This window comes from Momordica charantia (assembly GCF_013281855.1).
Source record: "Momordica charantia cultivar OHB3-1 chromosome 8 unlocalized genomic scaffold, Mcharantia_2.0 BLBB01000008.1, whole genome shotgun sequence".
Taxonomy (NCBI): Eukaryota; Viridiplantae; Streptophyta; class Magnoliopsida; order Cucurbitales; family Cucurbitaceae; genus Momordica; species Momordica charantia.
In genome coordinates this window covers 19873219-19945307 of record NW_028275166.1, presented here as the reverse complement: position 1 = coordinate 19945307, position 72089 = coordinate 19873219, and the positions used below count along the sequence as shown (strand labels likewise).

The 72089-nt window shown below is 40.6% G+C and overlaps 4 protein-coding genes and 1 non-coding gene across 9 annotated transcripts; 3 read left to right on the top strand and 2 right to left on the bottom strand.

The window, feature by feature from the left end:
- Positions 1–23535: 23535 nt before the first annotated feature.
- Positions 23536–24132, bottom strand: LOC148209733 (uncharacterized). Its single transcript, XM_088126970.1, has one exon. It carries the CDS (start codon positions 24130–24132, stop codon positions 23536–23538), a length of 597 nt encoding a protein of 198 aa, XP_087983096.1.
- Positions 24133–30387: 6255 nt separating this feature from the next.
- LOC111025428 (mitotic checkpoint protein BUB3.3) lies at positions 30388–42082 on the bottom strand. Of its 5 annotated transcripts, none has more exons than XR_002603536.2 (11): positions 41837–42082; positions 41615–41745; positions 40887–40969; positions 37360–37611; positions 36991–37063; positions 34670–34750; positions 34510–34591; positions 31999–32099; positions 31220–31379; positions 31073–31135; positions 30388–30755 (listed from the first exon to the last, which is right to left on the bottom strand). XR_002603536.2 is itself a non-coding variant. In XM_022303292.2 (10 exons), the coding sequence occupies exons 1-9, from the start codon at positions 41933–41935 to the stop codon at positions 31075–31077; spliced, it is 963 nt and encodes a 320-aa protein (XP_022158984.1). In that variant the 5' UTR covers positions 41936–41964; the 3' UTR covers positions 30388–30755; positions 31073–31074. The 5 variants fall into 5 exon arrangements, 1 of the variants encoding a protein (XP_022158984.1); XR_015792621.1 differs by having other exon boundaries at positions 31220–31367; positions 41837–41967; XR_015792622.1 differs by lacking the exon at positions 31220–31379 and adding an exon at positions 33766–33942 and having other exon boundaries at positions 41837–41966.
- A 62-nt stretch (positions 42083–42144) lies between these two features.
- Positions 42145–42216, top strand: TRNAW-CCA (transfer RNA tryptophan (anticodon CCA)). The gene has a single exon. It is a non-coding gene; the product is annotated as a tRNA-Trp (tRNA).
- Positions 42217–59941: 17725 nt separating this feature from the next.
- On the top strand, positions 59942–60793 carry LOC148209732 (uncharacterized). The gene has a single exon (XM_088126969.1). The coding sequence runs from the start codon at positions 59942–59944 to the stop codon at positions 60791–60793; it is 852 nt and encodes a 283-aa protein (XP_087983095.1).
- A 1671-nt stretch (positions 60794–62464) lies between these two features.
- On the top strand, positions 62465–69361 carry LOC111025431 (uncharacterized). The gene is given in 3 exon segments (XM_088126968.1): positions 62465–64755; positions 64757–65671; positions 65926–69361. Coding segments are annotated over 3 exon segments (6642 nt in total).
- Positions 69362–72089: the final 2728 nt, after the last annotated feature.

The window sequence follows — 72089 nt, the reverse complement described above, 5'->3', positions numbered from 1 at the left end:
GCTTGGTTCCTATGCTTACCTGCTTCTCAGGACTAAACAGAGGAACAAGCTCGAGCTCCTCAGTGGGTGCGGCAAACTCCTTCCTCGGCAGGTCGGCCTCGAACTCGAGCGTCTCATCCCTACCGGCGAGAGTTTCGAGGACGCAGACCGATGAGCCTTTGAGTGCGGAGGCATAACACTCCCTCGAAGCGGTCTGTTCTCCTCGGACCGTGCCCACGCCATTGGGGGTGGGATACTTCAAAGCTTGATGAAGCGTTGAGGGAATGGCCCGAAATGAGTGGATGATGGGTCTCCCAAAGATGGCGTTATAGGCCGATCTACCGTCAATTACCACGAACTCGGCCATTTGAGTGACCCGAGTTTGGTCCTGCCCCAGCGTGACCGGCAAGTCGATGCAACCCTCTGGGATGACCGATTCTCCAGAGAACCCAACCAGCGGTGTCGGGCTTTTCTTCAATTGCGACCTCGTCCATCCCAGGGCGAGGTAGGTCGGTAAGGACAGGATGTTAGCGGAGGCGCCCCCGTCTACCAGCACTCTCCTGACCACCACATGATCAATCGAGGGAGCGATCACAAGTGCATCATTGTGGGGCAGGTGGACCTCCTCCAAGTCTGCACCGTCGAAGGTGATTGGGCAGGTCGGCCCCTGCTCCCTGATGATGCACACCTCGCGCCTGGCTACACGAGCTAACTCCTTTCTTTTATGTCCGGACTGACCCCCGCTTGGCCCTCCAAAAATGGTATTGATGACCGCAGGTCGGTCAGTGCGTCGGGGCAGCGTCCTTGAGCGCTTTCGCTCTTCCTTTTTCTCTGCTGAGCTGGTCCTGGGCTTTCCCACAAATTTCTTGAAGTAGCCATCTTGAATTAGATCCTCAATTTGGCGCTTCAACTCCCAGCAGTTCGACGTGTTGTGGCCGTGCTCCCGATGGAAGCGGTAATACTTGTCCTTGCTGCGCCTCTCCGGGGCTCCCCGAAGCTTCTCAGGACGCTTGAGTAGTTTTTCCATTCCAGACTCCTCGATGTTCGTTAGAATCTCCGGGGCTCCCCGATGGTCGGGGTGAAGCGCTCGTAAGGTCGGCTCCTGGTAGGGCCGCTCTCCGTCCTTCGATACTCAGCTCGGCCGCTGGAAAAGGATCCCTTGTCCTTGGACTTGGGATCTGCCCTTTCTACATCTTTTCCACTTCTGCCCCGGCCGATCTTTCGTTCCGGTTGGCCGGTTTTGGTTCGGAGGAGCTCCTGTCCATCGATGACTTTCTTTGCCTTCTGAAGCACCTCGACGAAGGTGGCCGGGGCCTCCTCTCCAAGTTTCACCGTGAGGGCTTCGTCGGCTAGACCGGTGAGGAAATAACACATGGCCGAGTCATCGGAACAGTGCGCGACCTTCAACTGCTCCTCTTGGAATCTGGTGACATATTCCCGCAGCATCTCACCCTCCTTCTGCCTGATGGTGGCGAGATGGGTCGCTGTCTTTTTGTCATAGTGCCGAGAAGATAACTGGGCGAGGAACTCCTTTCTCAGCTGAGAGTAGGTCGAGATCGACCTGGCTGGCAGTCTCCGATACCACAATCGCGCGCTGCCAGTAAGCGCGATCTGAAAGGCGCGACATTTGATTGCGTCTGATGCCGCTTGGAAGTCCATGAGGCCTTCAAAGACCTCAACATAGTCCTTGGGGTCCTTCGTCCCATCATAAGGCTTCACGGTAGGAGCTTTGAACTTCGGGGGGATCGGTGCTTCCAAAACGTCCGAGGTAAAGGGCGATTCTCCCAAGTCGCCATCGTTCAGTGAATCTTTTTTCTGCTCACATTTGGCCTTTAAGGCCTCCACCTGAGCATCGAGCTTGCCCCTCAACTGGTCGAACTCCTCCCTTGTGATCACCCCTGCGGGATTGTGAGAGGATTCAGCCTGCTGGTTGGAGCTCCTATGTGAGCGGGATGGTGACTGCCCTTTTCGGAGAGACGAGCCTCTCTTTCTGTTGAGATGCTCACGGAGGTCTCCCCTCTGGCGAGTGTACCCCTCGCTCTCGTTGTCTTCGGGACGTTCCTTCTCGGCTGGGCCGAGGTGGGAACCCCTTTGCTCGCGTACGTCCACGCGCGTCACTCGATTTTCAGATCGGGACCCTGCGCCTGCAGCTAGTATCATTTCATTATACATTTCCTCCATGGACCGCATTTGTGTGCGCATTGCCTCCATCTCTCTCTGGAGTGCATCAAAGTTCTCACTTGTTGGAGCCGGGGCTGGACCCCGGGCGCCCTTCTTAGAGGTCCCACCTCGGCCACGGGTGGCTTTGGATGTCCTCGGGTGCGCAGGCGGTAGGACAGGCGCGGTGATCCGTGCCGACTTGCGGAGGGGTTCTGTTGCGAGGCCGTCGTGACCTTGCCCCTCTACCGCTGCTGCTCTGACCTCCCTCTGGTGGGCATCGCTGGCAGCTAGGGTCCTCCGATCCGCCCTATTGGTCGAGTTTGCGGGTTGAACCATTTTCGCTCGCGTAATGGTTTAAAAAGATTGGAATGACTTAGATTGTCAGTTCCCCACAGACAGCGCCAAATGTTTATGCAAGGATATGCACAACAGTGTGTTCCAGATTGCAGCTCGAACTCGGCCTCCGGACCGATCTGAATCCTTGGGCGGACCTGCACAAAAAGGTCAGCACTCCGACGATCAAGTTAGTATAGGTCGGATTCCCAGTTTAGTTCGAGGCCAGAAATCATCGTACCTGATCGTGGAGTGAAGTCCTCTACTTATGGGTGGTAGTCTCGCTAATCTCGCAACGGTTACACCCGGTAATCTCGGGATCGTCGATTACACCCGGTAATCTCGGGACCGACGATTATGCCCGATAATCACGCCGCTGACAGTAGTTCGCATCGGCCCCCACCGAGCTTCCCGGTAGGTCGAACCTCGGCCAGGTTCACCTCGGCCCTCATACTTAGCATCTGTCAACGCTAGTAGTGGTGATCTCGGTCGTCCGAGCTGGGCATGACTCATGAGTCATCTTGGAGCACCAATAGGGGTCCTCGACGTGTCTAGGGTATTCTCTTCCCCAAACAAGTGCCTAGGTGTGAGATCGACGCAAAACTTAGGGGCGCGGTTGTGAGTAAGTAGACAAGGGGCGTGTGCGTGGGTAAATCTTAAATTCATGGTTTTTTTTGGGACTCTTAATTTCTACTTTTCTTTGAATTATTATTCTTGGGTTTTAGAGTTTAAGTTAACTATTTTATTTCGGGTTGTTGTGGGGTTTATTTTATTTCTAAAGCATAATTATTGGGCTTTTGTTTTGGGTCATTGTGTTATTTAGTTGGGCCACCTTCAAAAATAAGATTTGGGCTTTTAGGTTTTTGAAACAAGTTAAGGAAAAGGGTTTTAAAACAAACTAACCGTAGCCCATTTTGTTTTTCTTCCTCTTCTTCTTCCCCCTTCCCTTTCTTGTTGCAACCGCCAGCCCCTCCCCCCACCCCCTTCGAACTTCTTCTCCGACGAATCAGCACCGGCACGGCTCCCTCCGGCGACCCAGCTCTCCTCCGACGGCGATGAAGAAGAGCCCTAGTAGCGGCGAAGTATGCATCTGGTGTACCGGCTTTAGCGACGCTCGGGTTTTTCGGCGACCACCACGGGAGTCTGCTCCAGCTTCACGGCAACCCGATTCGCGGCAACTTCGGCGTCCTGCACTAGTTCCACGGCAACGCATCCTCACGAATCAGCCCGTTCCACCATCGAAGCAGCAGCGACTCGATTTCTGGCGTCCATCGTGGCCGTCCGCGGCGACCACCACGAACAACGACAATACCCAGCGGCCGGATAATGGCGGGACGACTAGAACCACGACCTCCTCCGGCGACATCCAAGGTTCAGCCCGAACAGCCCAGTTCCGTGACGTTTTCTTCGTTCCGACGAGTTTCTGTGTTGACCCACCCTTGTTAGGAGCTAGATTATCGTTACCCACCCCTCCCGAGGTTGGACCAGCAAGATCGAAGCCACACGACGTCAGTTCCGGGATACCCACTCTTTTCGACATTGGTTCGGCGTTGACCCACCGCTAATCGGACCCAAATCAGCGTTACCCATTCCTTTTTGGTATCGGAACAGCAAGCATAAGGTCGTTCGAGCTCGGATTTGGGAGCCCGAACCTCCTCGACATCTACCTACTCCTAACCCAAGAGTTTTTAATGTGAGTTAGTAGGTAACGGATCACCTCATGGTTTCAATTAATTTAAGTGTCTCCAATGGATTTCTAATGCAAATGTAATCTCGTTTGTTTTAGGAAATACTTTGGCGAGCTTAGTAGTGTTATGACCATTGTGTAAGTAGGAGAGATTGGTTGTTGTGTGCTGATATGATATGGTTGTTTGCTCGTGTGCCCATGTGTGATACTTGCATGTCGCTTGTCGTTGTTATCATTTAGTAAACGTCATTGTTGATAAAACTGTTGATATATCTTGGGAAAAGTATGTGGTTGTGTGAATAAATTGTAGCCAGGTAATCCTGGATGACTATGATTGAATTGCTATTATATTCTAATTGGTTTTCATGATGAAATTTGTATACCGGTACTATAATCTGTTGTTTCGAAAGCGTATTGAATATTTATGAGAAATCGGTTGTGTTTGATGTATGCTGGGTATTTATCAATTATATTTTGGGTTAAGTGGTTGTTTGTGTTTTTTCTGTGAACGATGCCTGCTGGAGCTGTTCGATCATGTTGGACTATTTTAGATTGATTGGCTTTTACATATGATCATTTTGGTGTATCGCATATTGGACTGTTATGAGATTGTTGATGCATGAGGCATGGCGTAGTAGCAAGTAGGACTCTTATGAGAATTTTGGGACATAACAAAGTAAGTAGCACGGGGGCGGGTGTGTGCATTAATGTGTGTTAATAGAAATTGTTCTTGCTGATTTTACATTATAAACATGTTTCTCTTATTATTTTAATTGTTGGACAGGTTTGTGAGGTCGATGCTGTTATTGTAACTTGCGGTTATTTTATATATTGGATATGTATATGACTGGTATTCATGTTTGTTGTCTGCAACTTTAGGAACTTACTGATATTGTATGGTTGGTTGGAAGTGATTAGGATTTGTTATGTTGTGAAAAGCATGTTATGTGAAGAATGTCATAGGGTTGTTTGTTGAAGCTTTGTGTGCGCTATGCTGTGAGCAGGTTGGTTGTTGTCAAACTTTGTGTTATTGAGACCCGTGATGCATTGAAATCTTACTAGTGGTTGTGTTGTTGTTGGGCTTTGTGGTGGTTGGTGTTATTAGGGAAGTAGTACTGAAATCCTGGTTGGAGGCTAGAAATGATATGTGGAGTTATGAAAGTTAAGAAGTGAATGGGTGAGTGTCAGGGCCTCGGGTATAAATGGTCGAGGGCTGATACGTCACTAATTGGGTATCGAGACCTCGGGTATAAATGGTCGGGGGTCGATACGCCAATATTGGATAAAGATGAGCGTCGAGGCCTCGGGTATAAATGGTCAGGGGTCGATGCGAGGAGTCTTTCGAAAGGAGAACTATTGGGGCCTTGGGTACAAATGGCCAAGGGCCAATAGACGGTGAAGTCATCGGGGCCTCGGGTATAAATGGTCGAGGGCCGATGCTGCAGGGTCGGGGCTCTGGGTATAAATGGTCAGGGGCCGACTCTGCTCGAAGGAGTTAACTGTGGAAGGCTAGAGTAGCTGTGATAAGCGTAGAGGTACTTGAGATGTTAGGGAGACTAGAGGTTGGTAGTTAATGTGTTCCTGGTTGTGGTTGTCACCGAATTTTATAGAATGTGTCTATGTTTGAATGCATAATGTGATGAAAAGCATGACAATGAATGTTTCATGATTTGGTTGAGCATGATGTGTGTGTGTTGATTCTTTAATTAGCATGACACGTTGTTCATTGATAAGTATGCTGCTTGTGCGTGACCCTTCAGATAAAGGCTGCTTACTGAGTACTGTGGTTGTACTCATCCCTCTTTTTCCCCTCCAGTTTGCAGGTATCGAGCTAGCTCTTGGGATGGTGATGGCGAGGAGGAGGCTTGATCAGAAAGACCATTAGCTATGCTGTGTGCAATTAATTTCTTTTAGTTAGGATAGTTGTGGCCATTTAATGTTGTAGTTGAGTTGGTACTGGTTGGTTTTGTTTAGTTTTATTGTCTAAAGGATGTCGTAAGGTTGCCGATTCATTGTTCTTTTAGAGCATTAATTTTGTTAGCCTCTTGAACTACGAGATTGTAATCCACTTAGGATATTTATGAATACATTTGTTTAAGTTGATCGTACTTGAATTAGCTTTTGCTTCATTGCCATTCGAGATGTTAATATTCATTTAGTGGATGGTTTATAGTTAGTAAGGTTTCCTTGAAGGGTTTGGTTAATGTGAAGTCGGTATTAAATGGTTTATTTGTATAGGATGTGAGTTTCTCTTAAAACATTAGTGTTGTTGTTCTAATTGTTCAAGCTCTCGTGAGTGTTGGAAATCAGAGTAGCGCAGCAAAAGCGTGGTAGTTTTATTGCTTAGTGTTGTTGTGATGAAAATTCTCTTGTTTATGTGAAAATTTTAGGTAGGCTTAGTAACGGTCCCTGTTTGGAAATGGTGAAATTCCTGGGGCGTTACAGTTGGTATCAGAGCGGAGTTGTTCCTGTAGACTAGCCTAGATCCTAGGTCATTTAGTGTCATGGTCTTTCTTGGTCTCCTCTCCATCACCAGGTACGTGAGCTTGTTATCTTACGATTGGTTATTTACTTATAGACTTGTGATACTCTCAAAATTTACCGAAGTTGCTTATGCTTGATTGGCTTGTCTTATGTATTGTTATTATTGATGCTTTACTAGGCATAGGGTGCTCCCTTAGATGTCTAGATAGTTTTGTGCTTAAGTTCGTGTATGCTTTTGCAGAGTTTTTTTGGTTGTTACCTTTGATTAAAGACCTTGTGTTAGTCTTTTGGACGTATCAACCTAGCTAGTCACCTTAGTATTCTTTTCTCAAGATTTAAGGTTTACCAAATGACTAACTTCAGCAAGTTCGTCACTCTTAAGGAACCTACTACCTATGTTGCAGAGAATAGGGTGCCTTAGTTATGGATAAGAATATTCCCATGGGAGCAATACCTCACTCTTAAGGAACCTACTACCTATGTTGCAGAGAATAGGGTGCCTTAATTATGGATAAGAATATTCCCATGGGAGCAATACTTCAATAGAGTGTTGATTCATCCTCTTGAGCTAAGAGGGAGTTTTTTTGTGGTTCTCTGATCAAATTTCTTCGGCTCCTTCGCAACATGCACAAGGGCAAGGTAGTCGCTCATTGTGCTCCTTCTGTTAGAAACGCTATACTGGGCTGGCTGTGTTGGAAGAAAAGAGGATATGCTTTAAGTGCAAGAAGGTTGGCCATTACGTTAGAGAATGTTCGATGAATAGTTCGAACACCCGGACCACAATACGAAAGACGCTTCCAGTGGCACTAGTGCAAAGTAATGGACAAAAGGAAGACGTCCTTGCACTCACTCCGGAAGAAGTAAAAGATGTGGATGTTATGGTAGTAGGTACTCTTTCATTAAGTTTAAACTCTTTTAAGCGTTTGTTGGGACTCTACCAGTTTCCTTGGATTTGTCGTTGTATGAGGTATTTTAGTCTGCTGAGTTTTGCTTGTGTATTTTGGTGGCTAAAGGTGAGTCATTTCCTTGTTCCCTACTTGTTGTTGGCGAGTGAACATAGAGTTTGAAGATGTTGGTTTAGTTGTTGTTTCTAACTCAAGTAGTGGAAGTGGAAAAAGTTCTCCAATGTTATTTGAACCTAGAAGAGCTTAAGATTTCGTCTAAGGTCTAAGGAAGACTTGATGACCCACGAAATGAGCTAGATGTTGAGTCATCCTTTCCTCCCATGCCTGTGTTGGTAATCTAGTTAAGGTTGGAAGCATTAGGTTATTTGCTGTAGGTCCTCACATCGTTCGGCTCGATGTTGGTTATCCTATCATTGTGATGGTAGGAAAAACCCTTTAGATGAGTCCAAAAAAAAAAATCACTTGACTGGACCGCAAGTTAGCTTAGGTAAGTGAAGACGCTTCTGCTTTGAGTGAGACTTATTAAGATCTCGGGTAGAGAAACCAAAACCTTAGGCAGCAAGAGGTTGTCTTAGTAAAGTTGTTCCAAGGAAGCAACTAAGGAGTATGAGAAGATATTGGTCAAGGGACAAGGATCGCTTGACCAGTCAACCATCAAGGACGAAAGTTCTTAAGGTGGGTAGTCTGTAATGCCCTAGAGTTTAGAGTTGTGCTACCCGTCAACTTTCGAGGACGAAAGTTTCTTAAGGTGTGTAGTCTGTAACGCCCCGCGTTCTCTGACTCGTTTATTTTAAGAGATAAATAGTGTCTTTGGATTTTTCCATAAGTTGATAACGTTAATTCTTGGATTTTCTAACTTTGAAATTCTAATTTTCGGCTAAATTAGAATTAAGTTTATTTTCATTGGATTAAGATAATTTAAGTTCTCGACCTGTGTAGGAGATTTTTAGTTAAATCTTAAATTCATGGTCTTTTTTGGGACTCTTAATTTCTACTTTTCTTTGAATTATTATTCTTGGGTTTTAGAGTTTAAGTTAACTATTTTATTTCGGGTTGTTGTGGAGTTTATTTTATTTCTAAAGCATAATTATTGGGCTTTTGTTTTGGGTCATTGTGTTATTTAGTTGGGCCACCTTCAAGAATGAGATTTGGGCTTTTAGGTTTTTGAAACAAGTTAAAGAAAAGGGTTTTAAAACAAACTAACCCTAGCCCATTTTGTTTTTCTTCCTCTTCTTCTTCCCCCTTCCCTTTCTTGTTGCAGCCGCCAGCCCCCCCCCCCCCCTTCGAACTTCTTCTCCGACGAATCAGCACCGGCACGGCTCTCTCCGGCGACCCAGCTCTCCTCCGACGGCGACGAAGAAGAGCCCTAGCAGCGGCGAAGTATGCGTCTGGTGTACCGGCTTTAGCGACGCTCGGGTTTTTCGGCGACCACCTCGGGAGTCTGCTTCAGCTTCGCGGCAACCCGATTCGCGGCAACTCCGGCGTCCTGCACCAGTTCCACGGCAACGCATCCTCACGAATCAGCCCGTTCCACCATCGAAGCAGCAGCGACTCGATTTCTGACGTCCATCGTGGCCGTCCGCGGCGACCACCACGAACAACGACGATACCCAGCGACCGGATAATGGTTAATGTTAGCCTCTTGAACTACGGGATTGTAATCCACTTAGGATATTTATGAATACATTTGTTTAAGTTGATCGTACTTGAATTAGCTTTTGCTTCATTGCCATTTGAGATGTTAATATTCATTTAGTGGATGATTTATAGTTAGTAAGGTTTCCTTGAAGGGTTTGGTTAATGTGAAGTCGGTATTAAATGGTTTATCTGTATAGGATGTGAGTTCCTCTTAAAACATTAGTGTTATTATTCTAATTGTTCAAGCTCTCGTGAGTGTTGGAAATCAGAGTAGCGCAGCAAAAGCGTGGTAGTTTTATTGCTTAGTGTTGTTGTGAAGAAAATTCTCTTGTTTATGTGAAAATTTTAGGTAGGCTTAGTAACGGTCCCTGTTTGGAAATGGTGAAATTCCTGGGGCGTTACATACTCTCCATAATAATTAATTCTCAATTAAATTATATATTATATCTCATATAAAATACAATATTCCCTTAAAAATCGAATTTGAACACTTCAAATTCTTGCTTCACCTAGTTCATCAATTTTATCCTTTATGAGCTAGCATGGAGACCCGTTGGACCTACAGATCATGGGCTCCAACGATTCGAGACTAACCGGTCAAACTCTTTAACTTAGTTAATCAACATTCGTTAAATAACAGGACTGTCCACTATAGCCTGTAAATGCACTCCCCTCACTGTAGATATATTTGTATCCATTCGATATAACCGTCATCGGTAAGTTCTTCACAGGTCGTTCGTAACCTCAGCTAGGTCAAAAAAACCGTTTTACCCCTGAGTTACATCTTTTCTCCTTAAGTACCACTATCCTTCTAATGAACAATTGATTTAGGATCAAATCACTAAATCCAATTCCTCTCGGGCCAGTGAGAGGATGGGCCCCTTGTTCAAGACCCGGGATCAGCCCTTAAGGGAACAACCTTTCTACTATCCCTAAATCGGGTAGGAGTGAATTCTGTCTTGCTAATTCTATGTCCCCAGCTATCTACCCAGTCTTATCTCTGAAATGGGAGGCATATTGAGCAGCGCTGATGAGCTTACTCTCACCTATGCAGATCAAGGGAGAATCCTGAATAAATAGGAGTTCATAGATGCCTCAGGATTTAGATCAAGTTATCTAGGTCATCGATAAACGAAATTAATCAGTGTTATCCGTAAACGGTGTTAATACGTAACAGTGATTATTTCAGGGCCAGTCTTACACAATCTCATTGTGTAGAACACCCCCGCTCACATGTTTCTACATGAACGAATCAGGATCACTTGTTTATGACACCTTACAACATTTGTAACAATCATAAAGCGGGTCGTATTTAATAGTGTCTCCAGGAAAAAGTACCCAACTTGATCCATGTACTATAGACTGTTTAGGCTATTTACTTAAACTTGATCCAGTTTATGTCTCCACATAAAGTCCAAGTACTCATTATAATAGCCAAGGGTTCGTAGTTTATTGGATTTATTAAAAGAAACAAATTCACTTTCATTTAACAACACTTGTCTGAATAACCATTAATGTTCACTGTTTACAAACTACGAGTTTTAAGACAAAATACCCAACAAGATATTTAATAAAATTAAGAAAAATAACATTTATTGTACAATATTATATACATTTGGCAAATATCATACATGTAATCAAAATAAACATGTTAAAAAGATAATCAATAAAATCACATATTACAAATAGTTCAAGCAATCATGATATGAAATTAGCAATAGAGATAAAAGAAGAACAAGGCGAAATAAAATAAGGGAAGAAACATATCCCGAAAATAATATCAAAAGAATTAAACTTGCGCTTGGAACATAGGTAGGCAAAACATTATATGAGGAAGTATATCAATTTACTTTATCTGATAACAACATGGAAAACTTATCGTCTTACAAAACTACGGTTTTTACATTCTTATTCAAATGTGTCGCGAGTCAAATGATGAAGAAGAAAGTTGTGGTGAAAATAGTTTATAGAGCAAACTTTTTGAGAAAATGAATAAGGAGACAAAAAATAAAGAAAATAAAACAAAAGTAATCAAAGGGAATGGAAGAAGATAAAAGAAATTAGGTGAGTAGAAGAGAAAAAGAAAAAAAATAGAGAGCGAGTGACATACCGTGTGATAGATTGTGAGAAATGAGTAGGAAGTGGTGAGAGAGAATTTGTGGGATAACGAATAAAGTAATGAATCAAGAGAAAAAAAAAAGAAAAGAAGCAAACCTTGAGAGAGAGCAAAAAATTAGAGTAGTAGACCTCCCTTTGTGATATGTTTCTCCCTCCTCCTTTGACCTGAACCACTACCATCTATTTATAGTTTTTCAAAATCCTAATTTACAAATGGATCAAACATTTTTATTCATTACACGATCAATCAAATCATATGATTTTATTACAAATTTTGATTTTTACCCAAATTATGTTAAATCAAATTTAAAAGTTTTCCATATGAGTAAGATTTTGTTTTATTTTTATTGAAAATATTTTATTTTGAGAAAATATGGAAATTCACATTTAATAAAAAATCTTTATGATTTTGTTACTTTTTTTAATTTTATTAAAAATAATTTGATTTTGAAAAAAAAAAGATAATAAGGAAATCGATATTTAAACCAAAAACTTTTACTTTATTTCCCACAAAATATAAACAAAAATTCTATTGGAAAATTACTATAAATTAAGTAAAAAAAGAATGATGAAATGGAATGGCAGACAAATTTAAGGGTCTACACTATCAACCAGCCAATTTGGGTCAGCAACAATCTCTGGGGTAGTAACATAGGCAGCACTCCTGTTACCGCTGTCTTGGGTTGAAGAAGAGGAACTACCATCATGATATCCTGCAAACACACGGTTAAATCTCTTAAAACAAACAGTAGTTGTATGGCCATATTTCCCACACATTTGACAAGACGGTTTAGACAATCCTCCTCTGAAATTTCCACTTCTTCCTCTGCCTCTTCCTCTCTCATTTCCTCTAAACTGTCCTGAGTAAGACTTTCCTAGGTTGGTTCAGGTTTTTGTTTCCAGATGGCTCGTCTGTTATAAACATAGTTGGCACTAGGATTTTCCACATTATCATTTGGACTAACAACATTTAGTCTGATAAGTGTATTCTCAAATGTAAATAAAGTAGCATACAATTCTTGCCAAGTAGTAGAGTCTTTCTTTTCAATTTGACATACTATCGATAAATATTCAGTCTCTAACCCTGACAGAACACATGACATCAGATAATTAAGTGTGACTGGCTCACCTGCAAGTTTTAAATCTTCTGATGTTTGTTCATGAAGGTCAAGTATTCTGCCATCTTCTTAGTGTCTTTCTTTGTTGTTTGCAAGACTTTCCTTAGTTGAATCATCCTAGCCTTACTTGCTGCTCCATATAAATTTTCAAGGGCTTGCCAAACTTCTCTTGAAGTTTTGAGTTCAATAACGTCACATGCTACGGAAGGCGTCATGGACCCAAATAACCAACCAAGTAAAGCTTGGTCAGTAGCACTTCATTGTTTATAATATGGATTGACAATAGGGTTTGATGTTCCTTCTTCATCAACAGGAGTAATAAACACATTTGGTGGTTGTTTTGTTCCCAGCACAAATCCATCCACTTTATGCCCACGAAATACTGCAAGAACCATGCATTTCCACAGTGAATAATTTATGTGATCTAATTTATTGGTTGGAAGAGGGAGAGAACTTGAGGATCGTAGTGAAGAGAGTTCTCTTGTCTCTTTTTTCTTCTTAATAAAAATGTTTACTCAAATATTGAAGGATTGTTAGGTAGAAAAATTTAAGAAGAATTGAGATTTTAAAAAGCAAATATTTTCGAATCCAACAAAAATATTATTGTTATTTTATTTTCATAGTTACAAGTACACTACCAAACACAGTTTCAACCGATCTTTAAATTCAGATGTAGTATCTGAAATTTCTACCAAACATATACTTGAAAACAATAAATACACAGAATACAATTCTAGGTCTTATTAAATCCATTGTTTTCAAATTCGTGTTTTCAGATCGCCAACTAAACGCACCCTTAGTTTCTTGATTTAGCAAAAACCAAAAATCAATTACCCTTATCCACTACCCAAGCATAATATATTGCGGTTGCTAGTTGTTATGCTCAAGTTCTTTGTGATTTTGGATTACAGTTTGAAAATGTGCCAATATTTTGTGATAATACAAGTGTTATAAATTTGACCAAAAATCATATACATCATTATAGGACTAAGCACATTGATATTAGGCATCACTTTTTTTTTAGTACGACATATGAGGTGGGAGTTCGAACTCACAACCGCTTGGTTGGAGATATGTGTCATTATTGCTGAGTTATGCTCACTTTGACATATTAAGCACCATTTTACAAGAGAGAATGTGCAAAATGGTCATATTACTCTTGAATTTTTTAGCTTTATTAATCAATTAACATATATTTTTACCAAGCTTTTAAATAAAGATTATTATTATTATTATTTTTGTAAAAATAGACTTGAGCTTGGTATTATTCGTTGTGATGCATTTTCATTTTATAATTGTTGTCGATAAATACTTTTTGATAGGAAGAGATATGAAAAGTATGTATTCATGTTTCTAAGGGGAGCTTTTATGTTATTAATTATTTTTCTTACTTGTTCTTTTTTATGATTCCAAAAGGGGAGAAGGTTTAAGAAAAATATGCTCTAAAATTATTTCATGATTTATTGATAGTTCTTAATTTATTGATGTATTAATTTACGAGGAGAAATTAATTTTTTATTAATTTTCAAATATTATATTTATGGTGATTTGTTGTATTTGATGTCATGATTACATAATATCTATGTATTTTTCTTTGTGGTTTGTCATCATAAAAAAAAAGGAGGAGATTGTTAGTTTTTTGGTCATTGATTGCAAATTAATTAATTAATTAATGTTTTGATGATGATAAATCTACTTTTGCTTATTGACATTTTTAGTGTTTTAAAGTGTCTAGAGCTTGTTACAACAATTCCAACAACTCTTGAATCACTCAAATTGGAACTCAAATGGAGAAGTTACGATTGAAACAAGTTGAAAGGAAAATTACCGAGAGAATGACATGGATGAATTATATGCTGACATGTGGCAAGCTAAATTGATAAAAAAAAAAAGAAAGAAAAGAAAAAGGATGAAGGGGGAATTTATAAGTTATCGTTGAGGTAATTAAAAAAAAAAGTCAATGGTCAAATCAACCATTAATGCACTACCACTTTTACTCATTAAAAAAAATCAAAATTTAGTATTCTAGCCCTCAGAGTTGTTTTTCATATTATTATTATTATTAATATTATTTATATATTCCTTAAATTCTTTTTCAAACAAATCTCCACCTTCAATCTTATTTCTTAAGATCAAATGGGTCAAATTAAACTTCAATATTTCAACAAATTTCCCTGATACGCGACAACCCAAGCGTATTAGACTACTCGAGCCACAAGCCACTTGAACCCAATCGTATAGATGGTTTCAACCCAAAATGCTACGAGTTAGAGGGATTACCTTTGCAGTCGTTACCTTGAGCAGACAGAATACTCACTATGCTCAAAGTCGGAAACACTCCACGAGTTTGGTGACCAATCAAACAAGCATGCTCCGAAAAAATATGGATTCCTAAGTTCAACCACACAAAGGAAAACTTTTTGCATACGACAAGGGTGAGAGTAAACACTAAATAATCTAATTGATTCAAATTCAAGGTTCCAAAGGTGTCGATTACAAGGGGGAGCACCCATGGGGGTGGTAGTAGCGCGCGCGTAGGGGCTGGCGCTGGGGTGGGCGTGCGCATGGGCGGCAGAGGGTGTGGCACGCAGGTGTGGGCGCTGGCGGGTGAGGGGCGCTGGGCGCTGGCAGGTGAGGGGCACGCTACAAGGCTGTGGCGCGCGTCATGGCGACAAGTGGTGTGCGGTTTAGGGGGCATGCAGCGTGGGCGGCAGGGCGCGCTTGCGAGGTTATCAAGGCGTATGTGTGGGTGCGCACGGGGGTGCTGGCGGCGTAGGCGTGCAGGCATGGGCGGCTGGCAGTGCGCGCATAGGCATGCGGGGAGACATGGGCGCAGGCCGAGGCGTTTACGAGGTTAGCATGGCGTATGTGTAGGTGCGCGCGAGGCGTTTGACAAGACGAAGGCATGCACTCAGAGGGCGCTGTGTGCGTGCAAGGGTTGCCAAAGGCGCTGGCGGATGTGCGTGGGGTGACGCCTTACGAGGTTAGCCGGCTGTTGATGGCGTAGACGTGCGCGTTGTGGGCATTTTGCATACGATCGAGCTCTCCTCTTGGCTTGACTTGGTTCCAAGGACTTGAGGCCTGTTGTACGGTTTAGAATCCTTTGTGCAAGTGTACACAACCGTTGTAGCAAGTGTCCACAGAGATTGATAACTAAACACTTCAATGTTTACTTAAGAAAACAAATAAACTTAACAAAAATATGTTTAATAAGGTAGCCTGTGAAACTAAAACGAAATAATGGAAAAAACATTCACTAAGTAAGAAAACAATTAAAATCAGTCTAATTGTAAAGCAAAATGAGCTTTAATGGTGGTCATCTACTGATGTAACAAGGGTAAGGGGGAAGAGTTTATGTGACTTCTTCTGGGTTCACGTAAACAATACTACAGCATTAACGATGTAATATACTGGCCAAACAGACATGAAATCTTCCCAGATTTTTCAGATTTTCTGCTATTGCGTTTTAAGACAAACATGACATCATATCAGCACAGTTTATAGCCTTACTAGGTGAGCCTTATTCCTAAGTACCCACGCTCTAAACTCAAGTAGATCTAGCATGAGTTGAAACCAAACACTCCTTATTACAATTTTCCAAGAGCTAATAAAGAGGTATTCTGATATGTTGGCCAAGCACATTGAAAATCAAACGTTAAAAACAACTTCAACTCAGTATATATATCATTATTAAAAATTGAAGCAAGGTTTACAGCCAAGAACAAGTTGACAACATCTTCCCCCTTACAATAAACTTAGCTACGCAATGTCATACAAGAAAAGGGAAGAAGAAAATACAAAACTTGTGCACTTAAGAGTACAAAAGAAGAAGAAAAGGAAGAAAAACAGCAGCCCTTCACTCCCTTTGTTGTCTTCTTTGGGTTCCTCTCCAAGTGTCTTCCCTCTTCTCTTGTCTTGTTCTCTCTAGGGTTTGATGAAGAATGAATGAAGGAAACCTTGAAATGTTGCTTTTATACCCATCCTTGATTTTATGGCAACACAAGGGATAAAGTGGGCCCCAGCTTAGAATATAAGGTATTTCTCCGTTTTACTGCAATAATTTCTCGGGTAAAAATCTGTCACTGTAAGCTCTATCTTTTCTGCATTTTTGATTCTGATGCTGCAGTATCAACAATGCTGCATCAAAACATTCAAAATTAGGAAATTCTTCATAACTCTCAGCATTGTCTACTAAGGTAAAGATGTTAATGAATGTAAAACATTATTTGCACAAAATCAGTGTAGAATGGGTGTTAGTATGGCTATCCTTAGCTAATTTATATGAAATTCTTGCACAAATAACTCTCTTTTGAAGAGTTATCAAGGCCAATTATGATCATATCATTCCCTCTTCTTTTTAAACTCATCTCCTCCTCCAAAATTTTACAACACTCTACTTTCAATCCTCCATAACTTCAAAAGTTTTAATTGTTATTCTCTCCAAGTTCTCAATCTTTCTTTTCATTTTATTTTTGTGAGAGATTCTATTGTTATTAGGATTGAGTTTTTTATAAGCTCGAATTTGTAAATCTACTCTATTTGAGAGTTTGTAAGAGTGAGTATCAATTCCTAAACTTTGTAACGATGTGACCATCACCGTGGAGAGGATCAATTTTACTCTAGAGAAGGGCAGTGTACCATTTAACTCCTACCATGGAAAGAATCATAATTTCAATTTTAATACCCGAGAGGTGCTGGGGGAGTGGAGTAGTACAGTTGTGTCGAACCACTATAAAAATTGTCAGTGTCAATTTCTCTAACTCTCTATCTTATTTGTTTTTTGCAATTAATTTTAGAATTTTATTGCATGCTTTAAATTTATCCCATTTGTCTAAGAATTTAATTTATCATACCTTGTCAAAATTGCATGCCCCAAATAGTGTATTAAATTTTGTCTAAATTTCACCTATTTGTTAAAAAGTTTATAATTTGTAATTAAACCATATTCGTCATCCTCTAGGGTTGTCATATTGATCCAACACATAGAACCATCTCAAAGGGTTTTATGGAGACACGGCAGGGATGAGGGTGGATTCTCTATCCCTGTCCCCACCCTCGTTTCATTCCCCATCCCTACGGAATCCTTAAAAAACTTTTGTGGAGATCAGGATAGGGATTCCCACAAGGGAATTATTACCCTTTTTTATATGAAAAATTTGTAATTAAATGTTAATTCTCTTTGGATAATCTTCGTTTAAATGGTTAAATTCCCATGGGGAATCTTCATTTATAAAAAATCTTAAATTTTCAAAGAATGTTTAATAATTCATGTTATGACAGGACACGCGTCCGCCCCTCCTCTAGCGTGGGCCCACTGAGAACTACCTTCTAAGAAAAGACGTCGCCGAGCAGTAGACGCATTCGCGCGGGAGGGGACGAAGGACTAAAAATGGTTAGGCCGCGTACATGGCCGCAGCTGGCAACGCATGCTGTCGGTACGACAGGCGTATTCCGCGGCCCTGGGCGACAGACCCAGAAAGGCACAGGTGGCGGAGCCACCCTTCTACTGTCGGAACTGCGTTCCCTTCTGTCCGGTCGTACAATGCGCGACGTCTCTATCACCTCCAACCGTCGTCCTTCCTAGTTAGCCCACCGAGCCTATAAAAGGAAGGACGATCATCCTCACCAAGTAAGTGAAAAACCTGTCACTAACACTTAAGTTGTCTTTTTCCTACTTGTTTATGCAAGGGTCTGCACAACGATACTTCACGAACCAAGCTCGAACCCAGTCTCCGGCTCGATCTGAATACGAGAGTGGACCTGCACAAGAGGGTAAACACTCCGACGCTCAAGTCAGTATAGGTCGGACTCTGTATTTAGTTCGAGGTGAGATTCGATACCTGAGCGTGAAATGAGGCCCTCTATTTATAGGTGGGAGATCCGACAGCACTCACAACCGGCGGTTACATGTTCTTTCCCATATCGGACCTGTCGGGTTCCGAGTAGGTCGGTCCTCCCTCAGATCGGACTACGGCATGTACACAACCTTTTCCCCATGGGCGAACCTGACCTCTTCGGCAGGTTCGAGGTGGAGCTGGGACATTTTTAATTCTTAAACACCAATAAGCGTCCTCCACGTGTCTTAGGTAGTTTTGTCCCCAAACATTGGCCCCCTCTCTGTTAGGTTCGATCTCGACCTGACAGAGAAGTTCATCCGACTTAATTTTGGACATGTGGCGACTTCCAATTCGTAGAGAGAATATGACCGTTGCGGAAGACGTTTCGATCTGCCAGGCTGTCGGAGTACTCAAGTATTCCGTCGTTATGGATCTCGAGATGATCCTAGCCGCTCGTTCATTACACGTGTACGGTGCAGAGGTTTTTCCGATTAGCTATAAATAGTTCCGAGACTTCAGGTCAAACCTTACGTTCCTTGAATTTCTGGAGTTTGACCTGAAACCAGCTCGAACCCTTTCGTAGGTCAGTCACTTTTCCTTGTTTTTACTCTTGCTTTCAAATATGGTGGTTTTCTTATCTTCCCCTTCCAGTAGCGATAGCCTAGGTACAGGTCGGACTATAAGTAGTTCGCCCCCCAAACCAAGTGATTCTGGGGAGGACTTAGCTCTTAGGTTAGAGTCCGAGCTGGAGGAGATAGAGAACTTTAGGTTTTCAGACGATGGAGAGAACAACGATACTTCCACCTCGGGCCAGGGTTTGGAATATCCTTCAAAAATGCTTGAGCACTATCTCGGACCCCTCCGTAGGGGGTTTAAAATCCCAAATGACATACTCCTTAGGATTCCGGAGGAAGGGGAAAGAGCTGACAATCCTCCAGAGGGGTGGGTCACTCTTTACTTAAAAATGTTTGAGTACGGCCTTAGACTTCCCCTTCACCCTTTTGCCCAGGAGGTCCTCAATCGAACTGGACTGGCTCCTGCTCAAGTGGCCCCCAATGGATGGGTGTCATTTTTGCGCTGGCCATCCTTTTCTGGTTGCGAGCTCGAGATGTAGACGAGGCCGAGCTGCTGAACGTTGAGCAGCTTCTGGGATGCTTCGAATCCAAAAGGATAGCTAAGAAGCCAGGTCGGTACTATATGTGCGCAAGGAAAGGTGCAGGCGATATAGTCAAGGGGCCAACCTCCATCAAAGGATAGGTAGGGAAGTGGTTCTTTGCCTCTGGGGAATGGATGGCAAAGGACGAGTCAGGTCGTACCTTCTTTGACGTTCCCACTAGGTGTGGGAACTTAGGTATGGAGTCGTTCTTGTTTCTTTTCCTTTTATTATGTATCTTTAATAATTTTGACTTTTGCTTCTCACATCTAACTCGAACCTTCGTTTGCTTTGTGCAGTATCAATCAAACCAATTCCCGAGCTTACTCAAGCCACCTTTGACACCCTTAAGTACTACAAGGATCACTTCCTAAGGGGTCGGAAGATCGGGACCTTGGTAACTGACAAGCTGCTCCTTGAATCAGGGTTGTTAGACTACAACCCCTTGGTACGTCCGGTTGAAGCTTCAAGGCCAAATTCCGAACTTGGTAAGTCGAGCTCGGCCTTACTTCAATTATTTTAATTTTCATTTCTAAGTTTTTGTTTTACTTGCCTTGCAGCAATGGTGTGTGGATTCTCCAGCAGCGTGAAACGCAAATCCAAAGGTCGTGCTCACGCCCTCAAGGCTGTTCCGAACACGGAGCCAACGACCCCCGTTGGGGCTCAGCCTGTGGCTCAAGACACTGCTGGGCCATCTTCCAAAGTCCCAACTTCAGTGATTGAGTTGGGATCTGCTGGGGAGCTCTCCAGAGAGAAGCGCCCAAGGGATGAATCAGAGGCGCTGACATGTCTCCTCTGAACGAGGTGAGGGGAGAGTCCCCTTTGAAGAAGAGAAAGAAGAAGAAGAAGACCACCTCCTCCTCGGAAGTCGGTCCTCGTGGGACCCTACCTGCGAGCCATGCTGACCTGGTGGACGATCCAGAAGCTCGGATGGGGGGGACGTCTGATGTGTCCATGCGGTTCCGGATCGAACCGTCAAGCTCCGAGGTGAAAGACCAGGTGTCCCGCATCTCGGCTGCATGTTTGGACCGATGTCTCAGAAGAGCGTCCAAGTTTGTAAGCGATCCAGGGTCTGTGCTGCAAAGGACCATTGACCATGTCGTCGAGGTAAGACCTACTCCTATACTTGGTTTTGCTCTTCCCAAACTGTGGCTTAGTCTGACCTTTGTTTGCTTTCTGCGCATTGCAGGCGTTCACTGCTTCCATCCATTCAGCGGTTATGATCAAGGCCGAACTAGATGGAAGAGAAGCTTTGGCAGCAGAGGAGAGGCAGCAAAGGAGAGGGAAAACTCCTCTGCTGCCTTAGAAGCTGCCACCACGCTGAAGGGCGAACTGCTGAAGGCCCGAAGCGAGGTGGATATCTTAAAGGTTGAGGTGGAAGCCAAGGCCGAGCTACTGAAGAGGGAGGATGAGAGGCATAAGACCCACCCCCGAGCCGCCCACGCTATCACTAAAGGGCTGGAGAAGGAGAAGTTCCAACTCCTAAAGGAGAAGGACGAAATGCTCCAGACCCTCAAGGCGAAGGATGCTGTGATAGGGCGCCTCACTGCCGACCTCAAGGTGGAGAAAGAACGCCTCGCCAACGGAGTTCTTCTGGAGGAAGCATTCAGACAGCATCCCGACTTTGACGGGTTTGCCAAGAACTTCAGCGATGCAGGCTTCAAATTTCTGATGAAAGGCATTGCTGCTGACATGCCCCACCTCCAGATCAATCTGAGTGATCTGAAGAAGAGGTATGCTGAGAAATGGGCCTCCGGACCTAACGGTACTCCTGGCCCCCAATCCCTGGTGGACAAGTACGCCAGGGAGCTGGACTCTGACTACTCCGACATGGAGGATGGAGACACTCCAAGTCAAGAGCTCGCTAACGCTGGAACCACGCAAGAGGAAGTCCCCTCACAATAAGGCGGATCTCAGGAGATGAACCTTCTGGGCTCCTAGGGCGAGCTGTCGTCCCACCTCGGAAGTAGCTGAGGCTTCTTTTTTTTATATATATATTATTATTTTTTGTAAGTTTTTGGGCAGAGCTGCAAGGTATACAAGCCTTAGCTCTGTCCTTTTAATCAATGAAATCTCTATTCCTTCATTTTTGCACATCACACTCTGTCTCGTTCTTTCATTGCCTTTTCCTTACACTTTCGAACCTGCTTTTGCAATCCTGAACTATTATACGAATAATTTTACCTCGCACCTCTAACTTGTGTATTTAAAGGATTGAGTGTGGGATGAACTCTTTTCACATCGCACCTTTCACTTGAGGTTTGAATTTGAGAGTTTCTCTCTGGTTTTTAATATTTCTCCTCGAACTCGGAAGTCCAAAAGATAATATTAAGCAATTTGAACTTTCTACATCGCACCTTTAACTTGAACGTTCAAAGGGTTGAATTTTCAGTCCATATTTAACATTCACATCGCACCTCGGACTCGTGGGTTTAGAGGATTGAATTTCTTGAACCTTCCATATCGCACCTTTAACTTAAACATTCAAAGGATTGAATTTTTGTTCGCAATTGATTTTGACATCGCACCTCGAGCCCGTGGGCTTTGAGGATTGAATTTAAGAAAGATTTTTTTTTTACCTGGCCGGTTTATAAGTCTTATTGGACTCCGTGGCCCCCATTTAATTTCTGGTCGAACTCGGAGTCACGAAATTAAATAACCCCTTTTCTTATTAAAAATTCCGCCCCTTGAAAATTTTTACAAGTCCATTTTAGGACCATTTTGACATTTCAAGGGTAATAGCGCTTTAAGTGCTCTGCGTTCCATGGATGTGCGAGTACGTTTCCTTCCAGATCGGCCAGCATGTACGTTCCAGGTCGAACTATGCCTTTAACTTCGAACGGTCCCTCTCAACTTGGGTCAATGGTGCCCACATGACTCTGAATCTTCCTTAGGACCAAATACCCAACTTGAAAGCTTCGAGCTCGAACTTGGGTGTTGTAATGTCTGGTCATTCTGTTCTGATACTCTACTAGGCGCAGCTGAGCCATTTCCCTTTTCTCTTCTAATAGATCAAGGTTAAGGAGTAGCTCTTCCTCGTTCCTTGTTGGCTCGTACTGCTCTACCCTGTCTGTTGGCATGCCGATCTCTACTGGAACGACAGCTTCAGAGCCAAAGGCCAACGAGAACGGAGTTTCGCCAGTTGACTCTCTTGGGGTGGTCCGATATAACCACAATACTTCAGGTATCTCCTCGGTCCATCTTCCCTTTCTGGAGTCCAGTCTCAGCTTGAGTCCTCATTTTATAATTTTGTTTATCGCTTCAACCTGCCTGTTGGCCTTCGGATGAGCAGGGGACGAGCTGAGATGGCTTATGCCCAACTTTTTGCAGAAGTCTTTGAACTTTGCATTGTCAAATTGCTTTCCGTTGTCCGTCACGATAGCGTTCGGTATACCAAAACGGCATACAATGTTCGTTCATATGAACGATGTGACTCTAGTCTCCGTAATGTGAGAGAGCGTCTCGGCCTCGGCCCACTTGCTGAAGTAGTCCAGGGCGACTACGGCGAACTTGGTTTGCCCTTTGCCAAGAGGAAAATGACCTATAATATCTACTCCCCATTGCGCGAATGGCCATGAGGCCGAGATGGGGGTGAGCAATTTGGGAGGCTGATTGATGATATTTGCAAAGCGCTGGCAGTTGTCGCAGGTTTTCACAAATTACTTTGCGTCCTACTCGACAGTGAGCCAATAGTACCCTTGTCGAACCACCTTGGCCGACAACGACCTGGCGCCAGAGTGGTTCCCACACAGTCCTTCATGGATTTCCTTAAGGATGTAAAGGCCTTCTTCGGGAGTTACACACTTAAGCAGAGGCAGGGAAAAGCCACGTCGGTACAACGCTCCATCCCGGAGTATGAACCGAGCTGCTTCCGCGCCATCTTCTTTTGCTCCTTCGAATCTGGCTGCGGGGTTCCCTTTATGAACTCCACGATTGGATCCATCCATGAGGATGATGGAATGTCAATCTCCATCACGTCTGGGTCTAAGATTGAAGGATTGTCCAAGATCTCGACTGGGACCGACCTGGCCAGGTCGATCTCATATGCTGATGCCAATTTGGCTAAGGCATCAGTATTGGAATTTTCGGACCTTGGAACTTGACTCACCTCGTAAGTCTTGAACTAGGCGAGGTGCGATCTAACTTTGCTTAGATATTTTTCCATTCGGGGGTCTTTCATTTGATACTCCTCCTTAATCTGATTTACGACCAACTGGGAGTCACTAAAGACCTTGATGTGGATGGCCCCCAGTCCTTTGGCAACGCGTAGGCCTGCCAGAAGTGCTTCGTACTCAGCCTCATTATTTGAAGTCCGAAAGTTGAACCGTAGGGCATACTCAAACCGCACGCCACCTGGTGCGAGCAAGAGGATTCCTGCTCCGCACCCTCTCTCATTGGAAGATCCGTCAACGTAGATCGTCCACGGGAGGTCGGATTCGGCCGACTGAGATGGTAGGGTGAGCTCTGCGATGAAATCTGCCATTGCTTGCCCCTTCAACGCAGTTCTGGGTTTGAATTGAATGTCATATTCGCTCAACTCCATTGCCCACTTCATCAGGCGCCCTGATGTTTCTGGCTTATGGAAGATGTTCTTCAGGGGCAAGTTGGTAAGTACTATGACGGTGTGCGCTTGGAAGTATGGCCTAAGTCTTCGGGCCGAGGTGACCAAGGCGAGGGTCAGCTTCAACATTTGGGGGTATCTAATCTCGGCCTCGGTCATGGCTTTGCTTATGTAATAAATGGGACTTTGGCGTACTCCCCCTTGCTTGATTAGGGACGAGCTGACGGCGCTGTCAGGCACCGCTAGGTATAAATAAAGCTTGTCTCCCGACAATGGCTTGGCGAGCAGAGGTGCCGAGCAGAGGTAATTCTTTAACTATTCTAACGCTTGAGCGCATTCTGTCATCCATTCAAAAGGCCCTTTCTTTTTCAGAACTTTGAAGAAGGGAAGACACTTATCGGTTGACCTTGAGACAAACCTATTCAGAGCTACAATCCTTCCATTGAGGCATTGAAGCTGTTTCAGAGTTTTGGGCTCTTCCATCTCGAGCATGGCCTTTATCTTTTCTGGGTTGGCTTCGATCCCACGGTTGTTTACCATAAAACCAAGGAACTTCCCCTATGAGACTCCAAAGGCACACTTGGCTGGATTGAGCTTCATTTGATACTTCCGCAAAACTCCAAAGGCTTCGGTCATATCGGAAAGATGCGACTTTGACTGCTTGCTCTTGACAAGCATGTCATCCACATATACTTTCATATTCCGATCGATCTGCTTGGCGAACATTTTGTTCACCATCCTTTGGTAGGTCGCACCAGCATTCTTTAGGGCCAAAGGGCATCACCTTGTAACAGTACAGATCTTGGTCTGTTATGAACGCGGTATGATCTTGATACGGCACATGCATTTTGATTTGGTTGTATCCGGAGTAGGCGTCCATGAAGGTGAGTAGCTCGTGCCCGGCCGTTGCGTCCACGAGCTGGTCGATCCTTGGTAGGGGGAAACAGTCTTTTGGGCATGCCTTGTTTAAATTTATGAAATCTACGCACATTCTCCACTTCCTGTTGGATTTTTTAACTAATACAACATTAGAGAGCCACTCGGGAAACAGAATTTCTCTTATATATTCAGATTTTAATAGTTTGTTGACCTCCTCAACAATTACATCACTTCTTTCTTTATTTACAGGTCTTCTTTTTTGTTTTACAGGTCGGAATGATGGGTCTATGTTGAGGCGATGCACTATGATCTTTGGGTCGATGTTTGGCATGTCCACGTGAGACCATGCGAAGACGTCCGAGTTGGACCTGAGGAAGTTGATCAGCTCCTCCCTAGCAGTTGCCCCCAGCTTGGTTCCTATGCTTACTTGTCTTTCAGGGCTAAGCAAAGGAACAAGCTCAAGTTCCTCGGTTGGTGCTGAGAACTCCCTTTTACCTGATTTTGGTAGGTCGGCCTCGGGCTTCGGCAACTCGTCCCTGTTGGCCTGTTCTTCCAGGGCGCAAACTGATTACCCTTTAAGCGCGGAGGCATAGCACTCCCTTGAAGCTTTCTGCTCTCCTCGGACCGTGCCCACTCCATTAGGGGTTGAGTACTTCAGGACTTGATGAAGTGTTGAGGGAACGGCCCGGAACGAATGGATGATGGGTCTCCCGAAGATGGCGTTTAAGGCCGACCTGCCGTCGATCACAACGAACTCGACCATCTGGGTTACCTGTGTATCATCTTGCCCAATCGTGACCGGCAAGTCAATACACCCTTCTGGGAAGACCGATTCTCCAGAGAATCCAACCAAGGGTGCTGGACTCTTCTTCAACTGCGACCTGGTCCATCCCAAGGCAAGATATGTTGGAAGGGACAAGATGTTGGCAGATGCGCCTCCATCTACCAGCACTCTTCTGGCCACGACGTGATCAATGAAAGGAGCAATCACAAGCGCGTCATTATGGGGCAAGTGGATCCCCTCCAGGTCGGTATCGTCGAAGGTAATGGAGCAGGTCGGTCTCTGCTCCCTGATGATGCACACCTCGCGCTTGGCTTTGCGAGATATTTCTTTTATTTCCAGATTGGCCCCCACTTGGGCCTCCGAAAATAGTGTTGATGACCGCAGGTCAGTCATCTCAACGAGGTGGCGTCCTTGAACGCTTCCTCTCTTCTTTCTTCTCTACTGAGTTAGACCTCGGTTTTCCAAAAAAAATTTTGAAGTAGCCATCTTGAATGAGATCTTCAATTTGGCGCTTTAACTCCCAGCAATTTGCTGTATTATGGCCGTGATTGCGATGAAAACGACAATATCTATCCTTATTGCGCTTTTCTAGGTCTCCTCGGAGCTTCTCAGGTCGCTTGAGGAGCTTCTCCATCCCACTTTCCTCGATGTTTGTGAGTATTTCAGAGATGGGGATGGTGGTTGGAGTATAACGCTCATAAGGTCGGCTTCGGTTGTGACTGCTATCCGACCTTCGACAATCAGCTCGGCTGCTAGAGGAGGTTGATCCCTTGTCTTTGGACTTGGAATCAGCCTTTCCTTTATCTTTGCTAGCTTTCCCCTGGTCGATCTTTCTTTCTGGTCGGCCAGTTTTGGTTCGGAAGAGCTCTTGTCCATCAATGACTTTCTTCGCTTTTCTGTAACACTTCGGTGAAGGTGGCTGGAGCCTCCTCTCCAAGCTTCACGGTGAGGGTCTCATCGGTCAGGCCGATGAGGAAGTAGCACATGGCCGAGTCATCGGAGCAGTGCACGACCTTCAACTGCTCCTCCTGGAACCTTGTGACATATTCTCTTAGCGTCTCACCTTCCTTCTGTCTGATGGTGGCGAGGTGAGTTGTTGTCTTTCTATCATAGTGCCGATAAGAGAATTGAGTGATGAACTCTTTCCTCAGCTGAGAATAGGTCGAGATCGACCTGGCCGACAGTCTTCGATACCACAGGCACCGCTGCCGGTAAGCGCGATCTGGAAGGCGCGACATTTGATTGCATCTGTCGCCGCTTGAAAGTCCATGAGGCCTTCGAAGACCTCGACATAGTCCTTTGGGTCCTTAGACCCATCATAAGGTTTCATGGTGGGAGTTTTGAACTTCGAAGGGATTGGGGCCTCCAAAATGTCCGAGGTGAATGGCGATTCTCCCAGGTCGCCATCATCGAATGAACTTTCTTTTTTCTCGCACTTAGCCTTCAAGGCCTCAACCTGAGCATCAAACTTGCTCTTTATATGGTCGAACTCTTCCCTTGTTCTTTCCCATATCGGACCTGTCGGGTTCCGAGTAGGTCGCTCCTCCCTCAGATCGGACTTCGGCATGTACACAGTCTTTTCCCCATGGCGAACCTGACCTCTTTGGCAGGTTCGAGGTGGAGCTGGGAGATTTTTAATTCTTAAACACCAATAAGCGTCCTCCACGTGTCTCAGGTAGTTTTACCCCCAAACACTACTGATATTCTGATTTCTGACTTGATCGTCGGAGTGTATTAGGTGGGCCACCGCACTGGCATCGAGTTCTTTGGTTTCAGGTCCAGTGGATCCCAGGCCGGACTACTCGTCCAAGTACCACGTGGCCTTCTGCCAGAAATCGCCAGCAACAATTCATAAAACAACCAATTCTAAATTTGAAATTTTCACAACTCAAATTATCAAAACAAATAAGTCCTAAAACGTAAACATCACAACAATGTTTCGTAAATTTCACATAAAAATATTTAAGTTTATGATTTTTTAAATATATATATAAAATAATAAATAATAGAAAAAGTAAATAGGGTGGGAGACCGGAAACATATTCTTCATTCTCATCCCTGAGGGGAGAATTTTCTGTGGAGTGCCCTTCCCCGCCTTCAAGATTGCATCTTCAATGGAGTTTAATGGAGGCTTATTGATTCATATCGCCTAACCATCTCCATAAAATGCTTTTCTTAGTAACTCTCAGGCATCCTTCAGTATTGCATTCATGTTATTGGCAATATTATTTATATTCATTTTGATCATACCTCACTTCTCATCGAAATGCCTAAGTCCATCGTTCAACCCTAGTATCTTTTAAGTATATCTTTACTTCTTCAAATGTCATGAGTTGACCCAGTAGAACTATAAAACTCTTATTCATGAAACACCTTAGCTGCAAGTAATAAAGAAATCATAGCTTCGTTCTTATATTTTGCCCTCATGTTTTGCCCTCAAATTCATGCTCAAGCAATGTATTTAAAGAGCATGAACGACAATTGAGAAACATGGATTAATTACTTTAGCGATGTTAAAATTTTTATTAGAGACAAATAACAATCCACCTACCTCTCCGATTGAACGTTCAATTCTATTCAAAAACCATTTTCACGATTCGTCAATTTCTCAAACAACAATTCAAAAGGGAAGAGGATAGATTCCATTATTTGCATCAACTGAAGCATCAACTAGTAGCATACCTTTGTATTTTCTCTTAAAAAATGTTTCATCCACCACAGAGATTGGACGGATTCAACTAGAAAACCCTCTCATTGAAGGACCTAGGGGCCATAAACAAGTTGTGAAATTTTATTGTCTTCAAGTTCCATGTCATGAGTAACAAATCATACGATTCTTTTGGCGATCCTTTAACAAGCACTAGTGCCTTTTCTCTTGCTCGAAATGCTTTTTCATAACTAAAGTTTATGTCATAGTCATACTCTTGTCATATGTCATATACAATATCTTACGGTCTATAATGCCATTATTAATTTTGCAAGCCTCATTGATACATCTTACAGTACACAGATCCTCGTAGATTTTTCAACTAAAAATTAAAAATTCTTCCTCATAGTTACAATGACAACTTCGTGGACAAGTCGTTCTTTCTTTATGTCCCTATACCTGGGGTATGCGCATACCCATACATACGCAAGGAGTCATTGCTGAATGAAAGTTGCGTCCCATGTGGCTTGAACCTGAGACCTCAAGGTTATTCCTTGAGGCCCCAAGCCACCCAAACTATCCCTTGTGGACAACTCGTTCTTAGAAAGGAATATTTGTGCAACTTCAACATCATCGTTGGAAGAAGAAGATTGATCAGCCATGATTATCTGTTTACTATAAAAAATTTCTGGAACGGGTGTAGGGGGTCGGTTTACACCACCTCGATGAGTAAAATTTCTTATACCAATAGGTGCAAAAGGAACTTCATGAATATGTCTAAAAGAAACTTCATCAACATGTTCAACTAACCGATCATGATTATCATTCATCAATTATTCTCCTTAAATTGGGTTTTTCTATGTTTGTAGTTGGCACATCATTGTCATTGGACCATTAGATTCTCTTGTTTCCTATCCTCCCTAGATTCATTGTGTACTCTGTAATTATTTGGTCTGTCATCTCCCAAATCACATAGAACCATATTATCCCTCAATAAAGTTAGTGATGATTCATCCTTATACAATATGGAGCAACATCCTTGAATGAGGGGGAAAGGGAAATGATAGGACAAATAATGGTATTTTATGCCCAGATAATATAGAAGAGATGATATTGTTTGATTTAAAGTGTGCGAAGGATGATACATTCTCTTGGTTACTCTCAACTAACATACGCTTCCTCGAACACAATTGATAGGTAAAAGTGGCAATTGGGAGGCGTTTTGACCCTTCAAGAAAAAACTTAGGGTTTGATCATTCTTAATCACAAATGTGTGGACTTATAATGCAATATTGTACACATTTTATTACAAGGTTAAACTCATCAATATTAATATAACTAAGTATGTATATATATTTGGTCTGATTTATGGAATCCCAAATTCAGTAAATCTTCATCATATTGATGCAGAACAATTATGCATGAATCTTGCCTTGGATTAAAATGCAAAACATTATTTCATTTAGAAGTTACCTAATTAAAAATGTTCAGAGTGACGAAATATTGAACATAATGTTGAAAATGTTGAACATTGAAAACTTGTGTAGTATGAGAAAAAATCTTATGCAAAGCCCAATTTAACTCGACCTCATTTACGGACTTCTAGTTTATAAATTCTGAGCGAATTCATGCATAGTCCGATCAGACTACGCATGAAAATAATTGATTTTACAAAAGTGATTAGAATGTGTTGGGATTGATTTTGACATTGTCAAAATCACTTCATTTTACATTAATCATGTTTGACAAATTAAAAAAATTAATTTAAAGAAACTCTAAAATTACTTTAAATTGATTTTTAAAATATCAATAATTTTTAAAAATAAATTATACTCAAACTTTTTTTTTCAAAATCACTCATTCAACCATCACTTCTAAACACACTTTAGATTTGCACATATAGGAAAAATGTTCAAATAACATGTCTATCCTATAACTGTTTTTTTTTTCAATAGGATGAACAATTAAGAACTTCTCTTAAATGACCTAACTCCACTTTGAAACTTATGTCAAATCATAAAATCATAAATTATCATACCATGTAAGTTTATCATAAATTAATTTTAACATTCATTAACCAGAAATAACTAATTCCACTTGTAAGTTTATCATAAATTAATTTTAACATTCATTAACCAAAAATAAAATACATTTGAACATATTAAAACATTAAAACATGAGACTAAATTAAAACTTTTTAAACGATAAAAACTAAATTGAAAATGATCACACTACAAATTAACTAAATTAACGCCTAATATGAAAATTATCACACTATAAATTGGCTGTGGAGAGAAGGAATGTATGTAGTAGAAAAGGGAAAAAAAAAATTAAAAATAGAAAATAATACACTAACATCAAATTGATACAATACAACACTTGGCTTGTGGAGCTCTTTCCTCGACTTTCTAAGTATTAATGCACCAACTTTTGAGGCCCATATGGTATTGGAAAATAGTAATACAACGCCTTCTGAAAAATTAAAATATTAATTTCAAATCAATACAACACTAAACTTATCCATACATTTGAGATACTTCAACTAGAAGTTATTAACAAGAGGAATACAAATTTAAGGCCAATTTCAATATGACAATTTATACTCAGCTTTTTACTTTATTCAAGTATGGAAGTTCAAAGTTAGATGTTTGAGTTTTGAAACATGATTTTTATTGGATGATTAATATAAAATGATAAGAACTAAAATAATTTTAAGAATAACAGTTTAGGCCAATGCAAAACATTAATTAGTTAAAGTTGCAAGGCTAAAAATATGGATGATTTATTACCTTTACTGGGAGGCGATATTGTTGTGCTCCATTACGTGTAAGAAAACTTGAGGAGGATCTTCTCTGTGGTATAGATGTGAGAAAAGGCCAAATTAACACCAAACATTATAACAAAAACCAAAAAACTTGATGTATTATAAAACATACATAATAATTCGGCAGAAAGGTATACTCTTCTTATGACGATCGATTATTTAATAGATGGTTGACTAGTTGTAGTTGTACTTGTAGTAGGTATTGAGTGGTCGGCAGACATGCAAAACATGCCAACATCAGCCTCAATACCCGCCATAATCTACATATGTAGCTTTAATACATGGTCGTGTTAGTACATTAACATACATATTCTAAGTCAAGTCATTCATTGATTTGGTTAAATAATCGACAGTAGAATAATAAAAATGACCAAAATGATTGTTTTATTTTTAGTTTAAGAACTAAAAGACTTAAGGATTTAAGGCATTCTTCTCAGCAAAAAATTATTGCAGAGGGATAATGGCTAGAAGGATTTGGAAGTTTTCAAATTTATAGAAAATTGATATATATATACAGAAGAAAAATGAAAACAAAAATATCATACGAAGACAATCCCACCTATGAGAATCTTAAAAACTCAGTGATAGGTTGAGGAGGACTTCCCAAAGTGCCGATATAGGCCTCTTAAGATGGCAATTTATCCTGAAATACTTGGATATAATAACATTCTTATTTCTTGTTTTCGTAATTAGTTATTATTAACGTACTTGTTTCTAATATTTTGAGAGACAACGTAGCAGATAGGTTCTCTACCTCCTCCAATAGTCAGGTTATATTACTGTGGTGCTCCATCATTATTATAAAACAACATCAACAGAAGATAATAATGCCATTGGAAATAAACAAGTACAAAGTAAGAAAGATAATGAATAGAATGGCTAATAACGGACCTTTCTTTTGCTTCTTGAAACGTACAACTTGAAGCAACAGCCAAAAGTTCGCCTCCGCAGTTGTAAGATAAGGAAGCCACACTATTTGGAAATCTAGGCAACTGAAACCAAATGAACAAAGTTACCAGCTAAGTTTGCCATAGTGATGAGAGAACAAAACGAAGCTTCCACAAAGACAAGAGAACAAAACTCATGACGAGGGAGAAGACAATGAAACCAAATAAAGGTACAAAGACGTGCAAGAAAAATTTCCCAAAATCTCGAGACCCTACAATCAGGACAAAGAACAACCAGATGCAATAATGACAAAATGGAAGCTATCTCAGACTCCTCTGAAAACATAAAATCAAAAGAGGGGGACCCTCCTTCACCATCCTTTATTATTAGAAGCCAAGTTAATACCAAATATCTCAAAAATCTTCTCTAGATATTCTGAACAAAGTGATATCTGTAATGATCCACGTCTTCCGGCGCCCGCCTAATACACGACACGCTACCAAGGGCTAACACGAAAGAGGAAGTTCTTAGGACAAAATCCAACGTGTTGACCCTTCGCCTTCCCAAGGCTATGGGCCAAGAGAAAAGTCACCTTATGGATGATAACCAAGAGAAAGAGGGACGAACAATCAAAGTGTAGAAAATATATTTGTAGGAGAAAAATCTGCAAGGAATTTAGGTTCCAAACGTGAGAGTTGCTATGAGAAAGGACAAATATCATGCGACAACAAAGAAGCAAAAATAAATACGAACTCAAGATTATAAAGGGTCTCCTAAAATGAAAGTAAGTTATGAGAGAGGGAAGGTAATTGTTCCAAGAAGGGAAAGCTAAGATACCAAAACTGAAGAAACAAAAGCAATAACATGAAGTTGGCCAAAGGCTTTCAGCTTTTTCCTTTCTAGCCGAAGCACCCAAAACACTACACTGACCCTTTTTTTTTTAATAAGAAACAAAGAGGGCATATTCAAAACCAAACTCAGAAAAGGGGAAACACAACCTAAAGGCGGAGGGTAGAGAGAACCCTCCCCTAAAAACTATACAATCACGACGTTCAAATCTTGTGGATAGAAGCCCACCAAGAAGCCGTATGCTTAATATTCACACAAAAAGAATTTACCAAAGCCACTTTTTCTTCAAAAATTCTGTCATTTCTCTCTTTCCATAGTAGCCAAAGGAACACTCAAAACTTGATAAAATCCACCTCATGACACATACCCTCAAAACCTTAGCTTAATCCTTCATACCTTGACCATAAAGGCATCAAGAAGAGGTGGATAAAGGGAGGATGCTTGCCTTACACCCGAAAGTCTAGTGATCAAATCCACCTCATGACTCCGTAATGATCCCTGTCACCATTAATTTCTTCTGGTTTATTTTGAGTCCCAAGCAAACCCAAAGACTTTGACCCAATTAAAGAGATTAGAGAATTTCTATTTTTCATAAACAGATATAAGGAACGTGTCATGTCATGGATAACATGAGCATTAACTCTACCAATCTCAAAGCCTTCTATCGACCAAGAGGAGGCAGGTGCCTAGGCATGCTTTTCAAAATGTCATTGGTGGGGCACACCTCTATGCTTCATGCTCTTCATTTATATATATTTTTAAAAAATTTACAATGAAATTACAAAAGAAAAAACAAATTCTATCCAATGAAGTTACAAAAAAACTTCTCCAGTTGGATACGAGAGAATTCAAGCAGTAGTTAAGGAAATGATTTACATATTTGCACCAAGATAAAGCTAAAAACAATATAGAGTCGATTACATGTTGATGTTGATGTTGAAGATCAATATCTTTGAAAGTTCTGGACTTCCTCTTTTTCACGATAATCCAAATGAAAGCTTTGTTGATGTTCATCCATAAAATTGCTTTCTCATGCTTGAAAGGATGGTGAATAAAGATAGATTCTAGCTATTCCTTGATGTTGCTTGGAAGGCCCAGCTGCCGAAAGCAGATAGGAAAAAAGACCATATTGAAAAATGGCAAAACATGAAAAAACTCGTTTCTTTAAACACTATTACAGAATAAGCACTACTTTCTAATCTTTCAATATTTTAATATTCACAAAAGTTGTCCACCAAAATAGAAACCTCTTGTTTATCTTTCTTGCTTCGCACCTAAACCCTATTGGGCTATTGTGCTTTAGTGCACCTCATGCTTTGAAAAACACTGGTCAAGAAAAAGGTTCAGGAGAGTACGAGAGAGAGGAGAGTGAGACGGATGGCTTGGTAGTACCATCCATCCTAAAGAGTCCTGAGAATAAGAAAACAATATTTTTTTATATATTCCTGAGTGTCCGGGCCAACTTGCGCACCCTCGACTAATCTCACGAGACAACCGTCTGACCGTACCATTTGATTGCCAAGGATTAGGAAACACATAAGAATTTAATTCCTAGGTAGGTGGCCATCAAAGGTTTGAACTCATTCCCTCTAAATCCTTTTGATATAAGAAAACAACTTTAACAACGACAAAAATGAATTAAACTGGATAAATAATAATTGGTACCTCAAGTAGTCTTCTCTTGCTGTGGAAATCCCACATACTGACAAAGCCTTCATTATCACCCGTAGCAAAAGCACCGTGGTGTCTAAATGAAAATATAAAATCAGAATAACGTAGCAAAAGATGTTGCCCAAATGAACAGGAAAGGAATGATAATGCATACATTGGATTAAACGCAATAGCATTCACAGACTCCAAATGGTTTCTTCTAGCCTTTGACTTTGGGTGACACCAGAAAATATATCTGCTCAAAATAAAAGGAATAATGCGTAAGAATTATGCACTCCAAATATAATTACAGAAGGCCAAAAAATGGCCGAGGAAAATCATAACTATTTTTCTTTGCCACTACGAAAAATATAAAGAATATAAATAAGAATACAAAACAAATGCCAAGTTATCATGAAAATTAAAGGTACGCCATGGTTCTGGAGAGCTTAGGCATTTATTTTGTCAGGTACAGTATATTAAATTTCTTTTTCAATAGGAAAGTATATTTAATTTAATTCTTTTTGTGTAATAGAAAGCTGCTTAGCATGATATAGCAATGCAACTTTTCAGCAGCCAAACAAATAACTCAAATTTCATAAAGGTTCAGCTTAAACATGACACAAAAAATATGCACTAGATAACACAATTGACATTCGAATACATGCACAATACGAAAACACCCTGGTCGAAATGTTCTATCAAAATAGTTCTTAAACATGAAAGCAATTCTTTGACTGGCAAAACCCTTTTGACAGGTTGATTAATTATTCTGGAACTTTTCCATGAAAATCTTAAGCCTTTGCAACTGCAAACTTCAAAAGGATCTAACTAATTTGACCTAAAAAGGAAATGTTCCTAAATGATCAAATTTTTCTTGCGGTCCCCACCCAGTAAAAGGTCTCGACACCACAGACAGATGGCCGGAAAGGAGTCTTTTCACTCGTCTCTTTCTCCTCAAGCCAGCGTAACGCATAACTAGAATGAGAAGGCATTAATCATCTAAACGTGTGGTGCCATGTTGCTTCAGGTGCTAGCATTATGACCTCAATTTGATCAACTTTACTTGTGGCATCCTAATAATACCTCTATCGTTCTAACTAGGATTATGACAGGCTGAGGCTGCACTGTGGGGCTTGAGTTCTTTGGAGGAACAAATCAAGAACGTTTCTATGCATATTGCAATAGTTTGAAACCAGAGAGTAATAGAAGACTCTTGAAGATAAACACATAGGGAGATAGATCACTTTTTGGATACTACATACTACATATATAAGGACTCTAATTGGAATGCTTACATTCGGTCTCTCGTAATTGCTTTGCAAGTTGCATTTTTAATTACCGCTAATTGGAGCTATTCTGATAAATCCTTGGGCAGAGGTTAAGTTGATTATGATAGGAATGACCCTTAGGGTAATAAAGGGATATTATTAGGGTATTGAGGGTAACTTAGTAATTAGATAGGAAAGTTGTTAGGGAGTGTTGTTATAAATAGAATGGAGGTGTAAGAATGAAGGTATCCAATTAGTGAGAGTGGTTTTGGCTTTGAGTGAGAATACTCAAGAGAGGGAAGGTCCAAGTACCTCGAGTACTTGGTAGCTATTGTAGTTCGTTTATCTTTTATCCTTCAATATATTTGGAGGTTCTATCAGATTCCTTACCCCTCTCCTCTTTTGTACTCTGTTTCATCTTTTTTTTTTTTTTGATATCTGTGAGTGTCCGGGCCAGCTTACGCGCACCTCAACTAATCTCACGGGGCAACCGCCTGATACTCTGTTTCATCTTTTGAAACTAAAAGCTTCACTGAACAGTTTCTTATTAAAAGAAAAGAAAATTCCTCTTTGAATTATAGGTTCAGAACATGGTGGTCCTTGGGATATTTTATCATATGAATATTCTGATGTCAACTATTGTAGGGGTCAGGTGGTATGTAATCGTGTTGCCCATAAAGTTAAAATTACCAAAAAAAACATTCATTTAGCTTCCAGAAAAAACATGGCAACACTTCAAATAGTTTTCTAAAAATAGTTCTTCAAAGTAGTCTTGTGTAAAAGCCCCAAGGAGCAGCCCAGTTGGCAAAGGCTTGGGTCTCTTGGTCATACTGGCTTAGAGGTCTCAAGTTCGAATCTTCTAGTGAGCTTAATACCAAAAACCCTTGATATCTCCCGAGTCCAGGCCTTGGGATAGGTGCGGGTGCCCTTGGGTATAGGGGAGCAAAGCTCCGACTCCCAGTTATCAAAAAAAAAAAATGTAGTCTTGTGTAAATAGTTCTCAAAAAATACCTTTAAACTAGTTATAAGTCCATTTCACACACTAAACTAAATGAAATTGAACTCGACGCTAAAATATTACTTTATTGTAGTGCTCTGGGAGAATACGATAGAGCTACCATGCTATATACTAACTTGAACAAGTTTAATGTATAATTTAAGCAATAAGCATGCACATCCACGTAGGTCAGGGATAGAAAAAGCTTCAGGGTACTATGATAAAAACCTAATGTCATCTGCTCGGTCCAGACAAGAAATCTCTAAAGCTACACGTCCATCCACTGATCCAACTGCATGTCCTGCAAGGAAAATTATTCTAAGGTCAACATAATCAGAGCAAAAATTGACCTGATGTTGATTAATTAAGTTTTAACACAAAGTACATATTACCCAAAAAAAAAAAAAAAAGAAAGCTGTATCTTTCAACAATCAACTATTTAGCAAAAAATTATCTGGAAGAAACTACAAATTTGTTTATATATATAAAAAAAAAAAAAAAAGCAATCCTGTCTCATAGTCCACTTTTTCCAAATAATAAGATTCCAACAAAAAGGAACAACAATGTCTTTATAACATGCCGATCATCTTAACCTACCTTCGCAATAAGGAACTGAGCTAACACAAGCAACTGGAACTTTCATACAAGAATCTTTCAGTTGAATTGGTTTCTCTAGGCTACGTAAGTCGAATGAATATACACACACTCCAGTAGCCACAATCAAATTAAATCCAGAGAGAGACATGGACACCACATCTGAACCCATATTTCTTACAATTGACAGAGCTTTTACTGTACGTGTGTCCCACAACAGTATCTTTCCATCCAAACCAGCTGATACTATTTGGCCTACAAAAACAAAGAGAGCAGATTCTTTAGAACGCAAGGACACAGTGATAGAACCTATAAAACAGATCCTATCCAAGTAAGGTCGTTAAAGAGAGTAGATTCTGTTCAATACCAAAGTAAGAAAGGACCTCAAAAACTTTTCTGAACACAGAATTTATATGTGCAACCATCACAATCATAATGCAGCACAAGGCGGTTTGCAAGCTTTTGTAAATAAATATCCTATACGATAGCTATTCCTTTTATAAAAAGCACTGCTCATTGGCTTGGGTTTTTCTCCCCTCTTTGTACATTTCATTTATCAATGAAATACATGTCTCTTCCAAAAATAATAATAATAATAAGAAAAGATCCTATACAATAGCATTTTGCTAATTACTGAGATGCTGTTATTTTTGCTTATTGGTTTTTTCTGAGTTAGTTTCCTTGAATATCTCTTGAATTATTTCAATAAAGAGTTTATTTTTTTGTTAAAAAAAAGAAAAAAAAAATATACAAGTTAAAGGACATAACAAGCTGTATGATCGTCAATACTCTTGCAGGAGAACAGAGACTACCATTTTCTTCATAATATTTGGGAACTTTTTATGTCACAGATCTGTTCTGTTGAATTTTTATGCAAAAGTAATCTAGCAACATCTACAAGCACAAATATAGCAAGAGAGGAAGAAAATTATTTATAAGAAAACCATCTTGTTCCAAAGAAGGACAGAGTGGAGAAGTGAGATCTCCATCCGATCAGTCTTATTACCATCACTTACAAGATTTTAGCAAAAGTGTTAGCAGAAAGACTCAACAAGGTTATCTCATCCACTATTTCTTGTAATCAGAGCGCTTTTATAAGTGGAAGGCAGATTCTCAACCTTGTTCTCATTGCAAATGAAGTGGTAAATGATTATCGATGTAGAAAGAAGAGAGGTTGGGTTTTGAAACTGGATAAGGAAAAAGTTTTAGACAAAGTAGATTGGAACTTTCTCTTGGAGGTTCGGAAGTGGATTGAGTGGATTAATGGTTGCATTAGGGGCAACAATTTTTCGGTTTTTTATCAATGTGAAATCGAGAGGAGAATTAAAGCTTCGAGAGGTTTGAGACAAGGAGACCGCCTTTCTCCTTTTCTATTCATTTTGATCAGTGATGTGCTTAGTATTTTGTTAGACAACATATACCTAAAGGGAGTCTTTGAGGGTTTTGTAGTTGGGAGGGATTCGATACATGTCTCCCAGTTACAGTTTGCCGACAACACACTATTGTTTTGCAAAGATGATGATGGGATGCTCAAGATCCTTTTTGATGCTGTTACGGCTTTGAGTGGTTGTCAGATCTTAAAGTTAATTGGGAGAAATCGTCGTTGTGTGGTATCAACATGGAAGATCAAAGGGTAGAGCAAGTTGCAAATTCCTTCTGTTGTAAAGTTGAACACCTTCCAATTATATATTTGGGTTTGCCTCTAGGAGGAAATCCTAAACTTGATTCGTTTTGGGCTCCAATCTAGGAAAGAATCTCTAAGAAGCTTGAACGTTGGAGGAGGTAACACTTATCAAAAGGTGGAAGATTGACTTTGTGCCAACATGTTCTTGGAAGCATCCCCTTTATTATCTTTCCATTTTTCAGGTTCCAATGAGGATCAGAAAACAAATTGAGCAGAAGATCCGTTCCTTCTTGTGGGGTGACTCCTCGGAAGCTTCATTGAGACACTTAGTTCGTTGGGACATTGCTTCTCTCCCTAGGGAAGCTAGTGGTTTGGGCATTGGCTGTATTCTTAAGCGAAACAGCGCGCTTTTATCTAAATGTGGCGTAGGGTGGTGGCCAGCTTATATGGTTCTGATTGTTTTAATTGGAATGCAATGCCTAAAATTCATGATTCAGGCCGTAGTCCTTGGAACAAAATCAACAATCAGTGGCTCAAGGTGGAGAAATTCTCTATTTTCAAATTAGGAAACGGTAAAAGAACGCTTTTTTGGCACCATTTGTGGATTGGTGAATCTCCTGTCATGGTAAGATTTCCTTCTATTTATAATATCTCGTCGTCTCCCTTTACTTCGGTTTCGGATGCTTGGGGTAGGGAGTCCTCTTCTTGGAATATTGTTACCATAAGGGGGTTGAAAGATGAAGAGTTTTCGGAGTTTTCGGAGTTACTATCATGTATTTCTTCCGTTACTCTTTCTGAAGAAAGTGATGCTCGTCGATGGAGCTTGGAAAATTCGAGACTTTTCTCAGTTTCCTCTCTTTGTAAGCTCGGAGGAGCTGATTTGCGATTTTCAAAAGCTCATTTATCTTCTCTTTGGAGTTCGGCCAGCCGAAAACGTGTAAACTTGTTAACTTGGATTCCCCTTCACGGCAAGGTTAATACAGCTGAGGTTCTACAAAAGAAGTCCCCTTATACGGCTTTACAGCCATCCATTTGTTTTTTATGTGCTGAACAGGGAGAACTTGAATCATGTGTTTTTCTTCTGTCCATATGCTTCTACATGTTGGTTTTCCTTCTTCCAGATGTTCAATTTGGCTTGGATTTGGGATGCTGTGGCTGCTAGAAACATTTTTCAGATTCTCCATAGAGTTAGATTGGAGCCTAAAGCTAATCTACTATGGATAATGGTTTTAAGGCGATTATTTCAGAGTTATGATTTGAAAGGAACCAAAGGATTTTCAAAGATTCCAGCCGTTCGTCAGTTGACTGCTTCAATATTATCAAATTTAAAGCTTCTCAATGGTGTGCTCTTTCCGATTCTTTCTTCCCCTATTCTCCTAATTTGATTTGTATGAATTGGGAGGCTTTTATAACTCCATTGTAGTTTTGTTCTGTTTTTATGCTTTCTCTTTTCACTCCTTGAACAATTTTGTTCCTTTTCATTTATCAATGAAAAGTTCGTATCTTGTTCAAAAAAAAAAATAAAATCATTGGCTTATGGCACACAAATGACAAGCTCTGGATATGCCTTGCATCAACCAACCTAATGAAAAAAAAAAACTATAGTCTATAATTACATATTAATGAAAAGGAACAGATGGAATAATGATAGTTCCAGTATGGAGTTTGCTAAATTTTTAAGAGAATAGCTCAATGAGACTCAAGGTTCAAGTTCTAAAGGAAAATATAATACAGAAATTCACATGCATACTAAAAGCAAAATATAATTTCAGACATTTTCAATAATCTACCAAAAAGTAACTTATATGTATATAAACCATGTAAGTTATACTTATATCAAGGGGTAAAGTAACTTGAACTCAAAAATAATAAAAAATAAAATAAAATAGGTCGTAAAGTAGCTTACATGTTCGACCAGAATATCCAATATGGGTTGCAATATCATCATGCTTCCCAATGGTATCCAAAATTCCTGATTGCAAGTCATACCTAGAAAAGTTTTGTTGAGAGCCATTAACCATCACATAATGCTGCTATCATAAAACAGAACTTTTATCTTTATGCCACACCGCACGGAAAGGTAAAAAGAAGTACATGGAAATTTTTTAAGTTAACACTCAAGCAGGTCATGAACAGCAACGATAATAACTTTTTTAGAAACTATTGCAGGATAAAGTAACATAACCCAAAATACTAGTAATTTTTCTATTTTCCTCTTTTTGTTATAATACAATGTATTTATTTACATTAAACAAATAAATAATAGGTAGGATAATGCAAATAAGCATCCTCTTAGGAAATCAACCTACACATAATTTGACCATCTAGTTTGGAAAGAGACAAAAGGGGAAAAAACAGTATTTTTAATTAAGAACTTAGCTCTTTCCTAAACATTTTTTAAATCCTCACTTTTAAATTCAAATTCAGAGACTTGCCTTTCCTATCCAATTAAATGGGCAGAAAACCAGTGTACAATTCAGGTATAATTGCTTTAAAACATGGCATAGTCTTGTAAGTTCAACATCCAAAAATTTCAATCTGCACCACATTTTCAAGATAAGCAAGCATGTGATATCTCGTAACATCGACCCAGAAGAATTCAACAGTCAAAGTTTGTTCATCGAACCCCCAAACCTCCTTATGAAGCCATCAGAACCAGCGCTGAATGCCACCGACTCGTCCTGGAAGCAACAATCCAGAAGCGCAGCTTCGGAGGGAGCTTCAAGTCTGAGCGCAGAACTATCCACATCGTACAAGCGAAGACTCTGCGCAAAAGAACCAGAACTTCATTCAAAGTGAAGGAGAAGAAATGACACAAGTGTTAAACAAATTTCCAACACCAAAATGATCACTAACAGAGTCCCAGGAGGAAACAATGAGATTATTTGAATGGGGAGCGAATTGAATTGTGGAAATGGCATCTTGAAAATCCAGTAAAACCCTGTTCATTTCCATACCCGAGGACCGAGCTTAGTCCATCAAAAGAGGCGGGAAATGAAGGAATTGAACGAAATTTGAGTTGAATTTGGATAAAGACGAGCAGAGTGAAGAACACCGAGAATAATCCGAGCCGTTCGTTGTAGTATACTGAAGCGATTTTCGAAGCCCTAACCCGTTTTCTTCCTATAAATATATATTGTTATGTAAGATTTCTAACACGACGAGGATCCGTGGCGCAATGGTAGCGCGTCTGACTCCAGATCAGAAGGTTGCGTGTTCGATTCACGTCGGGTTCAATTTTCGGTTTTATTCCTGGATTTTTTCATCCCAAAATAACCAATCAATACGTACGTCAACATTACATAACGTTTCTGTTTGTCGGAAAAAAGAAAAAAGCAATGTTTATTCTAATACCAATTTTTAAATATTTTATTTAAATCTCATTTTTATGAACTTTTAAATTCAAAAAATTTAAATGATACGGCAACTTATATTAATTTTTTATTAGTTTTGCACACATGGCTTTTTTCTTTCCTTTTTTCTCTCTCACCCCTTATCCTTCCTTTCTTCTTCTCATTCTCCGGCAGCCTTCTCCTTTCTATTTTCTTCTTTTCTCAAGCTCCAGCGAGGGACACCACCGACCTCTAGTCATCGTCGTAGTACTCCCTCCCTTCATTGTCGCTCTCCCTCCTTCGAGATCTAATATGGCTTGTTCTATACCTGGTCAGGGACGGATGCACGTTGGGTCTAAAGAGCCCCTCAACTTCATAATGTATTCTTTTAATATATAAGTTGTGTCTAAGTGGTTAGGAAGTTGCCTAGTGCTGTAAAAATAATAATTATTATTATTATTATTATTATAACAATGATTCTTTGTGAGAAAAATATGGAGTGATATTTTACTTTTTTTTTTTTTGAATTGTGTAGTGATATTGTACATAAAAAAATATATATATTATAAACTTTTTAGTATTTTTTCTCTTTAATTATGAAAAAAATCAGCAGTGATATTATAGAAATAATATATATATATATTATTATTATGTTATGTTATAAACTTTTTAGTTTCTTTAAAAAATTGATATTTTTTAGTGTTAAATACAAATGGAAATGAATAAAAAATAAAAGATCTAACTAGCTTACTAAAATATTATTCTATTTTTAAAGTTTCAAATTTTTGGATCTTAGAAATTAAAACAATTAAGGGAGATGACACAAAGACGTTTTTAACGTGGTTCGGTTTCTCAACCTACCCTACGAGACCACGCCCAGAGAATAAGATTAACAATTAAAAGTTAGTACAATTTACAATCAATATTGACTTATGCATAAAAGAACTATCTTCTTAAATCATACTGCAATACTTGATCGACTCCTCCTTCAATTGAATCTTTTCAAACACAAGGTCTCCTTGACTTTTTAGTATTCTTTTTCTTTAATTATGAAAAAAGTCAGCAGTGATATTATAGAAATAATAATAATAATATATATGTTATAAACTTTTTAGTTTCTTTAAAAAATTGATATTCTTTTAGTGTTAAATACGAATGGAAATGAATAAAAAATAAAAGATCTAACTAGCTTTACTAAAATATTATTCTATTTTTAAAGTTTCAAACTTTTTTATCTTAGAAATTAAAACAATTAAGCGAGATGACACAAAGACGTTTTTAACGTGGTTCGGTTTCCCAACCTACTCCACGAGATTACGACCAGAGAATAAGATTAATAATCAAAAGTTAGTACAATTTACAATCAATATTGAGTTATGCATAAAAGAACTCCCTTCTTAAATCATACTACAATACTTGATCAACTCCTCTTCAATTGAATCTTTTGAAACACAAGCTCCCCTTGTGTGGTAGACCATCACTTGAACTCCCTTCAATAGTGGATGTGTCTTCTCCAATACTTGATAGAAATCTCACAAAAGAAAAATAACTCACAGAATTGCACTTATCGAATTACATAAAAATTATCTCTCAAAATTTTACACCATAAACAATGCTCGAACAATTTGAGAGAATAAAACAAACTTTGCTCCACATTCCTTCCTTGATATGTTCCAAGACTACCCAATAAATAGACAAGAAAAATTGACATGAGAAGAAAAGTGAATTTCTCACAATTTCAATTCAACCACAAATCTCTCCGTACAATTAAAATACAATTTTTATATAATCGATTAATAAAACATTCTAAGAAAGAAAACTAATCGTTGGAAACATTTAAGAGTTAAAATTCAAACATACAAATAAATTGAATTATACCCATAAAATAAATAGAGAAAATGATTAAATAAAACTTAATGTTTTTGTCAAAAATGCCAATAAATAAAATTCATTTTTCACGAATAGAAATGAATAAAAAATATTTTTAACTTCAGTAAATTATTTTATAAATAATTTATTGGCTAAAAATTCTATTATTCTTATAAAAAGATAAATTTTGATTTATTATTTCAATTTCATTATTTTTCTTCTATATTTACCTAGAAATTTTGTTCTATATGTCTTATTGCACAAAGTTAGTTGGATAAATAATAAGTTGTAGTAGTTCATAAACATTGACAGTTGTGTTTAATAGGTTCTTGAACTTTAAAAAATATCAAATGTGTCTCGTAACTTTCCTTTTTGCATCTAATAAATCCTTTAAATTTTATGTTTAATAAATCCTTAACCTATTAGACATTTTTTAAAGCTCAAGAATTTATTGGTTCAACTGACCTTACTTAACCGATTGTATTATTGTATCTTTTAGTTCAACGATTTATTAAGTTCATATTCTCTCTTAAAAAAAAAAGAAAAAATTTATTGGTTCAGAAACCTAATTATATATATGTGGACTTATTTGATGCAAAATTGTTTAATTTATTATAATTTTTTTTAAAGTTCAACCTATTAGACGTAGTATTGAAGCTTTAAGGGAAGAGCAGTTAACTTAACCAATTTAGTATCAAAATATATAAACTAAATACATATTGATGTGTTCGAATTATTTTTATACAATCTCTCGAACATAATGTTCTAGATCCACAATTTATAATTGTATTGTTCGAGACCAAGTTTGCTAAACATGTTTATTAAGTTTTGCATTAAGCCCCCTAAACGAAAATTTTGGATCCGACACTGCCTAGGGTGGTTGCGGTATGTAGGCGGCGGGTGGACGATAGGACTGAGAACAAGATGGTAGTATCGGGCATCTGCCAAAAGAGATATGTTTTAGATCTTGGAGGAGGGTGGGCATCGGTGAAGAGAGGAAGTACTACGACAGTTGGCACGGTGATGACTGAAAGGCCGGCGGAGACTGGGAGATTGACGGCGTCTAGGAGGTCTCCTTCGTTGGAGCTTAGGAAGAAGAAATAGGAAGTAGAAGTGAGCTGGAGAATGAGAATAAGAAAAGACGGAGAAGGGATGAGAGAGAAAGGTAGGGGCATGGAGGGAGAAAAAAAAAGAAGAAACCAGGGAAATTGGGGTTTTTGACCCCACCAATAGTTCAAATTGGATAAATGAACCCCTTTTTAAAAAACCTTGTATATGACCCCAACTTCCCTTAATTTTAACCTCTCTCCAAGCCAATTTACCATAGTACCCTCATGTTTAACCTCAAGTAAAACCCTAAACCCCATCTCGGACGTTTCCTAGCCCAACGAAAATTTCCACCCCATCTCGGACGTTTCCTTTGTCCTAAACCCTAAACCCCATCCCGGATTGAACGTTATCTCGGACGTTGGATGAGTCATCCACACCATCATCCATACGCTTCCAAGACTTTCTCTTCCATTGTTTCGTACTACGAAGTCATCGATCGCAAGGTTAGTGGTCTGGTAGATTAAAACAAAATTTTTAGAAACATCTGTTGTTCTGATATCATTATCGGTGCTATCTGAAGCAGCCATGTAGATCTAGGGTCATTTTCATGTTGTGCTTGCAGGACTGAGAAATTTGGGGAAAAAATCAATCTCTGATTCAATCCCGTATTCAATCCCGGATGAATTTGGTTCGGGATTTAATCCGGGATCGAGATGACGTTCTGCCTTCCATCTCGGATGTTTGTCCCGGATCGATATCAATCCCGGATGAGGCTGGAATGCCTTTCATCCCGGAACAAAATGGACCGGGATGGAAGGCAGAATGCAGACCCTTCGAAATTTCATTCTGCCTTCCATCCCGGACCTTATCCCGGTCCGTTAACAATACCCCTCTGAACTTCCCTTTTAGGTGGGCCCCATCGACAACCAACACTGGTCGAATACAAGCCAGAAACCCTCTAATCGATTGACCCAAAGCCATAAAGATATATTTGAAATATTTTCCATCTTTGAGTTCCAATTCGAAAATAGTACCTGGGTTCATGATTTTTAATGCTTCACCATAAGCTGGTAATAGACCGTATGACGATGCTGGATCCCCTTTAATAAGTCAAAGTGCTTCTTCACTGGACCGCCAAGCTTTGTCATAACTTAAATTCACACCATACTCCTTCCTCATGTCTTGTATTATGTCCTTCGGTCTATACGTGCGGGAGACATCTGTAAACTTGGCTTGGACAAGATGTCCGACCACCCAACTCTTGGCTTGCCTATGATCCTGTTTCAGAACTCCACCATTGCATGTATGGATGGTATAGTATTTTTTTTATCTTGAACATATTGCAGTCCCTCAGCTTTGTAGCTCGAAGTCTCCAGGTGCAACTAGTATCAACGCAGCGTAGTATATATAGTTCCGGTGTCGACTTTTCTACTTTAAACTGAAAATTCAGCCGCATTGCAACTAAATGCATTCTCAAACTCAACTCCTTCTTCGTATCAAATACTTCGCCCTCCTTAACATCATTTGTTCCAGAAGACTGTACCATGAGTTGCAACTTCTCATCATTAGGCTGTCCAATGAGACCATCACACCCCATTTGTTGGACCGCTGCTTCATCCCTACGAATCTCAGCTTATACCTGTTCCACATCGGGCTCAGACTCTTCATCAAGTGCATCGTCATAGTCATCATTCACAATTCTGCTTCATAGTCTCCTTCTTCTGACTCTCACAACGGGTCATATGATTCATCACTTTCATCTTGATTATCATTCCATAATCCCGACACATTCCAATCACATACCCTGTCATCTCCTAGGTTACATGGAATAACATCTGATTCCAATGGTGTTAAACCCGCTATATCATGACCTAAATGCCTATAATAGGGGTCTGGTTGTTGGGAAGAAGAGGGGTTCGATGATGAGGAAGGAAAAGAAGGCATGTACGTTTCATTCCCATGTACCTGCTTTGGCGTAGTAGATATGTATATAGGCAATTCAGATACATCCTCACCAGTTAAAAAAAAATTCAGGTCATCGTCATCAGTTATCTCCATTACACAAACTTTAGTTTTAAAATGATATATGCGTCTAATTATAATATCGAACTGAAGGGGGTTTGTATTACTCAATCTATACACGTGACCTAGAAATTCTCTGTACGTGGTTGTACTATTCACTGTCAATCCTCTCGTGCGACCACCAACGTAATCTTTTTCACTATCGTTCCATTCTCCACCAAATGTTACAAAAACACGAGGCATCCTGCAAATAGATAAAATCAAGTGAGATAAGAATATCGTCCAAAAAAAGTGGTAAAAAATAACAAAATACATGTCATCCCGAACCGTCTCGGACCTATCCCAGACCACAATGCTTCGAGATTGGTCTGGGATGTATCCCGGTTCATTCCCGAACCATCTTTCGATCTGGGATTGAACCTGGATTTGTTTGGGATTGAACATTCAATCCCGAATCTCGAAGCTTCAATCTCGGAACAATACTTGGTCCGGGATACCGACTGTATTTTTTTTCTTTTTTCAAGAAGCCAAGTGAAAATGTATGAATGGAAAATATTTCAAATCATTTCAGAAATTTTAATGTTAACGTACCTCTGACTCTTCAAATGTGTGAAAATGTGGGACAACGATTTTGGATAGTGTGGGGACAATGATCAAACACGTGGCAATGTTTCTTTAGAGGATTTTAAAAAACGTGATCTGTGAGGAGTTTTGATGGTGTGAAAATTTTGGACTGTTTCAAATTCAAAACATAAATAAAATATGAGGTTAAAAGTTTGGTGAAATGGTTGGGTGGAAGTTAATGGAGAGTTAATGCATCATAAATAAGAGTATATTCGTCTTTTCATTAAAGGTGGGTTCAAAATTAAGTAGAGGTGGAGTCAAAAATTAGGTTTTTTAAAAAGGGGTTCATTTATCCAATTTGAACTATTGGTAGGGTCAAAAACCCCAATTTCCCAAGAAACCATGTGCGCATTCATACGTTGCCACATCATTTAAATTTTTTGCCCTCCACCCTGCCAGAAAACTTTAGTTGCTAGACGAGATTTTGCAGACAAACGAATCGATACTCACTAAAAGAGAAAATAGAAATGGATGAAGCATGAAAACTCAACTGGATGGCGAGAAATGAAAATGTAAGCGGCAAAAAAAAGGACATAAGCGAAAAGAATGATGTCGACAACTCCATTGTCATTTTACGTCATTGTGCCGATAAATTTCTACTCCTAATGCTCTCTGATGAATCATAGTGAGATGGAGCAAAATTTTGAATTTGAAATGTAGTAAATCCAACCAAAAATTGACATCCTTAGTAGATATTTTTGTAATAAATTTCATTTTTTAGTATAATAATGAGTGAGTAAATTAAGATATAATGAAAATAATTTATTTGGGCCCACAATAATTAAAAGTTTAGAAAATCAAATTTGGAACATTAAATCTTTTACGATTAAATAAAAACAAACTAATTATAATAAAAATAAATGACATAAATAACGATAAATTTGATATTAGAGAAAAGTTTTAAATCCATAAATTTAAAACTGTAAAATTGAAAAACTTTAAACATTTGTGAAAATAAGTTTCCAAAACCGTCCGTCAAAGACATTATCTCAAATTCTTTTGTAGTTATAGTTTACATATTGTTTGGGGGTAAAAATACCTAGGACACGTGGAGGACGCCTATTGGTTCGAGTTCCAGAATGACTGACCTACGGAAGGTTCGAGCTGGTTTCAGATCGAACTCCAGAAATTCAGGGAATGTAAGGTTTGACCTGAAGTCTCGAAACTATTTCTAGCTAATCGGAAAAACCTCTACGCCATACACGTGTAAAGAACGAGCGGCCAGGATCATCTCGAAATTCGTAACGACGGAATACTCAAGTACTCCGACAGCCTGGCAGGTCGAAACACCTTCCACAACGGTCATATTTTCCCTGTGAATTAGAAGTCTCCACATGTCTAAAATTGAGTCGGATAACTTCTCTGCCAGATCGAGATCGGACCTGACAGAGAGGGGGCCAATGTTTGGGGGTAAAAATACCTGGGACATGTGGAGGACGCTCATTGGTGTTCAAGGAATAAAGTATCCCAAGTCCACCTCGAACCTGCCGAGGAGACTGGGTTCGCCCATCGACAAGGCTAAGTGTAAAAAGCCCCGGTCCGACCTGGAAGGGTTTGATCTGCTCAAACCCGACAGGTTAGACGTGAAAAAGGACAAAGGTAACAGCCGGTCGTGAGTACTGTCGGACCCGCCACCTATAAATAGAGGGCCTCATTTCCCGCTCAGGTATCGAATCTCACCTCGAACTTAATATTGAGTCTGACCTATACTGACTTGAGCGTCGGAGAGTTTGCCCTCTTGTGCAGGTTCACTCTTGAGTTTAGGTCAGCCGGGGACCGGGTTCGAGCTTGGTTCGTTTAATAGCATTGCGCAATTCTTTGCATAAATATTTGGCGCCGTCTGTGGGGAAAGACAATCTAAGTCATCCCGATCTAAAAGACGTGAACAAAAATGGTTCAGCCAGCAAACTCAACCAACACAGCAGACCGAAGAGCTCTAGTTGCCAACGATGGTCACCAGAGGGAAGTCGGGGCAGAAGTGGCAGAGGGGCAGATTCATGAAGGCCTTGGGACCGAACCTCTTCGTAGGTCGGCACGCATCATCACGCCCATCCTGCCACCGGCACATCCAAAACCGTCTAAGGCCAATCGCGGCCGAGGTGGTGCCTCGAGGAGAACCACTCGAGGAGCAGCCTCAGCTCCTACCAGGGAGAATTTTGACGCACTCCAAAAAGAAATGGAGACAATGCGCACTCAGATGCGCATTATGGAGGAGATATACAACGAAATGGTGCAAGCTGCAGGTGCTGGGTCTCGATCTGAAGACCGGGCGCCGTGCGACGAGGCGTGCGATCAAAGAGGTCTTCACCTCGATCCAGTTGATGAAGAGCACCCTGAAGGAAAAACAGCGACTCACCTCGCCACCATCAGGCAGAAAGAAGGTGAGACGCTGAGAGAATATGTCACAAGGTTCCAGGAGGAGCAGTTGAAGGTCGTGCACTGCTCCGATGACTCGGCCATGTGTTATTTCCTCAAAGGCCTGGCCGATGAGACCTTAACTGTGAAGCTCGGAGAAGAAGCCCCAGCCACTTTTGCCGAGGTCTTGCAAAAGGCGAAGAAGGTTAATGATGGGCAAGAGCTCCTCCGAACCAAAACTGGCCGACCAGAAAAGAAGATCGACCAGGGGAGGACTGGTAAGGACAAAGGAAAGGCTGATTCTAAATCCAAAGACAAGGGACCATCCTCCTCTAGCAGCCGAGCTGATTATCGAAGGTCGGATAGCAGTCACAACCGAAGCCGACCTTATGAGCGTTACACTCCGACCACCATCCCAATCTCTGAAATACTTACAAACATTGGGGAGACTGGGATGGAAAAGCTCCTCAAGCGACCTGAGAAGCTTCGAGGAGACCCAGAGAAGCGCAATAAAGATAAATATTGTCGTTTTCATCGTGATCACGACCATAATACGTCAAACTGCTGGGAACTTAAGCGTCAGATTGAAGACCTCATTCAAGATGGCTACTTCAAAAAATTCGTTGGCAAACCGAGGTCCAACTCGGTGGAAAAGAAAGAAGAGAGGAAGCGTTCGAGGATGCCACCTCACCGAGATGACCGACCTGCGGTCATCAATACCATTTTCGGAGGCCCAAGTGGGGGCCAATCTGGAAATAAAAGAAAGGAGCTAGCTCGCGAAGCCAGGCGCGAGGTGTGCGTCATCAGGGAGCAGAGACCGACCTTCTCCATTACCTTCAACGATGCCGACTTGGAGGGGGTCCATTTGCCCCATAATGACGCGCTTGTGATCGCTCCTCTCATCGATCACGTCCTGGTCCGAAGAGTACTGGTAGATGGAGGCGCATGTGCCAACATCTTGTCCCTTCCAACATATCATGCCTTGGGATGGACCAGGTCACAGTTGAAGAAGAGTCTGACACCCTTCGTTGGATTCTTTAGAGAATCGGTCTCTCCAGAAGGGTGTATTGACTTGCCGATCACGATTGGGCAAGATGATACACAAGTAACTCAGATGGCCGAGTTCGTCGTGATCGACGGCAGGTCGGCCTACAACGCCATCTTCGGGAGACCCATCATCCATTCGTTCTGGGCCGTTCCCTCAACACTTCATCAAGTCTTGAATACTCAACTCCTAAAGGAGTGGGCACGATCCGAGGAGAGCAGAAAACTTCAAGGGAGTGCTATGCCTCCGCGCTTAAAGGGTCATCAGTATGCGTCCTAGAAGGACAAGCCAACTGGGACGAGTTGCTGAAATCCGAGGCCGACCTACTGAAAGTGGGTAAAAGGGAGTTCTCAGCACCGACAGAGGAGCTCGAGCTTGTTCCTTTGCTTAGCCCCGAAAGACAAGTGAGCATAGGAACCAAGCTGGGGGCCACTGATAGGGAGGAGTTGATCAACTTCCTCAGATCCAACTCAGACGTCTTTGCATGGTCCCACGAGGATATGTCAGGCATCGACCAGAAAATCATGGTGCATCGCCTCAACATAGACGCATCATTCCGACCTGTAAAGCAAAAGAGAAGATCTGTAAATAGGGAGAGGAGAGATGTAATTGTTGAAGAAGTAAACAAACTTTTGAAAGCTGAATATATAAAAGAAATTATGTATCCCGAGTGGCTCTCTAATGTTATATTAGTTAAAAAAGCTAACGGAAAGTGGAGGATGTGTGTATATTTTACGAATTTAAATAAGGCATGCCTAAAAGACTGCTTCCCACTACCAAGGATTGACCAGCTCGTGGACGCAACGGCAGGGCATGAGCTGCTCACCTTCATGGATGCCTACTCCAGATACAATCAAATCAAAATGCATGTCCCAGATCAAGATCATACCGCTTTCATAACAGACCAAGGTCTGTATTGCTATAAGGTTATGTCCTTCGGTCTAAAAAATGCGGGGGCGACCTACCAAAGAATGGAGAACAAAATGTTCGCCAAGCAGATCGACCGGAATATGGAAGTGTATGTGGACGACATGCTTGTCAAGAGCAAGCAGTCAAAGTCGCATCTTTCCGATCTGACCGAAGCATTTGAAGTTCTCCGGAAGTATCAAATGAAGCTCAATCCAGCCAAGTGTGCCTTTGGAGTCTCCTCGGGGAAGTTCCTTGGTTTTATGGTAAACAACCGGGGGATCGAAGCCAACCCAGAGAAGATAAAGGCCGTGCTCGAGATGGAGGCACCCAAGACTCTGAAGCAGCTTCAGTGCCTCAATGGTAGGATTGCAGCCCTGAATAGATTCGTTTCGAGGTCAACAGATAAGTGCCTTCCTTTCTTCAAAGTCCTAAGAAGGAAAAGGCCTTTTGAATGGACGACAGAGTGCGAGCAAGCGTTGGAACATCTAAAGAACTACCTCTGCTCGGCACCTCCGCTCGCCAAGTCATTGCCAGGAGATAAGCTCCACTTGTACCTGGCAGTGTCCGACAGCGCTGTCAGCTCGGCCCTAATCAAGCAAGAGGGAGTACGCCAAGCACACACCGTCGTAGTGCTTACCAACTTGCCCCTGAAGAATATCTTCCATAAGCCAGAGACATCAGGGCGCCTGATGAAGTGGGCAATGGAGTTGAGCGAATACGAAATCCAGTTCGAACCCAGAACTGTGTTGAAAGGGCAAGCAATGGCAGATTTCATCGCAGAGCTCACCCCACCACCTCAGTCGGCCAAGTCTGACCTCCCGTGGACGATCTACGTTGACGGATCTTCCAATGAGAGAGGGTGCGAGGCAGGAATCCTCTTGCTCGCACCAGGTGGCGAGCGATTCGAGTATGCACTGCGGTTCAATTTTCGGACTTCAAATAATGAGGCTGAGTATGAAGCGCTTCTGGCAGGCCTGTGCGTTGCCAGAGGACTGGGGGCCATCCACGTCAAGGTCTTTAGTGACTCCCAGCTGGTCGTAAATCAGATTAAGGAGGAGTATCAAACGAAAAACTCCCGGATAGAAAAGTATCTAAGCAAAGTCAGATCGTACCTCGTCCAGTTCGAGACTTACGAGGTGAATCAAGTTCCAAGATCAGAAAATTCCAACGCAGATGCTTTAGCCAAACTGGCATCAGCATATGAGACCGACCTGGCCAGATCGGTCCCTGTCGAGATCCTGGATAATCCTTCAATCTTAGAGCCGTATTTGATGGAGGTTGACACTCTAGAACCCTCGTGGATGGATCCAATCGAGGAGTTTATCAAAGGAAATCCACTGCAAGTTTCAAAGGCGCATAAGAAGATGGCGCGAAAAGCAACTCGGTTCATACTCCGAGATGGAGCATTGTATCGACGAGAATTTTCCCTGATTCTCCTTAAGTGTGTAACTCCAGAAGATGGGAATTACATCATCAGAGAAATTCACGAAGGAGTATGCGGCAACCATTCAGGAGCCAGGTCGATATCGGCCAAGGTGGTCGGACAAGGGTATTACTGGCCCACCGTTGATCAGGATGCCAAGCAGTTTGTGAAAGCCTGCGATAACTGCTAGCGCTTTGCAAACATTATCCATCAGCTTCCCGAGCTGCTCACCCCCATCTCGGCCCCGTGGCCATTCGCACAATGGGGAGTAGATATCATAGGTCCTTTTCCTCTTGGCATAGGGCAAACCAAGTTCGCCGTTGTCGCTGTGGATTACTTCACCAAGTGGGCCGAGGCTGAGGCGCTCTCTCACATCACGGAGTCTAGAGTCATATCTTTCATATGGACGCACATTGTATGCCATTTCGGTATATCAAACGCTATTGTGATGGACAATGGAAAGCAGTTCGACAATGCAAAGTTCAAGGACTTTTGCAGGAAGCTGGGCATAAGCCATCTCAGTTCGTCCCCTGCGCATCCGAAAGCAAATTGGCAGGTTGAAGCGATAAATAAAATAATAAAACGAGGGCTCAAGATGAGATTGGACTCTAGGAAGGGGAGATGGGCCGAAGAGCTACCCAAGGTATTATGGTCATATCGGACCACCCCAAGAGAATCAACTGGCGAAACCCCATTCTCACTGACCTTTACCTCTGAAGTTGTCGTCCCAATCGAGATCGGCATGCCAACGGACAGGGTAGAGTAGTACGAGCCAACAAGGAACGAGGAAGAGCTACTTCTTAACCTTGATTTATTAGAAGAAAAAAGGGAAATGGCTCAGCTACGCTTAGCGGAGTATCAGAACAGAATGGCCAGACATTACAATGTCCGAGTTCGACCTCGAAGCTTCCAAGTCGGACATTTGGTCTTAAGGAAGATTCAGAGTCATGTGGGCACCCTTGACCCAGTTTGGGAGGGACTGTTCGAGGTTAAAGGCATAGTCCGACCTGGAACGTATATGCTGGCCGATCTGGAAGGAAATGTTCTTGCGCATCCGTGGAACGCAGAACACCTAAAGCGCTATTACCCTTGAAATGTCAAAATGGTCCTAAAATGGACTTGTAAAAATTTTCAAGGGGTTGAACTTTTAATAAACGGAGTTATTTAATTTCGTGACTCCGAGTTTGATCAGAAATTAAATAGGGGCCACAGACTCCCATAAGACTTAAAAACCGGCAAGGTAGTGTAAAAATTGATTAAATTCAATCCTCAAAGCCCACGGCTTCGAGGTGCGATGTTAAAATCAATTGTGAACCAAAATTCAATCCTTCAAAGTTAAAGGTGCGATGTGGAAGGTTCAAGAAATTCAATCCTCTAAACCCACGGGTTCGATGTGCGATGTAAATATTAATTATGGACTCAAAATTCAACCCTTTGAACGTTTAAGTTAAAGGTGCGATGTTAACAGTTCAAATTGTTTAATATTATCTTTTGGACTTCCGAGTTCGAGGAGAAATATTAAAGACCAGAGAAGGAAACTCTCAAATTCAAACCTTAAAAACAAACATAAGTAAAAGGGGCGATGTGGAAAGAGTTCCTTCCAAACTCAATCCTTTAAGCTTACGAGTTAGAGGTGCGAGATGAAATTATTCATATATGAGTTCAAATTTACAAAAGCAAGTTTAAAAGCTTAAATTTAAAAAAGCAAGTTTAAAAGCTTAAGGAAAAAGCAATAAAAGAAAAGACAGAGCTTGGTGTACAGAAGTGGAGAAACGAAGATTTCATTGATTAATGGACAGAGCCAAGGCTTGTATACCTTGCAACTCTGCCCAAAGACTTACAAAAAAAAAAAAAAAAACAACACAAAGAAACCTCAGCTACTCCCAAAATGAGAAGACAACTCACCTTGGGAGCCCAGAAGGTTAACCTACTACGATCCGCCCTGTTGTGAGGGGACTTCTTCTTGAGTGGTGCCGACCTCATTAGGCTTCTGGCTAGGAGCGTCATCCTCATCGAGGTCGGAGTAGTTAGAGTCCAGTTCCCTGACATACTTCTCCACCAGCGACTGGGGGCCTGGAGTATTGTTGGGCCTAGAGGCCCACTTTTCAGCGTACTTTCTCTTCAGATCGCTGATGAAGAGCAGGCATATCGGCAGCAATGCCCTTCATCAAGAACTTGAAGCCCACATTGCTGAAGTCCTTGGCAAACCCATCGAAGTCTGGGTGCTGCCTGAAAGCCTCCTCCAAAAGCGTCCCGTTGGTGAGGCGCTCCTTTGCCTCCTTGAGCTCGGCAGTAAGGCGCCCTAGCGAAGCATCCTTCTCCTCAAGGACTCGAGCCAGGTCGTTCTTCTCCTTAGGGAGCTGGAACTTCTCCTTCTCCAGCCTTTTAGTGATGGCATGGGCAGCTCGGAGGTGGGCCTTATGCCTCACATCCTCCCTCTTCAGCAGCTCGGCCTTGGCTTCTACCTCGGCCCTCAGGATATCCACCTCGCTCCGGGCCTTCAACAGCTCGCCCTTCAGCGTGGTGGCAGCCTCTAAGGTAACAGAGGAGTTCTCTCTCTCCTTCGTTGCCAAAGCCTCCCTTCCATCCAGCTCGGCCTTTATCATAATTGCCGAATGAATGGAAGCAATGAACGCCTGCGAAGACCGGGTGCACGAGAGTTAGTGTAACGACCCAAGATTTTTCCGTGCAACTCTAGGTCACATTAACTACCCAACTAATCAAATTAACGATAAACCAATCTCATGGAATAACATTCAACAACATTCGTGGACCACCTCACGAGGCAAGTTTATTAATCAATTCATATTAATCTAAACAAACGGAATAAAACTCAAATAGGCACCTAACCCGAAGCAAGTCTAATAACAAGGAAAAATCTCTCAATTATTCAAATGCAAATAAACCGTTTATTGGCCACAACATAAGGCCCTAACCAATGAATTAAACTAAACAGGAAAACTAAGCAGCCTATGGTCCTTGCTCGTCAGGTCTCCTTCGTCCCATCACCACGATCACCCACGAATCCTTCACCTAAAACAATCATTGTTGAGGGGGGGGGGGGTGAGTATATAAAATATACTCCGTAAGTAGCCCTCATCAAGCACACACACAACATCATGCCCATGACCATAAAGGAAACCATTCTTTTGGTAGTGTCGGCCCCTGACCATTTTTACCCAGAGCCCCGACACTAGTGCATCGACCCTTGACCATTTATACCCGAGGCCTCGATGTCTTACAATCTATTGGCCCTTGACCATTTATACCCAAGGCCCCAATAGTTCTCCCTTTCGAAAGACTCCTCGCATCGACCCCCGACCATTTATACCCGAGGCCTCGACGCTCATCTTTATCCAATATTGGCATATCGACCCCCGACCATTTATACCCGAGGCCTCGATACCCAATTAGTGACGTATCAGCCCCCGACCATTTATACCCGAGACCCTGACACTCACCCATTCACTTCATAATTTGCAAAACTCCACATATCGTTTCTAGCCTCCAACCAAGATTCCAGTACTAACCCCTTAATACCACCAACCACCACAACGCCCCTCAACAACACCACCACTAGTATGATTTCAATGCATCTCACACTCCTCAATACATTTCAGCATGCTTCCACAACATAAACATTATTCTAATAGCAAAACAATAAACCAAACATGCTTTCACAACATACCAAATTTTAACAACAGCGCCACAGTGAGTTTAGTCATAACGGAGCATAGTCAACAAATTTCAAACGATTGGAGCCCAACACAATTCATCCGAACACTTAATATCCAACGTCCATGTAGACACCGTATTTGGTCCAGCTCACTTTCGTTTTTTTTTTAAAAAAAAATTTATTACTAATTTATTTATTATTATTTTTTTTATAATTTTTTTATGTTTATTGATTTAGATAAAAATAACATAATTTACTTTATTATAAAATTTAATGTAAAGTTTTAATTGAATCAAATTAAGTTTTAAAATTAGATTTTATTTGAAAATAATTGGTTTTTTTTTAAATTGATTTTAAGATAAAAAAAACAGTTCTCCCCTTTGATTTTTTCCTTCATACGTGTATCCCCTCCCCTTCTTCTCCTCCCTCTTTTTCTCTCTTCTCTTCCTCCTTTTTCTTTTTTATCGTTAGTTTTAGGTGTATTTAAGGAGTGCTGCAGTGGGGAGGAAAGACAGACAGAACCCATACAGAGAAGAATTCACTTCCTTCTTTCTCTCTACCATCACCTTCTCTTCCTCTTCACCCAGGCCGGCAACCCCGACGATACACAGACTACACACGTCCCCCAGTGATCACAAGTTCAGACCAACCTGCACCACAGTAGTCCAGCGCAAAGTTCTACAACCGATGCACGGATCACCGACCGCCTGAATCCGACCTCGAGTGCTCCTTCACGGTTTTAGACCCGCGGGCACACCCAGAATCTCCTCACTGCAGTACGTGGTATAGAAAATGGTTGTTTTAGAAATGATTTGATTTTTTTTTATTTATTTTAAATAAGCTTGTTTTAAATTTGATATATATATATTTTAAAATAAATTTGTTTAAATATGATTTGGTATATTTTAAAATAGATTTGTTTAAATATGATTTGATTATTTTTTAAAATAAGAAATATGATTTGATTATTTTTAAAATAAGAGATATGATTTGATTATTTTTAAAATAAATTTGTTTTAAATATGATTTGATTATTGTTAAAATAAGTTTGTTTTAAATATATATTTTTTTTAAATTTTAAAAACAAGATTGTTTTAAATGTTTTTTTTTTTGTTTTAAGGAAGTTTGTTAGAGGAATTTCAAATCTAAAATAAAATAAATTTATTTTATTTTATTATTATTATTATTTCTCGTTTTAGTTTTATTTTTTTTTTAACATTTTTTTTAAATAAAGCTTTGTATGATAAGAATTAATATTAAGTTATATCATATGGTGTTGGCATAGTGGTAGGTTACTTAGGAGTAATTCACACGTCTTAGGTTCGAGTCTTTGCTTGAATTGTGTTGGGCTCCAATCGTTTTTTTTTATCATTATTTTACCAAACAACTATTTTAGATAAAATGTTTTTTTTTAATTTAAAAAAAAAACTTTCATTTTTATAAGATTTCAAATCTTAAAACATTTATATAAAATATTAAGTAATATCTTAGAATGTTGGCACATTGGTAAGAAATTTGTATATGGACTCTCACATCACAAGTTCAAGTCTTGATGGCCCCTACGCTAAAATTATTTTTATTTATTAATTTTTCTTTTCTACTAAATAATTATTTCGAAAATCCCATTTGTTTTTCTAATGGTCTTTGCGCCACTTGATAAAATATGAATCAATAAATTTGGGACATTTAAAAATCAAACACAAAAATATTTTTCTTTTTGGACCAAAGTATAATAGGATAATTGTTGACAAATATGGTACCGTTTTCGAACGGGTGTCGTAGGGTGCTAACACCTTCCCTACACTCAGTCGACTCCCGAACCAAAATCTGTTTTTCGTAGACCAAGTTTTTAAAATAGGTTACCAATCACACCTCGTATATGATTGGTGGCGACTCCAAACCCGAATCTCAAAAGAGACCCGTCAGGGGATGACGTCGGCCGCTCCACGTCGCGATGACGTTGCGACAGCTTGGCGACTCCACTGGGGACCTTTAGATAGTCAAGCCAATATTTTTGTCATTTATTATCTTATTATATATTTTTTTTCCTTTCTTGTTCGCTTTGTTTTTTATTTTATTTATTAATTTGGTTTGGCATCATATGCATCTCGCACAAATACACGAGCCTCCTACCCGGGCTTTACCTTTAAGATTAGATCGGGGACTGAGTAGTGTGACCTTCGTGGAATTTCGGTTCCCGTGCAGGCACATGAAATTCTCCACTCAAGTTGACCATACCGCGCAAGCGTATGGAAGATTTGGGGGCCGCTTCCCTCTAGGTTGTGTAGGCATTAACTTTACACTCATTTTAGCATCAGATTTCTGCTATTTATTTATTTATTTTTGTTTAGTTTGTTACTGTTGGTGTTAATAAAGTGATTTGTTTAAAAGAGTCTCATACATTCTCTCACTTAATAATCGTTTTTTTTACAACAATAAAAAAAAGAGTTTCGCAACTTTCACTTTGAATTTATTTTCTTTCAATTTTACCAAAATTGACCTAAGTCTTAAATCATTAATATTGACAGTAAATTAAAGCATGAGTTCCAGTAAGGTTCCTACCCAATAGTGGAGAGAGCAAAACCAAGAAATTGTCCGTCAATGGTCAGAGAACATCCAACATACTCATGGTGATGCATTATCACAGAATGTAATCATGCCATTTCAAAATGTAACGTTTCCAGAAAATCAGTTCGATACCTTGAAACGTTTATGGGAGGGTTTAAGACCAGATAAAAAGACCCAGTTCATAAAAAAATATGGCCACATAGCGCAGCTCCTGTACGTGCGAGTAAACTTCTTAGTGTTGAGAGCATTAGTTCAACATTGGGATCCGGCCTATAGATGCTTTACTTTTAGCTCAATGGATATAACCCCAACTATCGAGGAATACCACACCCTCTTACAAATACCACTGCAAGAGAAAATTGAGGTTTATTCCTATGATGGTGGGTTTACATTGAAAAGGGCAGTATCGTTGCTTGTAGGGAAGATATCTGCTGGTGAGATTGAAAAACATGTGAAAAGGAAGGGAGAAAACACATGCTTACCAATAGAATATATCCTGAGTCTTCAGCAGAGGTTCGTTAATGAAGAAAAGGAGCTATCGCTATTAGCTCTCTGCTTATTTAACTTGGTTTTATTCCCTAAAGTTAGTAGGTACGTTGAAGAGCGGGTGGTCAAGCTATTTGTCAAGGTAGAAATGGGGGTTAATCTCGTAATACCCATCCTGGCAGAAACCTTCCAAGCACTAAATTTTTGCAGATCGCGAGGAGTAAGGAAATTTATAGGCTGTGCTCAGCTGCTATACATTTGGATCCTCAGCCATATAAATTGTCCACCAGAGTTCAAGAGTCCTCAGGTCAAATTTTCAAGATCGTGGAGTAGATTACAAAATCCCATCCTTGAATTCAACCAAGCAGATTGGAGTCAAATTCACCCAGGAAAAGAAGAGTGGAGCATTTTCTTTGCAGGACTAAGGCCAGAAGACGTAGAGTGGAGAGCCTGATGGATGTCAACCAAACCTATGATGTATAGGTCTGGTAAATTTCACAGTCTACCGTTATTGGGTCCATGGGGATGTGTATCTTATGCCCCATTAATGGTACTGCGTCAGATATGGGTACGTCAGTTTATCCCCGCCACACATGACTTAAGAAACTCTGAATTTGCCTATGATATTGGGTTTTGCAAAAACAAAATTCAGGAGGTCGTAAAGGCGTGGAAGACGATTATCAGAATCCAAAGTGGCAATTACCACGATAATATATTTGAAGGATATGAACAGTGACATTCGAGTAGAGGAAAAACTGTGGTTCTCCTACCAACCGACAAAGGCAAAGGAAAGCTAGAGGTTCCCACTAGGAGAATTCTTTCTGAAATGAGCCCAAATCAATCCAGTCAGCGGAAGGTTCGTAGGATAAAATACGAGCTGCGAGAAGGGAACCCCACATCAGCTAAAGAAAGACTACAACTAGGGTTCAATCAAAATCTACCTCGAAACATTGAGCTGGAATTACAGCAGGCAGGAAGGGAGGTCGGTTACCAAGGGAAATAAAACAGACTGCTAGAAGTAGAGGTTCGGGACCCTAACAGAAAAAAGTACGAAGAGAGCTCACAAGCAGCCTTAAGGGCGCGAGACAATCAAATATCACAACAAATGTCTTCTCTACAAACAGAAATCATGTCCCTTCGTGAAAAAGCCAATGTGCTGGAGGAGAAAGAAGTACAGTTAGCTCAGTATGCTCAAGAAAATCAAAGATTAAGGGAAACTGTTCAGACGCTTTCAAGTCGTCTCGACAAAACCCAGAATGCTGCTGATGGGTTAATGCATGATTATGCCCATATCAAGGAACAATACAACCAAGTGGAGTATGAATTAGACCATGTGAGGCGCGATAACACATTGTTGCGTCATAATTCAGAACATGTACTCACCCAAGTCAGACAGGCAGCCCGTAGGGAAGATGGTTTAGCTGAAGAGGCACGAGCTCTCACATCTGCCATTGCCCCTACACAGCCGAATGGCAAAAGCACACTCAAGTTCTTGGGCAAACTTCGACGAGATCTAGAGTATTGGGGACAGTTTTATTGACACTCTGCTTTAATGTACTTTCAATTCCATGATTTAAGCATTGGGGTTCAAATTTGGCATAATTGTTGTTTTCTTGTAATCATCATTTATTTATTTATCCAATTTATAATAAAGTCACGAACTTATTTATTTATGGTTTTCTTTCTCTTTCTTTTTGTCTTCTATTTTTTTAAAAAAAAACAAAAGGGATTGTTCAAGATAGCTCGCTCACTGGCACCACATCGCACTTACCGTACCAGACACAGGGCAAGATTAATGATGGAAGATTAAAAAGCCGAGCAGGAGAAAACAAGGAAAGATATTGAGGAGTTGCGAGAAAAGCTAGATGCCATCCTCCTCGTGTTGGAAAACGGCAAAGCGACTGCAGATCCTGCTACATCTAGCAACCCTATCCATGAGCCGCAAGAAACCCCGTCTTATCCCCCTGGGTACGGTCCACCCCTTAGGCCAGTGGCAGAGGGTTTCATGCCACAATATACAACATACAACCCTCTGTATGACTTCCCGATTGGTTAGTATCCGCATACCTTTTTTAAGGGAGCTCAGCAAATCCCAACCAACATCATTTTTCGAGAGCCCGAGCAAATGATGTCACCCCCTACAGTCCTTAACCTAGGTGGTCTCCCAGCCAAGACAGACCTAGTAGGACAAAATGCCCCCAGTAACGAGAAGTTCGAAGTTCTTGAGGAAAGATTAAGAGCAATAGAGGGGACATACGTTTTTGGCAACATCGATGCCTCACAATTGTGTTTGGTGTCTGGTTTAGTCATCCCTCCAAAATTCAAGGTGCCAGAGTTTGAGAAGTACGATGGTTCTTCTTGTCCTAAGAATCATCTTATAATGTACTGTAGGAAGATGGCAGCGTACGTCCAAAATGACAAATTGTTGATACACTGCTTTCAAGATAGTTTATCTGGTCCGGCCTCTCGTTGGTACATGCAGTTAGATAGCTCTAATGTTGGCTCGTGGAAGAATCTTGCCGACTCCTTCCTAAAACAATATAAGCATAACATAGACATGGCTCCAGATCGCTTAGATTTACAGAGGATGGAGAAGAAGAGTACAGAGAGCTTTAAGGAGTATGCTCAAAGGTGGAGGGACACGGCAGCTCAAGTCCAACCTCCTTTAACAGATAAGGAGCTATCTGCCATGTTCATCAATACCCTAAAACATCCTTTCTATGATCGGATGATAGGAAACGCTTCCACAAATTTCTCTGATATTATGACCATCGGAGAAAGAATTGAATACGGGGTTAGACATGGGCGAATAACCAGTACTGTCGATGAGCCATTAGCTGCAAAGAAGGCAAGTCATTCCAAGAAGAAGGAAGGTGAGGTGCAAATGGTGGGAGCAGACCGACATTCTTGGAAGCAACAACCGTACAGTCGGACACCGCGATACACTCCGTATTATTACCCAACGCCATACGGGTATAATCAACCATTTGTGAATAATGCAACTTCACATTACTCCCCTTATACTTTCCAAAATTTTCGACCCCCAGCCAGTCAAAATTTCCAACCTACCCCAGCCAGTCAAAATTTCCAACCTAGGGGTCAGCAGCATAATACACTCTATACTCAAGAACAACAGACTAATAGAGGGGCACGTAAACAGACCCAGTTTGACCCAATCCCCATGACTTATACTGAGCTTCTGCCTCAGTTATTTCAAAATAATCAGCTGGCGCCTGTACCTGTAGATCCGATCCAGCCTCCATACCCAAGATGGTATGATACAAATGCTCGTTGTGACTATCACGCAGGAGCCATAGGGCATTCAACAGAGAACTGCACTGCATTGAAATACAGGGTTCAAGCTTTGATCAAGGCAGGTTGGTTGAACTTTAAAAAAGAAAATGGGCCTGATGTAAGTAAGAATCCGCTGCCGAATCATCAGAATGTCCAAATAAATGCAATCGAATGCCAAGAGATCGAGTCGAAGAGTAAGGTTGCCGATATTAGAACCCCTATGGTGGAACTATTCGAAATTCTCTTGGGTAGTGGATATGTATCAGTGGAATACCTATGCCCAAACCTCAAGTATAAAGGGTATGATGAAAGTCTGACGTGCCCGTTCCACGCTGGGGCAAAAGGTCACTCCCTAGAGCAATGCAACAGTTTCCGGATGAAAGTTCAAGAGTTGTTAGACTCAAAAATCCTTACTGTTGCAAATTCTCACCAGAAGAAAGGGATAAATATCGTGGAGGATGTCTCAGTTGCTGAAGGCTCAAGTGATGCTCTTAAGCCAAAATGTCTCACCATCTTTTACAGTGAAAAGCCAAATGCACCCAACTGCAGTCGGAAACCAATCACTATCACGGTCCCAGCTCCTTTCGAGTATAAAAGTTCCAAAGCAGTGCCTTGGAAATATCAGTGCAAGGTAACTGTAGGGCAAGATGTATCATCTCCTCCACTCCCAATTGACAATATTACCGGAGTGGGAGGTTTGACACGAACTGGGAGATGTTATACACCGGATAGCCTGCTAAAGTGCGTGAATGAAACTACTAGTGAAAAGAATAAAGAGAAAGCAAGTGAGAAGAAGAAGGAGAAAGTGGAAGAGGATAAGAAAGGGAAGGCCAAACTCCACGAGGATGTCCATGATGAACTGGTGGAGGCAATTGTTGTAAAGGATGTAAGTCCTAAACAACCCATGTCTGAGGAAGAGACTCAAGAGATTCTGAAGCTAGTGAAGCAAAGTGAATACAAAGTTATTGAACAATTAGGTCGGACACCCGCAAAGATCTCTATATTATCTTTATTGTTATCCTCTGAAGCGCATCGGAATGCACTGTTGGAGGCCTTGAAACAGGCTTTCGTTTCACAAGATATCACAGTGGATAATTTGAGCAACGTTGTGGGGAATATAAGCCGCTAGCTCCATCACTTTTACAGATGAGGAGATACCACCAGAGGGTACAGGACATACCAAAGCTCTCCACATCTCAATTAAGTGTAAAAATTTCCTAATAGCAAAAGTCCTTGTGGACAATGGATCTTCTTTAAACATAATGCCAAGATCCACGCTAGAGAAGTTACCCGTTGATATGTCCCATATGAGACCTAGTACTGTGATAGTAAGAGCTTTCGATGGAGCTCGCAGCGCTGTTGTTGGGGATATTGAGATCCCGATCCAGATAGGTCCTTGCACCTTTGACATAACATTTCAGGTTATGGACATCACATCAGCTTATAGTTTCTTGTTGGGGCGACCGTGGATACATTCGGCAGGAGCAGTTCCATCCACTTTACATCAGAAAATTAAGTTTGCGGTTGACCAAAAGTTAGTGATCATATCGGGACAAGAAGACATTCTAGTCTCAAGGCTTGCTTCGATGCCATACGTTGAAGCAGCAGAAGAAGCTTTTGAGTCTTCATTCCAATCATTCGAGATTGCAAATGCTACAACTTTACATGGGAAGTTTGGAAGACCTAAGTCACGACTTTTAGAGGCCGCCTTTAAAGGAAACAACGGGAGTTTAGACAAGCTGCTGAGGATGGCTAAAAACACAAGGAGGTTCGGGCTAGGATATAAGCCAAATAGAGGTGACATTATTAGAGTGCGGAGTATGGAAAAAGCAAAACGCCTCTCAAGATTTGAGAATGGGGAGCGTGATTACTCTAGGAGGACTATTCCACCTCTCAGTCACTCTTTCATAAGTGCCGGCACAATCCATCAAGAGTACGATGAGAGCTCTGTAGTGGCAGCATTGACAGAAGAAAGAGAGCAAGTTGGACCTTTTGTCTACCCGTGCCCAGACGGTTTCGAGCTAAGCAATTGGAGCGTGTTAGAGCTACCGTCTTTTGTAAATAATAATTCAAAGTAATTGTCCATTTTTTTCCTTCCCCTCATTTTCTTAATTAATTAAATTAATTTTCTATTTTCTGTACATTCCATCCAGATCTATTGTTTGTTTATAATTCTTCCATATCAATAAAGTTTGAGTTCATTCACTTTGTTTCTTTCCTCTACTATTCTCTGGGCCAATTTATTCATTTATTTCTGTTTCTTTTTTTTTTCCTTTATTATGTCTTAAACAGTAATACTGAGATTAAATGCGATAATGATTCGAAATACGAGCTCGATACACCTATATACAATGTTGAATTTGATGAGGAAATAGATGACGAGCCCTCTGCTGAGTTATTGAGAATGCTAGAAGAAAAAGAAAAGATGTTGGGACCCCATGAAGAATTAACTGAGACATTTAACTTGGGATCACAAGCCGAAGCCAAAGAGATTAAAATAGGCACTCATATGTCTTCAGAGAGTCGCAAAAAGTTGATAGAGTTACTTCATGAGTATGCTGATGTTTTTGCTTGGTCCTATCAGGATATGCCTGGTTTAGATACAGACATCGTAGTGCACAAATTGCCGATCAACCCAGAGTTCAAGCCGGTGAGACAGAAGTTACAGAAAATGAGGCCAGATATGTTGATCAAGATAAAGGATGAAGTAAGGAAGCAAATCGATGCAGGGTTCCTTACGGTATCTAATTACCCTGAGTGGGTGGCAAACATTGTCCCTGTACCAAAGAAAAATGGACAAGTAAGAATGTGTGTTGATTATAGAGACTTGAATCGTGCAAGTCCAAAAGACAACTTCTCGCTTCCTCATATCGATGTGCTGGTTGATAATACTACTGGGTTCTCAACCTTCTCCTTTATGGATGGGTTCTCAGGCTACAATCAGATCAAGATGGCACCTGAGGATCGTGAAAAAACCACATTGATTACGCTATGGGGAACTTTCTGCTACAAAGTTATGCCATTTGGGCTAAAAAATGCTGGGGCAACCTACCAGCGTGCCATGGTTACTCTCTTTCATGACTTGATGCACAAAGAAATTGAAGTTTACGTGGATGATATGATTGCCAAGTCAAAACAGGGCGAGGAGCACACAACTATTTTAAGGAAGCTGTTTGATCGATTGAGGAAGTTCAAATTGAAACTCAATCCCAACAAATGCATATTTGGGGCAACCACTGGAAAACTCCTTGGTTTTGTAGTAAGCCAAGAAGACATTAAAGTTGACCTGGATAAAGTCAAAGCAATCTTAGAGATGCCACCTCCACAGACGCAGAAAGAAGTCAGAGAATTTCTAGGACGACTCAACTACATCGCAAGGTTAATATCTCACTTAACAGCAACTTGCGAACCCATCTTTAAATTGCTCCGCAAGAACAACGATGGGGTATGGAGTGAAGATTGTCAAGCAGCATTCGATAAGATTAAGCAGTATTTGCAAGACCCTCCAATTCTTGTGCCACCAACTCCAGGACGACCCCTTATTTTGTATCTCACAGTGACTGAAAACTCAATGGGATGTGTACTGGGGCAGCATGATGATTCAGGCAGGAAAGAACAGGCTATATATTATTTAAGTAAGAAGTTCACCGATTGCGAGACTAGATACTCTCAAGTAGAAAAAACTTGTTGTGCTCTAGCTTGGGCTACTCGACGTCTAAGACAATACATGTTGTATTATACCACATGGCTCATTTCAAAGATGGACCCCATAAAGTACATTTTTGAAAAGCCGTCTCTCTCGGGTCGAATTGCAAGGTGGCAGGTCCTCTTGTCCGAATATGATATTGTTTATGTTACTCGAAAGGCTATTAAGGGGAGTGCTTTGGCCGACTACCTAGCTCAACAACCTATAAATGACTACATACCGGTAAAGTTCGATTTTCCAGATGAGTATATCTCCACCATAACTGCAAGTGAGGAAAGTTTAGACCCGCAAACTTGGACCATGATGTTTGATGGTGCCTCTAACGAGTTAGGTCATGGGATTGGGGGTATTTTGATATCACCCAAAGGGGAACTATACCCTCTTACCGCTAGATTATGTTTTGACTGCACACATAATATGGCCGAGTATGAAGCATGCTCGATGGGCGTCCAAGCTGCTGTTGATATGAAGGTTAAGAAACTTAAAGTTTTTGGGGATTCTATGCTAGTAATTCATCAACTAAGAGGAGAATGGGAAACAAGAGACGTTAAGTTGTTGCCTTACAAACAACTCATAACAGAATTGTCACAAGAATTTGATGAAATCTCATTTGATTATTTGCCAAGAGAAAATAATCAAGTAGCAGATGCATTGGCCACATTAGCGGTGATGTTCAATTTAGAACTCAATGAGGATGTCAGTCCGATTAAAGTTGGGAGGAGAGATGTCCCAGCTTCTTGTATGAGCATTGAGGAAGAACCCGACGGTAACCCCTGGTTTCATAACATCAAGTAATATATAAAGAGTAAAGAGTATCCACCAAATGCTTCAGAAAATGATAAGCGCACCCTTCGCAAGTTGGCAATGAAGTTTTTCTTAAACGGAGAGATATTGTACAAGAGAAACCATGACATGGTTCTCCTAAGGTGCGTCGAAGGAAGAGATGCCAATAGGATTATGGAAGAAGTTCATGAAGGAGTGTGTGGCACTCATGCAAATGGACACATGATGGCTAGACAAATTTTAAGAGCTGGCTATTACTGGCTGACTATATAGACAGATTGTATTAAATATGCAAGAAAATGTCACAAATGTCAAATTTACTCGGACAAGACTCATGCTCCTGCTTCTCATTTGCATACTTTGACAGCTCCTTGGCCTTTCTCTATGTGGGGCATGGATCTGATAGGACCTATCGAACCTAAAGCATCAAATGGGCACCGATTCATTTTGGTAGCCATAGATTATTTTACTAAATGGGTAGAAGCAGCTTCTGACCGAGATGTGACAAAAGGAGTTGTAGTCAAATTCATCAAGAATGAAATTATTTGTCGTTATGGTCTTCCTCAAACCATAATTTCCGATAATGCAAGGAATTTGAACAACAAATTGATGAGTGAGCTCTGTGAGCATTTTAAGATCAAACATTTCAACTCAACCCCTTATCGACCTAAGATGAATGGTGCAGTAGAAGCCGCCAACAAAAACATAAAAAGAATAGTTGAAAAGATGACTGTAACTTACAGAGACTGGCATGAAATGCTTCCATTTGCCTTACATGGTTACCGCACCTCAGTTCGTACTTCAACTGGGGCAACGCCATTTTCTTTAGTTTATGGTATGAAAGCTGTTCTCCCTATTGAAGTAGAAATTCCATCATTGAGAGTTATCATGGAAGCTAAGTTACAAGAGGCTGAGTGGGTCCAAAGACGTTATGAGCAGCTAAACTTTGTAGAAGAAAAGAGGTTGACGGCATTATGCAGAGGACAACTTTATCAAAGAAGAATGATGAAAGCGTATGACAAGAAGGTGCACCCAAGAAGGTTTAGAGAGGGAGATTTAGTTCTAAAAATAATTCTCCCATTACAGAAAGATCATCGAGGCAAATGGACCGCGAATTATGAAGGACCATTTGTGGTGAAAAAGGCTTTCTCCGGAGGAGCACTAGTTCTGGCCAACATGGATGGCACTGAATTTTTAAATCCAGTCAACTCAGATCATGTTCGAAAATATTATGCATAGTTTATGATGTATTTCAAAAAATTTCACTTTGATCTCAGTATTATGCTTGAAAGGCAGTTTTGTGTATCCATTCTCTATTATAGCCTATAAATTTAAACCACATCTTTGAGACGTGTGTCTCTTGTCATTTATAAAGTCTGCTCTCCATTCGTCTCTTTCTATATACGAAGGACGGTAGCTTTTTCACGTCTCCAAGGCTATGCGTTACTCGAAATCAAACATAAGGGCACAGGAAGCCTGAGGGACATTTTGTTGTCTGGAACATTGGGGCAAGTACGACATTACAAAGTTATCAGGGCAAAGTCGTCGTCCCATTTGTTCTGGTTACTCTCGATCCAGTTAAAAAGATTTTTGAAGGAAAGCGAAATGCGGTGATCGAGCTATCTGAACAATCCCAAGTTTTTATAAAAGCAAGTGATTTCACTCTATTTTTGCATCCAAGACAAATTTTCCTGTTATCATCATGCATCAAACACACATTTCATGCATCGTTTCATGCGTCATTTCATGCATTTGCCTTGGAGAAGTCTCCAAAAAGCCCTATGGCAGAGAATTTTATGACGAATCACTTTTGCTCAAGCAAGCTTGTTTAGTTTTATGTTGGAACCCGATCAAAGATCGTGGTCGAAGCCTGTGTCAAGCCAGGTCCGTTTCCTTTTAGTTTTTGTCGGTTAAATCGAACCCGATATATCGTGGTCGAAGCCTGTGTCAAGCCAGGTCCGTCACTTTTTAGTTTTCTGTTGGTTAAATCGAACCCGATCAAAGATCGTGGTCGAAGCCTGTGTCAAGCCAGGTTCGTCACTTTTTACTTTTCTGTTGGTTAAATCGAACCCGATCAAAGATCGTGGTCGAAGCCTGTGTCAAGCCAGGTTCGTCACTTTTTAGTTTTCTGTTGGTTAAATCGAACCCGATCAAAGATCGTGGTCGAAGCCTGTGTCAAGCCAGGTTCGTCACTTTTTACTTTTCTGTTGGTTAAATCGAACCCGATCAAAGATCGTGGTCGAAGCCTGTGTCAAGCCAGGTTCGTCACTTTTTACTTTTCTGTTGGTTAAATCGAACCCGATCAAAGATCGTGGTCGAAGCCTGTGTCAAGCCAGGTCCGTCACTTTTTAGTTTTCTGTTGGTTATATCGAACCCGATAGATCGTGGTTGAAGCCTGTGTCAAGCCAGGTCCGTCACTTTTTAGTTTTCTGTTGGTTAAATCGAACCCGATCAAAGATCGTGGTCGAAGCCTGTGTCAAGCCAGGTCCTTTGCCTTTTAGTTTTCTGTTGGTTAAATCGAACCCGATCATTGATCGTGGTCGAAGCCTGTGTCAAACCAGGTCCGTTGCCTTTTAGCTTTCTGTTGGTTAAATCGAACCCGATAGATTGTGGTCGAAGCTTGTGTCAAGCCAGGTCCGTTGCCTTTTAGTTTTCTGCTGGTTAAATCGAACCCGATCATAGATCGTGGTCGAAGCCTGTGTCAAGCCAGGTCCGTTTTTTTTCTCGCCTTCCCAATACTCTGTCTTTTGCCTTTGTCTACCCTTTTTCTGCAAGAATACACAAAGGGGAGCAAGCTGTAGACACCGAATTTGATCCGGCTCACTTTCGTTTTTTTAAAAAAAAAAATTATTACTAATTTATTTATTATTATTTTTTTTATGTTTATTGATTTAGTTTAAAATAACATAATTTACTTTATTATAAAATTTAATGTAAAGTTTTAATTGAATCAAATTAAGTTTTAAAATTAGATTTTATTTGAAAATAATTGGTTTTTTTTTAAATTGATTTTAAGATAAAAAAAAAAACAGTTCTCCCCTTTGATTTTTTCCTTCATACGTGTATCCCCTCCCCTTCTTCTCCTCCCTCTTTTTCTCTCTTCTCTTCCCCCTTTTTCTTTTTTATCGTTAGTTTTAGATGTATTTAAGGAGAGCTGCAGTGGGGAGGAAAGACAGACAGAACCCATACAGAGAAGAATTCACTTCCTTCTTTCTCTCTACCATCACCTTCTCTTCCTCTTCACCCAGGCCGGCAACCCCGACGATACACAGACTACACACGTCCCCCGGTGATCACAAGTTCAGACCAACCTGCACCACAGTAGTCCAGCGCAAAGTTCTACAACCGACGCACGGATCACCGACCGCCTGAATCTGACCTCGAGTGCTCCATCACGGTTTCAGACCCGCGGGCACACCCAGAATTTCCTCACTGCAGTACGTGGTATAGAAAATGGTTGTTTTAGAAATGATTTGATTTTTTTTTATTTGTTTTAAATAAGCTTGTTTTAAATTTGATATATATATATTTTAAAATAAATTTGTTTAAATATGATTTGGTATATTTTAAAATAGATTTGTTTAAATATGATTTGATTATTTTTTAAAATAAGAAATATGATTTGATTATTTTTAAAATAAGAAATATGATTTGATTATTTTTAAAATAAATTTGTTTTAAATATGATTTGATTATTGTTAAAATAAGTTTGTTTTAAATATAATTTTTTTTAAATTTTAAAAACAAGTTTGTTTTAAATGTTTTTTTTTGTTTTAAGTAAGTTTGTTAGAGGAATTTCAAATTTAAAATAAAATAAATTTTTTATTAGTATTATTATTATTATTATTATTATTATTATTATTATTATTTCTCGTTTTAGTTTTATTTTTTTTAACATTTTTTTTAAATAAAGATTTGTATGATAAGAATTAATATTAAGTTGTATCATATGGTGTTTGCATAGTGG

Coding starts and splice junctions, on each gene's coding strand:
- LOC148209733 (XM_088126970.1), bottom strand. CDS start 24,132: ATGACCGAGGCCGAGATTAGATACCCCCAAATGTTGAAGCTGACCCTC.
- LOC148209732 (XM_088126969.1), top strand. CDS start 59,942: ATGCCATTTCAAAATGTAACGTTTCCAGAAAATCAGTTCGATACCTTG.
- LOC111025428 (XM_022303292.2), bottom strand. CDS start 41,935: ATGGAAATGAACAGGGTTTTACTGGATTTTCAAGATGCCATTTCCACA. Junction 40,970..41,614: donor TCTGATGGCTTCATAAGGAG/GTTTGGGGGTTC, acceptor AAACTTTTCTAG/GTATGACTTGCAATCAGGAA. Junction 34,592..34,669: donor GCTATTGCGTTTAATCCAAT/GTATGCATTATC, acceptor ATTTTCATTTAG/ACACCACGGTGCTTTTGCTA.